Source organism: Gossypium hirsutum, chromosome A09 (assembly GCF_007990345.1).
Source record: "Gossypium hirsutum isolate 1008001.06 chromosome A09, Gossypium_hirsutum_v2.1, whole genome shotgun sequence".
NCBI lineage: Eukaryota > Viridiplantae > Streptophyta > Magnoliopsida > Malvales > Malvaceae > Gossypium > Gossypium hirsutum.
The window spans coordinates 80,753,773-80,814,720 of record NC_053432.1 but is presented as its reverse complement, the minus strand read 5'-3'; the positions used below and the strand labels follow the sequence as shown (position 1 = coordinate 80,814,720).

The 60,948-nt window shown below is 33.7% G+C and overlaps 6 protein-coding genes across 14 annotated transcripts; 4 read left to right on the top strand and 2 right to left on the bottom strand.

Moving 5' to 3' along the window:
• The first annotated feature begins 660 nt into the window (after positions 1–660).
• LOC107942320 (uncharacterized protein sll0005) lies at positions 661–7,410 on the top strand. The gene is made up of 13 exons (XM_041077108.1): positions 661–1,104; positions 1,874–2,023; positions 2,315–2,485; positions 2,654–2,797; positions 3,373–3,478; positions 3,618–3,766; positions 3,895–4,020; positions 4,205–4,348; positions 5,076–5,163; positions 5,398–5,771; positions 6,168–6,491; positions 6,712–6,942; positions 7,066–7,410. The coding sequence occupies exons 1-13, from the start codon at positions 871–873 to the stop codon at positions 7,198–7,200; spliced, it is 2,376 nt and encodes a 791-aa protein (XP_040933042.1). The 5' UTR covers positions 661–870; the 3' UTR covers positions 7,201–7,410.
• A 916-nt stretch (positions 7,411–8,326) lies between these two features.
• LOC107942321 (ubiquinone biosynthesis monooxygenase COQ6, mitochondrial) lies at positions 8,327–12,157 on the bottom strand. Of its 4 annotated transcripts, none has more exons than XM_041077106.1 (11): positions 11,954–12,157; positions 11,680–11,755; positions 11,468–11,603; positions 11,182–11,257; positions 10,800–10,943; positions 10,358–10,416; positions 10,110–10,177; positions 9,973–10,024; positions 9,537–9,728; positions 8,831–9,430; positions 8,327–8,747 (listed from the first exon to the last, which is right to left on the bottom strand). In XM_041077106.1, exons 2-11 carry the CDS (start codon positions 11,685–11,687, stop codon positions 8,532–8,534), a joined length of 1,551 nt encoding a protein of 516 aa, XP_040933040.1. In that variant the 5' UTR covers positions 11,688–11,755; positions 11,954–12,157; the 3' UTR covers positions 8,327–8,531. The 4 variants fall into 4 exon arrangements, with proteins under 4 accessions (XP_040933040.1, XP_040933041.1, XP_016731463.1 ...); XM_041077107.1 differs by having other exon boundaries at positions 11,468–11,582; XM_016875974.2 differs by having other exon boundaries at positions 9,555–9,728; positions 11,954–12,103.
• A 2,862-nt stretch (positions 12,158–15,019) lies between these two features.
• On the top strand, positions 15,020–16,101 carry LOC107942313 (uncharacterized). 2 transcript variants are annotated; one of them, XM_016875964.2, is made up of 2 exons: positions 15,020–15,731; positions 15,878–16,101. In XM_016875964.2, exons 1-2 carry the CDS (start codon positions 15,475–15,477, stop codon positions 15,879–15,881), a joined length of 261 nt encoding a protein of 86 aa, XP_016731453.1. In that variant the 5' UTR covers positions 15,020–15,474; the 3' UTR covers positions 15,882–16,101. The 2 variants fall into 2 exon arrangements, with proteins under 2 accessions (XP_016731453.1, XP_016731452.1); XM_016875963.2 differs by having other exon boundaries at positions 15,027–15,731; positions 15,870–16,101.
• Positions 16,102–18,078: 1,977 nt separating this feature from the next.
• Positions 18,079–22,794, bottom strand: LOC107942318 (uncharacterized). The gene is made up of 3 exons (XM_016875968.2): positions 22,160–22,794; positions 20,217–21,941; positions 18,079–18,654 (listed from the first exon to the last, which is right to left on the bottom strand). The coding sequence occupies exons 2-3, from the start codon at positions 21,825–21,827 to the stop codon at positions 18,313–18,315; spliced, it is 1,953 nt and encodes a 650-aa protein (XP_016731457.2). The 5' UTR covers positions 21,828–21,941; positions 22,160–22,794; the 3' UTR covers positions 18,079–18,312.
• A 2,607-nt stretch (positions 22,795–25,401) lies between these two features.
• On the top strand, positions 25,402–34,251 carry LOC107942319 (uncharacterized). 5 transcript variants are annotated; one of them, XM_041077104.1, is made up of 12 exons: positions 25,420–25,649; positions 26,004–26,095; positions 26,729–27,689; positions 27,974–28,634; positions 28,731–28,817; positions 30,725–30,802; positions 30,887–31,084; positions 31,163–31,254; positions 32,411–32,510; positions 32,853–32,951; positions 33,075–33,139; positions 33,737–34,251. In XM_041077104.1, exons 3-11 carry the CDS (start codon positions 26,971–26,973, stop codon positions 33,135–33,137), a joined length of 2,097 nt encoding a protein of 698 aa, XP_040933038.1. In that variant the 5' UTR covers positions 25,420–25,649; positions 26,004–26,095; positions 26,729–26,970; the 3' UTR covers positions 33,138–33,139; positions 33,737–34,251. The 5 variants fall into 5 exon arrangements, 3 of the variants coding, with proteins under 3 accessions (XP_040933037.1, XP_040933039.1, XP_040933038.1); XM_041077103.1 differs by lacking the exon at positions 26,004–26,095 and having other exon boundaries at positions 25,402–25,649; XR_005901374.1 differs by lacking the exon at positions 26,004–26,095 and having other exon boundaries at positions 25,419–25,649; positions 30,725–30,796; positions 33,075–33,212.
• Positions 34,252–36,706: 2,455 nt separating this feature from the next.
• Positions 36,707–38,767, top strand: LOC107942317 (9-cis-epoxycarotenoid dioxygenase NCED6, chloroplastic). The gene has a single exon (XM_016875967.2). It carries the CDS (start codon positions 36,755–36,757, stop codon positions 38,579–38,581), a length of 1,827 nt encoding a protein of 608 aa, XP_016731456.1. The 5' UTR covers positions 36,707–36,754; the 3' UTR covers positions 38,582–38,767.
• Positions 38,768–60,948: the final 22,181 nt, after the last annotated feature.

Genomic DNA, 60,948 nt, shown 5'->3' with positions numbered 1-60,948 from the left:
CCCTTTTAGTAATAGTACAAATATTTAAGTGCATATAAATGTTGCTAATTAAGACATAATAACATTTTTCGCTTCTAACTTCAAAAATAATTATTTTAGTTTTCTATTTAATTTTCTGTTTTTTTATAGCTTTTAAATTTATATTTTTTTATTAAATTACATAAAATGGTTGAAAAAGTTAATATTTTTTATTTTCTTGATGTAACGCATTACTATATAGTTAACAAGTCCATATTTAATTGATTTTTTAAAACTTAATTTATTTAAAAATTTAAAAAATTATTTTTAAAATTATTAACAATACATATTTTTAGTATTTTTAAAATTTTAAAAAATAATTAAATGCTGACATGTCATCTATACAATAATTCACATATATGTCATATCAGTAAAGTTAACAAATATTAATTTTTCAATCTATTTTAGATAAATTTAATAAAAATACAGATTTAAAGATTAAAAGAAATGAAAAATTAATTAGAGGGCTAAAATAATTTTTTTATAAGGTTAGAGGGAAAAAAAATTATTATGTCATTAAATAATAATAAAAAGAGAAAACGATTTACCCCACTACCTCTAGACACTCGCCCGCGGGAAACCAACGGTTAATATTTTAGAGATAATAATATTTTAGAAAATATTAAATAATGGCCTTTCCTTGCTCCAGCTTTTGCCACGTTTTCCTCCGACGGCCAGGCCCTCATTCGTTCCACCTAAACACAAAAACAAAAAAAAGCGTTAAAATGCACTCTTTTTTCTGTTTTCCACTCGAAATTCCTCAGATTCAGAAATCAGAACTATCTTCCTCTCTCTCTCTAAAATTCGTTGTGTTTCTCTCTCTAGAAAGAAGTTTCCATCGTCAATTCCGCCATGGACGCAGCAGCGCCGCCGTGGCTCGTCTACTGCGGTGTCGATCCCGTCCGTTTCTCTTCCCCGCGCTCTAACAGAGTATCTATTCGTACTCGAACCAGACCGGTTCTCGCTGTAGCAACCGACCCTAAACCTACTCGTAAGACTCCGTCTCAGTCCTCTCCTTCAAACAACAACGTCAACGGCTCCTCCAAGTCCTCCTTATCTAAAAAGTCCGTGAACGGAGTTTCTACGGTAAAAAATAAAAAACCAATTCTTATTTTTATTGGAAATAGTTTTTTTTTTGGTGAAATGAGATTTGATTTCACGTGGTCAACTTTAGTCTGGTTGCTGAGACAGCAATGAAAAATGAAAAGAAAAATTAAGTATTATTTATTTATTTATTGTGAATACCATTGTGTAACTATTGGTCGGTCGGTTCAGTCGAAAACATCGTTAATCGAATTAATTGAATTGTTACTTTATATTATGAATAATCCGCCCGAATTATAAAAAGTTTAGCGGTAGCCAACCACAATTATTTTGATAATTAATCCAACTCTACCATCAATGAATTAAAATTACGTTTTAATTCTTTTTAGTAAGTATAATAATCTAATACATATTTATCAGTTAAACATGTATCCCTACAAAAGCACATTTATAATAAGTTAAAAACTTCTACATATAAAACTTAATAAATCTAATAAAGATTATAAATATAACGTTTTATATATATTTTTTGGGCAATTTTGTTATTTTTTTTAAATTTCTATTCAAATTAAGTGAGAACCAAAATTTTTAAAAAGTTTATACCATAATCCATATTAATTAATTTAGCTCAAATTAATTTGGTCGGTGGTTCATTTGGTTTTTTACTGAATTATGCACACGGAAGAGTTTATGTTATATATTAATTACTAATGAGTATAAAACTTTTAAATTTTTGAATTGCTGATTTTGCTTTTGGTCAATGTTTTAGTGTTCTTTTACTTATTTGCTTTGGTGATAATTGAGCTACCAGAGGATGGGAGACGTTTCACAGGAAATAAAAAGAGTGAGAGCACAAATGGAAGAAAATGAAGATTTGGCTATACTAATGAGAGGACTTCGTGGCCAAAATTTACGGGATTCACAGTTTGCTGATGACAATATTCAGCTTCGGTTGGTTGAGGTAAAAATACAGTTATTGTAGCATATATCTGTCATGTTTGAATTCTAGACTTCTAATCTACTTTTATTCTCTCAGCTTGATGTTTTAGTACAGGGGACAACTCATTTCATTTTCGGAAAGTGAAATGTTTTGAAAGCTTTTGAAAAGTTTAATGCCATTAGGGCTGGTTTAGTGATGCTATAGCCGACACCATTTACTGGGCTTGCAATTTCTAGCTAGTGTGCCATTTCTTTATTTTGCTATGCCCAAATTTTTGGTTGGTCAAGCATAAATCATTTTCTCGTTACATAGGTTGATGAAAGCAGTGAGTTCTTACCTTTGGCATATGATCCGGCTAGCATCTCAGCATACTGGGGGAAACGGCCTCATGCTGTTGCAACTCGTATCATACAGTTACTATCTGTTGCTGGGGGTTTCCTCTCACGCTTGGCTATGGATGTGGTAAACAAGAAGGTCAAAGAGGTGAACACACAATTCTCTATCACCTTCGTTGCAACTCGTATCATACAGTTACTATCTGTTGCAACTCGTTAAAGTTTTTGAGCTTCCCTTGCTGTTTGTGTGTGTTTGTTAGCATCTAAATGCACGCATAAATTTTCATGTTCAAATTTGTTTCTGTTTTATTAACAGAATGAAGTGGCTAGAGCTATTGAATTAAGGGAAATTGTTACCTCTTTGGGCCCAGCGTATATAAAGCTTGGGCAAGCATTGAGCATTCGACCGGATATACTTTCTCCTGTTGCCATGATGGAGCTGCAAAAGCTTTGTGATAAGGTAGAATTATCACTTTGGCATTTCTTCATATTGAATCAGTTCTTTTCTTCTTCTTCTTCTTCTATGGCTCAAACGTTTTCCAAAAAAATAACTTATTAGGAGTAGAGAGTTTTAGTTCTTACATTTAGACCAATTATAGGTGAGATGGATAATGTGATAACAAGTCCACCACTTAGTTCTGATGACTGTTTTTAGATATTGTTGTCTTGGGATGAACTCCTCTATAGTCTTCAATCTCAGAAATACCTCTACTAGATGGCAGACTTGTTGCACCCATAATGTCTACCCTTTTTGATAGAATTCAAATGTGAGATGCAATTTATTTATTTGTTTGTTTGCTTTTTGTTCCAATACCATATCAGTTTGCAGACCAATGGATTTTAGGAAATTGAAATGTTTCTCAATTATCACATGATAGGGATTTTAATTCGAAAGGTTATTTTTTCCTCCAAAAATGCTGACAACATTCCATAACTTGGATATTGCTAGTTAGCATTAGTATATTTTCTATACTTCTTTAAGGGGGTATGGTAAGTCTATTATTATAACTGACTTTTCTTTGCTCATATGCAAAGGTTCCTTCATTTCCAGATGACATAGCAATGGCTCTTATTGAAGAGGAACTTGGTCAGCCATGGCAAGAAATCTACTCTGAACTTTCCTCTTCGCCAATAGCTGCTGGTAATCTCAGCTTGAATATATGTTGCATGTGTAAATATATACGTACTTCTTTATTTATTTTATAGAGATAATTTTACTAGTTTTTACGTGCTATTCCAACTATAAATACTTGAAACAATGTGTGGATACCTATGGACAGCATCTCTTGGACAAGTGTATAAAGGACGCTTGAAAGAGAATGGAGATCTGGTTGCTGTCAAAGTGCAGAGGCCTTTTGTTCTTGAGACAGTGACTGTTGATTTGTTCATCATAAGAAACTTGGGTTTGGTGCTCCGAAAGTTTCCTCAGGTATATAATGTATCTGTTTACGTTTAGCTTTTTGCCAAACTTTTTCCTTCTTATAAAGAGGCCTCTACATTCTGTAGCTGTAATATTGATACTTTTCCATGATTGCTTGCTTTCCCTTACCATTCCAGATCTCCATAGATGTGGTTGGATTGGTTGATGAATGGGCTGCACGATTCTTTGAGGAGCTAGATTATATTAACGAGGGTGAAAATGGACAACTCTTTTCTGAAATGATGCGTAAGGACCTTCCACAGGTTAGTATGGTATTTTTTTGAACACATTACTTTCTAATGTCTGCTGAAGTGGCTCCTGATTTTGGAGAAACTAGTCTGATTATGTAATTCTGACTAAAAGAAGTTATTTCTTCAAGTTGTTCTTTTTAGTTAGTTTCTTAAGAATGTTTAGTGAAACCAATAGGTTGACTATTTTTGTTTTCAGGTTGTTATACCAAGGACTTATCAGAAATACACATCAAGGAAGGTTCTTACTACAGAGTGGATCGAAGGAGAGAAGCTATCACAAAGTACAGAAAGTGATGTTGGTGAATTGGTCAATGTTGGAGTGATATGCTACCTAAAGCAGGTAATATACTACGTTATTCTTGTCATCCTAGTTTATGTTTAGGGGACAGATGGGTCAAATAAGAAACTTGGTTTTCATGTCAGTCTTTCCTGGGTGCATCTATGTTATTTGTTACTTTTTTTGGTTAATTAGCTTTAAAATTGGATTTGTTGCCTTAGCCAGTCAAACATTGATGCTTCAACTTATTGATGATAAGGAGGATAAATGCGAGAGATGGTGGCAACAGTTTCATTTTCTCAGAGTGGTGGTATTGTTATTTATTCCTGCTTTAATTTCAAAAACACTAGCCAATTCCTTAGACGTTTAATCCTATCCTGTACATTTAGGAACTTGTAGCACTCTAATTGTAGTTCTAATATTCGCTTTCGTTTAGCTAGTTATATTGAGATAAGAGAAGGAACCTCTCATGTGTGTGTGTATATATATATATAAATATATGAAAAAGAAGGCTGGTTTTAACTTTCCTTTTCTGTTTGAATGTCCTGAAGCTGAATATCAAATGGCAAGGGGTAGTTGTCTGTGTTTCATAAATGTTAATATTGGCGTTGTTTCTGCATTAGCATCAATAACCATTACTCAAATATGTCTTCATCTTCCTTTCTGCACTTATCAGTTGTTTGTGTACTTATAGTTACTACTAAACAGTGGTATAAATTTCAGTGTTCTACATCAGACAAACTCCTAAGTTTATTATCTAATCTGTGTGGCTTACCCATTTTGATTTCAGTTGCTTGATACCGGGTTTTTCCATGCTGACCCACATCCTGGGAATTTGATCCGTACTCCTGATGGAAAGCTAGCCATACTCGACTTTGGTAAGAATTTTTGCTTAAAGATTTTTTGTCAACATGTTTAATGGCATCACATAGATTTACTTCTTTGGGGAGAGATTGATATGTGGTTGTCCTCCAATAATTGTCTAGTATTTCTCTTTACAAACTATTGATATCATGTTGATTGTGGTTATAAATGCTAAATTTTTACTATGATAATACCTTATTGATCTAGGCTTTATTTTTAGAGTTTGAAGTTTACTTATGCTGTAACAGGTCTCGTGACAAAATTAACTGATGACCAGAAGTATGGAATGATTGAAGCAATTGCTCATCTTATCCACCGGGACTATCCAGAAATAGTTAAGGATTTTGTTAAACTTGATTTCATTCCTGAGGGGGTTAATTTAGAGCCAATCTTGCCCGTTCTGGCAAAGGTTTTTGATCAAGCACTTGAGGGTGGGGGTGCAAAAAACATCAACTTTCAGGACCTGGCATCAGATTTGGCGCAGATAACATTTGATTATCCATTTAGGATACCTCCTTATTTTGCTCTTATAATTAGGGCAATTGGGGTGTTGGAAGGAATAGCTTTAGTGGGGAATCCTGATTTTGCTATCGTGGATGAGGCCTATCCTTATATTGCACAGGTATGAATATTCTGTTTTTGCTAATTCTGTTTTGAAAATAAATTGATTTATAAGTGTAAGGATAATGTGAAATATGCACTGACTATTGTTATTTTGAATTTCTGATGACTAAATAGTTAATTGCTTGATTCATTAGTTTTATTTTATTAAATTATGATAGCCGAAGAGTGCTTCAAGGATACCATGTTTCTTTTGATGTAACAAATCAATGTTATTAAGTACAATTCTTAAGGTTGTCTAAGGATCGATGTGGCTAACCAATCATCAAAGTATAGGATCAAGATGAAAGAGTGCACAAACATTTGTATCATTGCTGTTGTGCTTTGTCTTACTAAGTGGTCAATGTTTTTCTGATCATAACGTTTACCATTTCCTTGTATTATTTTCTATTGTCAGAGACTGCTCACTGATGAATCCCCGCGGCTAAGGAATGCTTTGCGTTATACAATATACGGGAAATCAGGTGTTTTTGATGCTGAAAGATTCATTGATGTGATGCAAGCCTTTGAGAATTTCATAACTGCAGCAAAAAGTGGAGGTGGGGAGAATTTGAATGGGGATATGGCAGAACTAGGTCTTCTACAAAGGCAAGCAGATATTTCCTTCCCTAGATTTCTACCAAGTGAATCTCAATCAAAGCAACCTGTTCAAACAAGAGCGGCCTTAGGATTTCTACTGTCTGAGAAGGGAAATTTTTTCCGAGAATTTCTTCTTGATGAGGTAATTTCTGATCTTATATTCAGAAGGGAAAAAAAAAATTTGGTTATAATCATTTTCTTTGAGAAAGTTGCACGCTTGTGTTACTTTACCTAGTTCCTTCTTGTTTCTCTTTTGGTCTTCGGTTATATAATTGCTTTACCTTTTGAGCATCGATTATTTATGACATTTTGGTGTGAGGTTGCTTAAATATCGAACTAATGTTTCTGGGTTTGCTAAGCAGATTGTGAAGGGCATTGATGCACTTAGCAGGGAACAGTTGGTTCAAATAATGTCAGTGTTGGGAGTAAGAAATGCTGCCCCAGTGTTTAGCTTGGTTCCAACAGTTGGACCCTTCAAACCAGCAGGACTTTTGCCTTCAATAACCGAGGAAGACAGAGTTATACTGAATAATGTCCAAAAAATTCTCGAATTCTTAACAGCGGGAAGTGCAATATCAACGTCGTCAAGTCAGGTACTCCAAAGTTGGCAGTTTTCACAAATCGAAACCATTTAAGAGCAAACTTATCTCTTTTAGCGATTATTATACATTCTTCATGTCTCATTAATTGCTTTTCATTTTGTTAAACATCAACAGGGTGTAAATGTTGCTCAGGTTATCCAGGAATTGCTTCCAGTGTTGCCAGGCATATCTGCCAGGGTTCTTCCTGAGTTGATTAGCCGGTTATCGTCTCGTGTGTTAGCACGTTTAATCCGGGATACATTTTTGTAAGCATTTTTAACGTAACTACCTCTTCAATTGTGTATATGCTTGTATAGCAGATGTTGATATTATATAAAATGCAATATATAACAATTTATATGTCTTTGACATTTAGATATGGAATACAGCAACATATATACCCAAAATTTTGTTGTATGGATATTTGTATGAGACCCTGGTTCACCTTAATGTTAAATACGAATCCTATTTCAAGTTTCATATTTTTGGTTTCATCTTTTTTTAATGAGACATGGTTCATCAACAGTATAATTTCTGTTTGTCAAGATTTTTATTTTCATTTCTTAAATGAATTGGAGTCCAGCAAAGCACGTTTTTAGCTAATTTAATACATTGTTTAAAATGCGATTTGACTGTAATATATCCCATTTATTTATGCCGTAATTATTCATCTTTGTTTGTTTCAAGTTATTGTTAAATGATTAACATGTTTATTTTATTTAAACTAAGGAATACGAATTCACATGGTTTTTAAATAAATCACAGTTGAACACCATTTTTATTTTTAATGTACATAAATTAAACATCAACAAGTCAGTCAGGTTTCAATCTAGGAAGAAGTCAATGGTTAAAATTGAATTATAAAATTTTAAAGCATTGTATTATAATTTTATTCTTATATTAATTTATTAAAATTTTATTAATTTACGGGAGGTAAATTATAGATTTACCTTTATATTAATTTTAATTTTTAACGACAAATTTTTTTTATTTTGATCATAATTAAGGAGTATCAATAAAAATAATTAATTAATCATAAAATATGACTCAAAAAAGGTAAATAATTAGTCATAAAATAAAATAAAAAATATTTTGATCGAAATTAAAGAGTATCAAAAAAGTAAATAATTAATCATAAAATATATCTTAAAAAAGGTAAATAACTATTCATAATTCATAAGTAGGGGATCAAACCACCACCAACATAATCAAAGAATAAAGTAAGCATCACGGAAAGCGCCGTCTGCTTTCATCTTTTTACCATTTCAATACAAAAATCGAACACTTTGATTCCCCCCATTAAATTCTTTTTATCTAACAAACGAAATCAAGTTCATACTATAATTCTTTAATACAAATTGAAAATAATGAAAATTTATATTTTTTCAAAAACTACTTAAATCAAAATATACTTGAATTTTACTTGTTCAATAACCGAGCTGTTTAATGTAATTCGTCCCATATCAAAGTTAAATTTTACAATTATTCGTAACAGCTTTGCTGAAAACAATTCACTCCTGTACAAGGTAAAGATGCAATAAAAAATAAAAATAAAAACTCTAAACCTAATTTATCAGTGATTATTTTGATGAAGGTCTTCTTTAGGCAAATAGTGGCAATCTCATCTCCCCCGAGGCATACGAGATGATGCTCTTTTTAAGTGGTGAAATATGGTGAGCCCCATGAAATGCAGCAGCTCTTAAAATGTTCAATGGACCAAAATCAACTGAGTATGCCTTTTGAAAACCATCCAGTACTGCCATCATCATCACATTCGCTGGTTTTCGATCCGCTTCGTATTTCTTCAGTAGTGATACCTGAAACAGTTTAAAACACCACAATTTAAGGATCCACGATTCTTTCTTGAAAGAAAGAGGGCAATGATTTGTTTTATAGGTACCTCCCCGATGTCCGTTCCTACTGCAATGCCCTCAGAAATGACACTGGAAAGAGTAGATGCATCTCCAAAACCCAAATTTACTCCTTGGCCTGCCAAAGGATGTACAGTGTGAGCTGCATCGCCAATTAGAGCAACGCGCTTTGACGCATAGTCATTGGCATGCCTTAAGGATAATGGGAAAGCCATTCTTTCAGAGGCCAATTTGACTACTTTTGGTGGGATTTCAAAGCAATCATTAGCAGACTTGGAGATACCTCCTTTAAGCCAAGAAAATAAGTCTGAACTACCCAATATGCTTGGTGTAGGATGAGGACCATAACCATAATCCAGAGCATGATTTACAGCTTTCAGAAAGTTATCTTCGGTTATTGATTTAAACTCTGATGACTCTTTCGGGCTCATAGTCCAAACGATATTGCTAAACTTATCACCTATTGGCAGAAGAGCAAGCGGACCAGAAGGTAGAAACCTCTGCCAGGCACAATGGTTTTCTACATCATGTTCAACTGTACATATGATGGCATTCTGTGAGTAGTTCCATCCTGTTGTTCTGAATCCTGCTAACTCCCTAACTCGTGATTTGCCCCCATCTGCTCCTACCTGAGATACATCTCATGTAACTTGCACCAATTTTATGAATGAAAAATGTCATCTGAAATATCTCAAGACATCCTATTATATTCAAAACGAGCAATATAACTCATACAGGTGCAAGTTCAATTACCACCAACTTTGCGTATAGGCTATTCCCATCCTCCAGTTCTAACTTTGCTAAACGCCCATGAGTAAACAATGCTGTCATTGATAACGTGCTGTCAACTTCCGAGGATGAAGAATTTGGTAGTATAGACATTGAATTCAATCTTGATGGGTATATTTTCTTTGGCAAAACTGTTTCCTGAAAATATTTAATTTACCTAGGTTCAATTGTGAACGTAAAACATGACCATAGAAGAAAATAAACTGCACATTTTTACAATATTATTAGTGGGAATTTCCTACAAAAAAATTCAAAATAAAGGGGACAATTTTTTTGTCATTGAAGCAGAAAGAGGGCCAAATAACTGTTCAAAGGATAAATGATAAGAAAAAAGACTTCAAGTGAGAATAATTAAGCTAAAGGTTTTATGACAAATCAATACCTGCACACGTGACAGCAGAGAACTAAGTAGCACCTTATTTTCCACAACGCACCTAATGTTGTATCAATAACCAGCACATAGGCATTAGCATGTAAAGATAATAACAACTGCCTCTTTGGTTTAAAGCAGGCACTTACCCGAGTACTTCTTTGTCTGCATCCCTAGCATTGTATTTTGCATAACTTAAACCAGTATAGTCCCAAACCTATAATAGGTATAATGAATCTGTTAGTAATTTTTTTTAATTGAATACATTATAGGTGCCATTTAAAATCAACAATGTCCAAGGAAATAGGACACAGTTCTTATTTCAACAAAGACAATGAATAAGATGGCATAACAAAAAAGACATCATCTGCAAAAGATCAAATATAAGAGCCAGCACCTGCATCTTATCAAAGTAGGCATGTCGATGCTGCTCAACAAATTGCCAAGCACCAATATCTGCAATATATGCTACTACTGTTACTGAGAGCAAATAAACATGACAAACAAGCATGGGAAATAAAGGGAAAAAGTCAACTAGTCAAAGCAATGCTTAATAATCAATTAGGCAAACATTTTCCCTTTCTAGCATGCTTACCTTACAGATGGAGGGTCTAAAGATAATAGTGATAGTCCTAAAACAATCAGCTTTCATTTAAAAAATCATGGCTAACATCATAATCTTATAGTTTTTTACTAAAACACAACCAATATCTAACTTTCTACTTTAAATTACATTTTTCAATATTTTGAAGATACTAGCATACAACTATTTCTTGATTTTCCCAAAATGGTCACAACAACATAAGGATTAAAGTTGTCTAATACAGTCTGTTTGTTACCTTTAAAGAAAGATATAGTCGCAGGCGTTATTGTACTGACCCTTGGGTCAGGGAGGTCTTCTTTCTTAATGAAGTGTTTTCTCCCCAAAGCCGGATTGCTATCGATGATGGCAACATTCAAGTGTCTTGTTAACGGTCTACTAGCTGCAAATTAACATGATAGTACAAAAACTAAAACATTTCATCATCTCAATAACATGCTCCGTAAGATTACAAGTTCTAATTACACATGTTTACAAGTGTCACTAGCATCTATGTGTTATCACAATAGTGATGCCTATGGATGAATGCTTACACATTTGCAAAATTGATGAACCATATCTATAGTACAATATAAATTGAATAAAATAAGAAGACGGGCAAATACAAATAATTTAGCCACCTAAGGAACAAGCGAGGGCCAGGCCAACCATGCCACCTCCAACAATTGCAATGTCATATTGTTTAGCTTCACTCCCCTAAAATGTTAAAAAAAAAAAAACTTAATCCAATATTTTACACCAATTTATATAACTAATTATAAAACAAATTAAAAAGAGAAAAAACCTATAAGAACTATCAAAAGAACAATTAGCTATATTTAAATTCAAAATACCAATAAAACATGAAATAAAACCAGAAACTACAGGAAGCAAATATAATTAAACAAAAATTTTAAAAAAAATTACTTTTTCAGGGTTTCCAGCATTTTGGCTAGATAATAGTGGGGCAGCATCATTAGAAAATGGCCTCCAAGGAATTCTCAATCTATAAACATCTGAGCCAGCTTTTGTTGCAAAAATCCTATTATTATAGCAGATAATCCTTCATTAAAAGCTAAATAAGCACCGAAAAATATCTTAATTCACGAAAAGAAAAGGTACCAGAAAGGAATTCGCACCTGTTCATTGTTGAAATGCTGCTGTGAACTTGTTGAGATCTTTTTTCTTTTGTTAAATGATACAAAAATCTCTCTCCTTTAGGACATGCAAGAAAAAGGAAGTGTTTATACTGAATTAAATTTCAGGTTTTGTATTTTTTTCAAAGTCAAGACCAAAATTAGTCATTCATTTTTCCTTTCTCTTCCATTTATTTTCCTTACTTTTCTAAGCAATCAAACAAAAACTAAATACAATCATTAACACGGAGTTGAAAATGATGATTCAAGAACCGACCTGATGGATTAGGTTTGGCTTCAAAAGATTTGAAAGTTCGATTGAAATACTGAGTAGCTTCACTCGAGTCGACTCGACTCTGTCTCCCTCCCGACTCGCTGCTTAGCTCAAATCTCCCTCTCCCAAGTACGATGTGGAAAGTGTTAAAAAGCCAGCCTTCTAGACCCAACCAGTCGTTACTGTCTAACGGGCCGACCGTTCCGATTTGCCTGGGCCGAGTCTTGGAGCTTTAGTTGTGATCTTTTTACCTTATTAAGATCTTGAGTTGTGTGTGAAATGTTTTATTTTATTTTTTATTTTTACTTTCATGTAAAAGATGTTCGGAGTTTTTGACTACCAACAAAGATATATTTTAAAATGATTCGCTCGATTGGATTGAGAGTTGTACAGTGGCTAGAGAGTTTCACTTAACATAACTTTTTGATGTTTAATGCCATAAAAGTGGCTAAATATATAAGAATGTGAGATATGTCTATAAAAAATTTGTTGCTTATAAAAGTTAAAAAGTTTTTATATGAAAATTTGGGTGTGCTTAGAGAGGTTACATGTCCGTTAAGGTTCAATGTTCCTAAATACTTGTACTAAATATGGTGAAAACTTCTAATTTAGTGAGTTGTATTTGAGAAGATATAAACTCAAAACAATGAGTTGTACTAGAGGAGGTGTAAGCTCGAAAGGTAGAAGTTGTATTTGAGAAGGTGTAAACTTAAATTTTTATACTTGAGAATGTGTAAACTCAAAATTTAGAAAGTTATACTTAAGAAGGTGTAAGCTAAATATTTAGCTACACTTGAGAAGGTATATGCTCAATACTTAGAGAGCTATTTATGTAATATTTATCCTTATGAAACTTGAGAAATATGTTGATAAATTTTTAATATATTGATTGCATATTTTGCTAGGGTGTGCTTGAAAAGACCAAGTCCGACCATAAACTATTACTAGCAAGACTAACTGTGAGCTGTTCCCAACAAAATATGCTAAGCAATGTTTATCCCTACGAAGCTTGGGGAGAAACATCAATTATTTTTAATAATATAATCTTACCTTTTTGTCAAGGTATGCTTGAAAAATTTTGTGGTTACCGTACATGAACATACTTTAGGTCGTGCGAAACTTATTCATGAGGAACTTGAGAAAATGTCAATAATTATTTATAATATAATCATACCTTTTGTCAGGGTATGCTTAAAAAAATTGATTATTATTATGTTTATCAACAAAGTTCGTCACATGATGCTTTAAGTTATGTGAAATTTATTCTAATTTTAAGAAAATTTTTGTAAAACTTCATTTGTTTGATTAACATTCACCACATCAATTATTAATACAAAAAATGAGAAATGGTCGTTATAAGTGATTCATTTGGTGAACTGAGAGGCACTGATTAATCGGAACGGTTAAGTACGAAGAGTAGAAAGGGGGGCTTAGGAAAGAAGAGTTTTCTATAATCTAATCTTTCCTATCTTTAGCCAAAGAATCCTTTTGTTGAGGAGAAAGAGGTGAAATTTACTTGAATGCCCCTGTCTAAGATAATTGTATAGGAGATGAATATTTTTATGTATAATAAATAATTTAAGAAAAATATAAAAAAACATTATATAACTTTATTTTAATAAAAAAAAACTCTAATTACCTAATCAATTTCACCTTACTATTATTTATTAATAATATGATTTATTAAAAATGCAAAAATTTAACATCGTGGATGTATTCAAACAAACCTTTTTATATACAAATAAATAAATTAAAAAGATAAAAGAGTTTATAAACACATCAATCAAACCTCCTAATCCTACCATCTCTCACTAAACTATTGCTTCTTGGTGTTGCAATTTCCTAAGGTCTGAAAACAGGCACCTAAACTCTATAGAAGAAGCGAATAGAGGGATTGTGAACAAACCCTTTAATACAATCATGTCCTTGCTGCTTTTTTTTTTTTCTTTCTATAATAATGTTCTTAAAACTGTTACTTATTTTATCTCTTTACTACTTATTGATTGCAGTCTCTCGTGCCATGAATGAAGCAAAAAAACAAAACGAGAAAGCAAATATATATATATAGAATGAAAGATTAGATGCCTATCTCAAACTTAAACTACAACGAAACAATGACTACATATTCCACCCCACACAAACAGTCAAAAGTTTGGGTGTGGGGGTGATGACCACTCCTATCTTTCTTTCTTCTTTTTTTCTCTTCACCCCATTTTCACCTCACTAATGAGTGCTGATGGCAAAAAGGAAAAGAAAACAAGTGGGGAGAGCTGTTATATCATAACATAATTGCACCTGTTTTTCTTTCAATAAAATTGTGTAATCGATTATTTCAAAAAGATTAAAGGATCTAAATTTGGTAATTATTATTGCATTGGGTTTAATTTTTTTGGGTTAAGTCTGTTTTTTAAATTAGTAATTGTTCTTATATTAGGATTTAAATTAGGCAATTGTTTTTATATTGAGTCCTGAACTTGTTAATTGTTTCTATATTGAGGCATGAGCTTTAACGTTTTCAATGAAATATTAGAGACCAACTTAAAAAAAATAGACCCTAATACGGGAACAATTGTCAAGCTTAAGAATCAACTTAGACAAAAAAAATTGAGATCCAATGTGTGGGAACAATTTCCAAGTGCAAGAGTTAACTTCAAGAAAAAAAAATTCAGGTCTCAATACGAAAATAATTGTCAAATTTAAACCTTATAATTTAACCCTATCAAAAACTTAAATGGATAGAAAATTATTTAATTATTATGTTTAACTATCAATATATTTTGTATGTGTAAAATGAATGAATGATTAATGAATTTACTTATAGATTCAAAGGTAAAAGAAAAATGAGTAATGAATAATTTTGTGAAAAATATTTTATAAGAAAACTCAATAACTCTATAATCATTCAAAATTCAAAATAGTTTAGGCTCTATATTAACACATTAAGGTCTAGAGTTCAAATATCGACAACCACGTTCTCTACACCTACCAAAGAAAAAAAATCTTAAATTAAAATTATAAAAAATAAAAATAAAAATCGGCCACATCTTGTTATTCCTATCCCACTATCTTCTATGTAAAGCAAAGTTACACTAATACATCATATGTATGCCTTCTATATTTATAGCTTAAGTTGTTCCTCCACCATTCTTATTTGGTATTCTTAGATCAAAGAGACATAAGAAACCAACCACGGTTTTCATGGTCTTACGTGGTTTGATCAATAAGAAAGAAGCAAATACATATGTATATGTATAAGCTCGCTCGGGCCGGCTAACATTTAGGGTTTAGGGTTTTCATGGTGATCAACAAGTAAGAAGCAAATATATACACAAGCTTTGTTGGGATTAGGGCTTGCACTCCTGGCGGCGTCGGCGCAGAACCGGTGCACTGCTTTAGTCTGCTCTTGCTATGTGCCGTCGAGGAATTCGAGTAGCAAAGAAGAAGAGATTATTAGCAATAGAAGCAGCAGCAGTAGCAACATCAAGAAGAGGACTAGTTTGGGAAAGAACATTAAAGATGGGGTCATGGAAGAAGCAGCTGGTAATAATAACAATCATGATGAATTACAGTTAAGCATCGACAAGATCAGCAATGGCGGTGGGACTAATGTCTCCCACATTGAACCAAACCCAACTCTCAAGAGTAATCTGAAGAAAACAACTACAGCAGCAGCAGATGATAATGATGGAGAGGGTGAGTTAATGAAGACTGAAAGGAGGAAAGTAAGTTGGCCAGATGCTCATGGAAAAGATATTGCACATGTTCGAGAGTTTGAGCCAAGGTAAAAGGCCTTGTTATTTAAGATACTTGTGTTTGATGAATCCCAAGCTTGTTTACAATAAATTTCACTTTGCTTGTAATATGATGAGTAAATCAACCAATTTCAATATATTTCTGACATGGTTTTCTATTGTGAAAGTGTGTCAGATGATGGGGAGCTGGAAGGGGTTAGGAGGTCTTGCGTTTGTGTCATTCAATGAAGCAACATTCCCCTTGTAGGTAAAAAAGTCCTCCTTCAACATGATCTTCGCAATGATCTTTATGATATAATGTTGGATGAGAAAATTGTATACATGATTTACATACATGAATCTTGCACTGTTTAGTGCCTATTCATTGTTAGCCAAATGAATCGAAGTCCAATTTCTCCACATCTCAGTGTATAATTCAATTAATAGTTCATATAATAGATGTATGTATGACGCGTTGGAGTTAACAATGACCCAAAGTGATTTGTTAATTGTTAATTAAGGGAGGAATGCATGAAAGAAATGATGTTTGATGCTTAATTAGTGCCCACATTAACAAAGTGCCTTCATTGTGCAATCAATGTCTATAAATCTGAAGCATGGGGAGAAGAGGAAGAGGGTCCCCCACCCACTTCTCTAGTTTTTTTTTTTTGGGGGGGGGGGTGGTGTTTGTGGGGGTTGTTAAATTTTGAGTGTTCCCTTATGCCTTACCCTCAAAGCACAACAAAACCAAATATTGGTCATAATTGTTGCACAACTGGGTGAATATATATGTTTCTTCCTTTTCTTTTTAGGTGCCTGTTGTGTCATTTTATTGTTTCATTTTAAAAAACTTTTGTATTCAAGTTTATTTAACATATATGCGGATTTAGTAAGAGATATTATTCTTTAAAGAAATGCTATATTCATTTTCGATATTCATTTTTTAATTCTAAAATATGTGTTATTAAATAATTTTTATGCACTTTCATAATGAAAATAATGATGAAATGTGTTTAAAAATATACGAGAGAATCACTACCTACCAAAAAAATGATAAATCATTTCAAAAACTTCCATTTATTTGCATAAAAAATCTTCAATCAATCAATAAATTTCTTCATAATCTTGAGCAAATGCATGTGAAATTAAAATTTGCTCAAAATTTTCCTATGTCTATTAGTCATATTGGGCTTTAACTAAATCTAAAGTCAAACTAAGTCAATCTCCTAGACGGGAAGTTACAAGCTCTCCTTATGTTGTTTTTTTTTTTCATCAACAAAATTTAAATCCAAAACTTTAATTAAAAACCTGGAACTTGTTGACACTCCAAGAAAGGTGGTAATGGGTAACTTGACATTATCATGGAGTTTGCAGATCTTTAAGCGTGTAGGACCCCGAAAAGGCAAAGTTAATTGAAAACTTTGGTCATTACCAGAATCATGGCATAAATGCACACGCCTCTACAGCAACAAAAGGAAAAAAGCATCATGGCTAAGATGCTTTAAAATTGATTTGAATTGTTTGTTATCTCACTTTACTTTTTTGTAAAGAAAATTAATATTAAACTAATTAACATGTCTTAATATTAAACTAATTAACATGTCTTTCACACAACACACTTGGATGGCTAAATTATCCACAAGACAGCATATAATAAAATTCCCATGCTTTTCATCATAATTAGAACTTGGAACAGTTAAACATGATAGAACCTTGCTTTGCCATAGATTCCACTCAGTTTAGGAAAATCATCTCAAAAGAATATAATATAAGCCACATTCTAAGTATAAAGTCAAATAGGGACATTTAACCATGTTCGTCCATGTTATTGTAGTGGTGATACATATTGATTTTAAAATAAAAATAATATCAATAATGTATGGTTCAATTTTATTACTAATAATATAGGTGCATATTGGATTCAAGTTTTTTTTAAAAAATTTTAAATTAATTTTGAATATTTTTATTTATTTTTCAAAATTATATTAAAGATTATATTATCATTAAATTAAATTATTTAGCTTAATTAATAAAAATTTAAATTATATTAAGATGATCTTGAACAGCTTCATCGCATAGACAAATAGGAAGAAAATTGAAAAACACAAACAAGCCTTGGTAGTTAATAAGCCCACAATAACGCTGATAAAAATATTGAACTTAGAACAATAATAGTGGTTTATGCATGATGATTGATGAAGAGTTTAGTACTTCTTAATCTCCAATGTTCTATGTTCACAACCCTATGATATTATATTTACAATTTTACATTTTCATATAAATATATTATAAAATAATCCAAAATTTACTATAATGTTTTAATATTATATTGACTTTTATATATAACAATAAAAACGACTTACAGGATCAATAAAATCCTGATATCCAAAATATATATAACGAACTTCTGCTGCCATTTCTGTCAGTATTCAAAAGGCAAGTCGCTTCACAAGTAATGATGTAAATCAGTAAATCCAAAGACCACCACCAAAATGCTAACCAAATGCTGTGTGTAAAATGTAAGAATCACGTTCTATTTTTTTTTGTTCTTTTTCATTCATTAATTGAAACACTTTTTTTTTAGGTTTAATGAAAAACTAATTCCTATTCAGTTATCTGCTCTTCTCAGTCTCACTTCAAATGGTTCTGACTCTTACCTTTCTTTGATTTGCTCTTCTCTTGCATCTTCTTTTTCTTTGCTTCAGCTGTGATCCATGTATAATCTTGGGGTATTGCAAATGGATCTTGAAGATTTTCTATCTTGTTGTGGCTATGATTGGATGAGCTCGGCCGATGATACGGTGCCTTTATCCACTGAAACCAGGATGAACCTGTCACATGTGTCACTGCAGGGCTTTCTCGCCCAACACTGGGGCTTGAAGGGGGTGTAGAGAACTCGTCCACTGGCTGTAGTTCTTCAAACTTGGTGAAAGAAACCAATACCCTGATTGTTGGAACCACTGGGATTGCAACCTAAGTGCAACAATGAGCATTTCTTAGTACAATGCTAAAATAATGTAATTGATGAGACAACATAAACCATGTTCATGCATTTCGTTTAGCGCTGAGCCAAAACAACTACATTAACACCTATCACCAGCACACATTCGAACAAGAGAACAAGAATATAACCCTCTAAATATATGGAATAAATTCAAAACACACCCCTCACGTTCGAATAATGTAGGTGATTAGCATGTCTTGAGGATACTCCACTCTTATAATGCAAATGATCTTTTCAAAATACCAATAAATAACTTCCAAATTCCAAATTAAATATTTTCTACAACGAGCAACAAGATAGAACTCCTTACACATATCACAAACAGAACTAATCATCAAAAACTTTTCCATAAAACTAGTCCAACTCCTACTCTAGGAGTACTTTGTAGTGTCCTAATTCATATAAATACATACATATATATATGAGCTACAATCATGTTAGAAACCAAGCACACCATCAATCAGACAGAGTATTTGACTTAAAATCGAAACAACTAGGTAATCTAGACAAAACAAAGTTTCCGGAATTAACACCAAATAAGAGACTGCCGCTTTTAAATGCCAGGAAAAATGTATAGGAATAGAAAGTAACAGCATAGACAAAAACGGACTGCAAATGTCGAGCCTACAGCGAAGGGCAATCCCATGAACATATGATTTCCATTTCAGGAAACCTATATGGACGAGTCCCTCCTATAACTCAATCACTAGATGTCAAACTTGGAACTGATTGCAAAACATGTCAAAGCTTTCAATGATATGCAACTTTTAGTTGGAAGAAAACATAAAAATAGGAGCTTCAAAATCCTTAAGAGATGTTGCTAGGTAGACAAAACCAACTACATGTCCTTTTGGTTTGATACAGGTTATTTTCTTGGACTTCCAGATCATTAATGGATAACGATGGCAATGGGTGGCATTCTTTTTGCTTAGCCACCATTCCTATTTTTTCTCTTTTATCTTTTGCAGAGAGCCCCAAAACCGAGGAATGAGTTCGGTACATTGGCACCATTGAAACGAAAGAATGTATCCGTATCTCCATCAATAGATGAAGGGAAGAACTGAATCTTATACCAGGCACAAAGATGCCAAAATCCTAATCTTAAACTCTACTAAAGTCAAGTATAAGCCCAATGTGGGTTCTAATAGTGTAAGATTAAATGGATTCTAACATCTCAATTTAGAAAAGCAGCTATTTCTCCCAATAACTCACTAACAGCTCTATCTAATGGAGCACAAATTTCGAGAAATCAGCAAGCCTCAAAGTATCAAGCAGAAATTCATATACAATTGACTAGGTGACCACTCTGACATTAAAAAAAAATCTATATTTTAAAAACCACATCTCTCTGTAGGGAAATGCCTTCCCATGATTATCTAGGAGCGAGACCAGCCGATCATTAGAGAAAACAATACATATAAATATATACGGTCATTAAGAAATGTGCATTATTAGAATGAACAAAAATCCAAACAATAAAGGCAAATAATGTTAAAGCAAAAGGCACATAAAGTTTATAAAAGGAACATACCTTGACAGGGAAGGTTCCAGCTGGAAGCTTTGTAGTGAGCAGTTCCCTTAACCGACGAATTGCCTTAACTTTATTTGCAAGAATGTCTAGCAATGGCAGGAGTTCTTCAGTTTGCAGCGGGAAGTTTGGAGAAAGCCAAAGAACAGGCCTCAACCCTTTCTTATACTCATTCTCCCGACCAATCTCCTTGCGCCGATTACCACTTTCTGAACTAGTGGAAGTTGTTCGTGAATCTCTTGTCCTCCGATGATCATCCCTTGCCACAATCTCCACAGAATGCCTACCAGGTTTTATCTGATTCCCAGATGGAGAGTCTCCAAGCAAGTCGCTCACCTTCTCATCTACAGAAAGAGAACTTCTAGGTGGCACAATCTTCCTCTGCGCTTCATGCTTCGGCTCCCGTTTCCTCCATCCACCAAACCATCCTTTCTTCTCCTGCTTAGTCTCTACACTTTTATAACCATTGGTCTCTTCGATAGGGATTTCCCTGGACTCATAACAACTATGGCGATGACCAATAATGCCATCCCCGTTCTCATTGGATATTTCTGAAGAATCCAACTTAAGAGCAACTTCAAGTTGTCTCCTTTCATCTTCTGTCAAGATCTCATCAAGCTCCTCACTTTCTGTTTCATTTCCATTGGAAGCTGCAAAGAACTCATCATCAGTCATGGCACCAGGCACCCTCCTAGATTTGATGCTAACAACAACATTGTGCATATCGTACACCTTAGCCTTCCAAGCACCCACCATTTCAGTTTTCTCTTGTCTCCTCCATGTTACTTGTGGCAAAAGAACTGCCTGTGTCACATCTATACCAGGCCTGAATATATTAGTTTGAGACATTGCAGCCACTTCTTGTCGAACCTCTTCATCAGTTGCTAGAGAACCAGCACCATCGAAAGCATTTATCACCTCTCTATCCTTATGAGAGATCATACATAGTGATCCAGGAGGAACCTTCCCGTCCTCGGAACCATCACCAAGGAAAAGAATACTCTGATCTGAACGTTGAATTCTGAATCCGTCAAATCCAGCCAAAGTCATATCAGCTCTCAGATTTGCACCCCTCTTCCAAATCTTATATGTATCCGAAGGAGCAATCCTGGAAATGAAAGGTATCACGGAACTCTCAAAATGGAATGTGATTTCCATGTAAAAGTCTCTCATCCTTCGCATAGTTCCCACCAAGCGAGGCAACCTCCTACACCATTTTGCCCATGCCAATGGCGGGTAATGCCGAACAATAATCATAGCAATAGCTTCTTCCCGATTACAAATCGCTTCTTGGAGTGCACTCCATCCTTGTTCATTTTGCAAACTCCAATCAGCACCAGCACACATAAGCATTTCGGTTGCAGTTTCATCGCCAAGCTTAACAGCTAAGTGAAGAGGAGTATCCCTGTTAGGAGCATCGCGCCAATCAATCACGGCAGAGATCGCATCAGCCTTCTCTTCCTCAGCCAATGAGGCTGCTTCAGTTTGAATCTCAGTCGGATTCCCAAGATGTGGGAGCGCCGCGAGTATCCTCTTAAGACCAGCATAATCCTTTGTAGCAACAGCCTTGTGCACAGCACTATGTGCATACTTAGAAACATCAATACCCGCCATATCCCCAAGATTAAGCTTCCAATTAATACCCAATTTCAATCATTCAACATTAGAACACTCAATTTCAACTCAAAGTCCCCTAACAATGGAAGCACATAAGTACACCAATCCACCCTACAAACCAACAGATTCACACAAAAATTAAAAGAGTAAAAAAACAATTCACAACTTCTTTTCACTAGAACGAGCAGTAAATCGTAATTTCAGCCAAAAACCAATCAAACCCAAATCAAATTCCATCGTAAATGCAGTGTTGGACAGTTATCATAACTACGATAAACAAAAAGAATCATTGGGGATGACACGTAATGGAGATCCAAAAAAATTCTCACCTGCTTCTTTCTTTCTTCCTTTTTTTTTCTGAGCAACCAAACAATGCTCCCCAAAATAGAAGGAAGATATTTTCAAGCACTCAACCCTATCAAAAACACCTCCATTTCTCTTTCTCTCTTACTACTCTTCAAAGTATAAAAAAAGAAAAAAGAAAAAAAAGGAAAGAACCTTGTGATCCAATCCAGATCAGACAAACCGAAGAACATGCACGCGGGTGTTTCAAACAATAAATAATAATAATTAAAAAAAACAGGTGGTGAATCTGGTAAAAGGAGTTAAGGAAAAAAAATGATGTGCAAAGAATCAAAGTAAAGAATAACTACACAAGAAAGTAAACAAAATCCCACCTATCAAGAAAACCCAACAACAAAAATGAAGCTTTTCTAAAACCAAAAGAGTCAAAATAACTGAAAAGGAGAAGACCCAAAGTTAAAGAAAAGGTGATGTTTTGAAATTGGGATTTTTCATTTTTGTGGAAGAGATTGGAATTTTAGGCTTCTTAAAGGGTTTGTCTTTTAAATTTATTTTATTAATTTTTTCCTTTTTAAGGATGATAAGAACAAGAAGAGTCAAAGGAAAATTGCATGTGAACCAGGAAAAGAGGAGAACTTTGCTTTCTTGTTACCATATTTGTATGTTATTATTTCTTGTTTCGAAAATTATAATAAATAAAAATTAAAGATGGAATTAAATGATTGGTTAGCAGGAAAATAATTAATTTTATTTGTTTAAAAAGGGTTAATTAATAATGATTTTAGGTACAGCCTTTCAAATACTTCCAAATTGCCTCCAGCTCCCAACTGCATTGGAGGGCCACTGCTATTCCCATTTAGGGAATGCCAACGGCCCCAAGCGTAGGGTTCCACCGCTTTCGGCCTATCTTCATTTATCCTACATCAATTCCACGCTCTCTCTTCAAGTTTAAATTTTGATTTAAGATTCGAAATTTTAATTTTTATACGAATATGAATAAAACTAATTAAAATTTTAAATTTTAAATCAAGTTAAATTTAAATAAATATAGATTTTATTAATATTACATAAACACTTCTAATATTCACTTTATAAGATTATTTATGAGACATTTATAAATTATTATTCGTGTTTTTAAATTTTAAAACAAATTAATTAAATCATCAAAATATTAAAATTATATTTTAATCAAAATATTTAGATTCAACATTAAAAATACAAATATTCAGTGTAAATTCATTCACAAACATTTTCGATTTTAAATTTATAATTTAACCCAAATTATATATTTTTAAAATAAGAACTCTATTTGTTTTTCTTTTATTATTATAGTAGGGAAAATGTCAAACATAATAATCAATAGAAAGATATCTAATTAATTGATGAGGAATTCACCCAATAATTACACATATCATAAATTTGTCCATCGCTCCAGTAAAACAAATTAATTCTTACTATTATAAAGTAAATTTATCTATGAGTTAGGTTACTCAATCCGAATATCCCTTGAAAAATTAGAAAGTTTAGATAAAAAATATAAGCTCGAAAATAAGTTTGGGTATAAATAAAGTTTGTTTAGAAAGTGAGTTGGGCCTCGAGTAAGAATTTTTTAGCTCAAGCTTAGCTCGGTCCAAATTTACAAAAAGAAAAGTTATTTTGTCACTGTATTGCTACCATTCCACAATTGTGTTATATTATTTTGTTGTCATTATTTGGATATTGTAAAACTCCTATTTCATTGTTAATTTTACTACTATTTTAAAGGTATTTGTTTGTTAAGTTGCACTTATCTTAGTGTTATTTAAGTATAAAGACTTTTTTTAATTTATTTTCAATTTGTCGAGAAATATTTATTTTAATGTTTTTAGTGTTTTTGATGTATTATATTTTTAAAATTGTTTATATAAAAATTTTAATATCAGTGGGGCAGACCGAGCTGAGTCCTAATTTTAGAATTTTTATCCAGTCCGGGCTTGACTAAAATTTTAAGCACATTTTCCAGGTCAGGGCAAACTTGAACCTATCAAATGGTCCTGAAATTTTGTTAGAAACTGACCCAACCCATGAACATCTCTATTATAAAATGACTCATTAGTAAAATATCATTAATTTAATGGCTGAATTAACAAAAAATGATTTTTTTATAAATCAAATAATTGTACACATAGTTAATTGCATAAGGAAGCTGTAGTTAAGGTCTTACTATACTTCATATTAGTTTTTTGAATTTTTATGAATTTGCTATAACTTTTCTCAAATTCGATTTTTTATAATTTTAAAATTTTTTGTTGACATAACATATGAGATAAAATAATTTCATGTTAGTATGAAATAAATGTGGATTATTATGCTAAAATCATTACAAACTTAAGGGGCGTTTGATTTGACAAATGTAACATTACAACCTGTAATGTTACATTTCAGAATGAGATTATGGTGTTTGGATTAAACATTCCATTCATCCTACAAACTCACGTTGTGACCATCCCGTAATATAGAGTGTAATCTCATCACGACAAATTCCTTAGATAATCTTAGATTATAGGCGTAATCTTAAAAGTTGGACAAATTACCATTTGTTTTTATTATTCTATTTAATTTAAACTTTTTTTCTTGAATAAAATTTAAGATTAATTAAAAATAATTATCTATCTTGATACTGAATTAGTAGATATCACGCATTACAATTATAATTATTATATTTTTTTTAATAAATTATTTATTAATGTATCAATTATAACTATAAATATAATTATGGTTGGTGTTGCGATCATTTTTTCATGAATTATTATAGTTATGATTTATAAATTTATTTCAACCCTATATATTTACTTATCAATATAAAATTGTAATAAAAAAAATAAGATTTGTAATAAATTTATCATAATTTTATGAAATCTGAGATAAAAAATACTAAATGAACTAAACTTGTAAAAAAAATAATTCTAAAAACAATTGAGCAAAATGTGTTTTTAAGTGATCTTATATACTATCAACCAAACACTTGAATCTTACATTCTAGCTAAATAAATCAAACAAAACAATCTTACATTCTATCCGTAATGCTACATTCCTATAATCTTATTACGGAATGTAATATAAGATTCAGTGAACCAAACTCTCTCTAAAAATAATTTAAATATTTTTGAAAGATTAATAATGAAATTTAACCAAAAATAAAAATAAAGTTGATAAAAAAATATAAAAATCGAAGAGTAAATTATCCATCAATTAATTATTTAAAATTCGTTTAATAAATGGTGTTTGTGAGGTCAGTTTGATAACTAAAGGGAAAACCCAGATCCGACCCGGAACAGGTTATCCGAATTGCCGACCCTGAAGAAATTGAAAGAGACAAACAAAACCAAATTCGTAAAATCTTAAGGTGAGTCTGAGATGAGTTGATGGCATTGTCTCCTTAGGGATTTGAAGTATTCAAAGTTGTTTCTTTTTTTCCTGGAATTTTCGTTCCTTTTCCGCGATCCCTATCATCACCAAAAGCGGAAATAAAATCTGGTAACGATTTTTCTTAATTTTTTGTATTTTTAATGTCAATTTGTTTATTCACTTTTTGCCGTTTTGATAATCTATTATTATATTTATTTGCTGAATATGTAAACTTAAAAGCTATTACTCTCAATTCTACAAATATATAATTTTTTTTATTTTGATTTTTGGTATGATTACTTTATTTGTTTGTACATAGATTTTTTTTTTGTTTTATTAGTATCTGGTAATTCTGGAGAATTAGTAGTGTATATTATTGGGATTAGAATTTGATATAGTTTTTTTTTTTTATTTCCTAATAATAAAGCCGCTATTTGAAACAGTTTGCCTGCATATAATAATTGAGAATTTTCGTTTTGCTAGGTCGAAATTCGTTGTTGCTTTAGGCATTGTGATCTTTTACCGAGCAAGTTTGATATTCTTTTTTTATTCAGTTCATAATAAACGTCACATGGGTGAGTTTTGCTTGGCATGTGGATGTTTAGAGTGTTCAAAGTTGTAGTGGAAATGGTTGAGTTTTCCTTCTATTAGTGGTATATTTTATGAGCATTTACTCTTTACTTTCTGTTTCTTATTTATTGTTGTTGCATTATTTGTCAACAGAAACAATTTTAATGTCCTACTTTCTCTCTATGTTGTTTGGGCTCATCCTTTCCTTTTAGTTACTTATTTTCAATATTTGTGTCTGGTGCATATCTTGATATGGATATGAGGATATGACTCTCTAAGGACCCTTCGATTACACTGAAAAACTTGGAAAAAATTGAGAACTCTTGTGTTGGACTCATACTCATACATGATGCTCACATTTGAGTTTGAGTAACACAGCTGCTTAGGGGCTAAATAATATTCTAAGGAAGGTCTAAAGAGAAATTTAGGGAAGTAAGGTGTTAATTTGCTTGGTTGGGGGTTACATTGCCTTAAATTATTGTCATAAAAGGGTGAGTTTTCCGGTGCTGATAATTTAATTTGGAGTATAATGTTGCTAAACGCCTTTGGATAGGAAATTGTTTGCATGAAAATCATACTTTTGTGATTGAAGCTTCATGTGAAGTCAGGGCCTGATTCCTATGTTTAATTTGTTGCAGAAAATGGAGGACATGGACATTGATTCATTAGTGGACATACCCGACACTCCTGATAGGTTATCTTCACGGAGAATGCATGGAGTTCATCGTGTTGGCAATTTATATGTAGCTGATCATGTGGGAGGTTCTAATAGTGCATCTTTGGATAGGCTAAGGGGCAGAGATAGAGTGGCTGCTGAAAATGGGCAGAACAGAAAACGTTATAGACACCCTCAAAAACTTTCCGGTGGGTATTGATCCCAATGGAGAAAGCTCGAGAAAATGCTCCTCTATCCCGAAAAACAACAATGGAGAGAAGCAGGAATTTCATTAGAGAGCAATACATGGATATAGGAAAAGCTCCTTTCTCTAAGTTGCCATCTAAATCATCTGGATCTGGAAAAGATCATGCTATGGTAAATTTAACTGGGCGGAATATGCATAAACCTGAAATGGAATTTCCGCAAGGTGGATCAGAAAATTGCTCAGTAGGAGGAAAAAATGAAGGCAACATACCAAGAAATGGTGGTTCTTACATATATAATTCTTCAAGCAATTCTGCAACATCCAGAAATAACTTCAAGGGAAAAGAAAAAATAAATGACATTGGATTTGAAGGTGTTGGTTCAGTTACTGATCATGCAAAAGGGGTGGATCTCTCTTGTGGTTCCCCTCTTAGATTGGACAAGCAATTGCCTGCATACCAAAATGTTGTCTCACCAAGAGCAACTGCAAAAAGAAGATTGGTTCGAAATGGCTGCATCTCTCCCCAGAATATAGCTATCAGGGCTAAACAATTCAATGAACAATCCCAAAACAGCTTTAAATCTGAACAAAATTTTGGGAATGCGGCTAGCAATAATCCTTGTATGGACATTAGTGAGATAATTGCTGGAGATAATAATTATGGGAAAGGAAAAGGTGTTGCCCATCCTCGTGTATCTATGGATCAGGATATTAATTGTATTAGTTTATCTGGCAGGTAAAATTTTAAGTTGTGTTCTTCACTAATTAGATTTCTTTGCCTATTGTCTGTACGCTGCTTTCTTTTTATGTTTATTGGTTTCATTTCCTGTATTAAATGTTTGTCAAAGAGATGGCTGCAATTCCTGCCAGAAGCTTTGAATAGCCTGTGATAAAAGGACAATATAGCATTTTTTAAAGCTTCATGTTTATGTCAAGATAATTCTGGAAGACTACTGTTTATTCCATAATTCTAGACTAGAAGGGTCTGTATGACTAAAACATGCGGTTTACCTGCTGCAGTGCTGTGAACAATGGAGAAGCTATTGGTACTAATGGTGATTCGGTTAGAGATGAATGCTTTGAGGAAAAAGGTGGTTGGAGAAGCGCACACAACCGTTCAAAGAATGCAGAGCATGCAGCTTCACATTGTTTCAGCAGATTTAAAAATGTTGGATGCCACGTGAGTCAACAAAATGAAAATAAAATTGTAAAAAGAAACGATGCTAGTAGAGGAAGCAACAAGATTCCATCTGGTTGTCTGGAAAATTGTGATGCAACTGAAACAGCTCCTGTGATCTTCTCTAAATTCAACCAAAAAAGTGAACCTTCTCATGCAGAAAATCTGCTGTCTAAAAGGCAAACGAAACATGTATTATCCTCAGGAAATAGTGGTGAAAGCTCTAGGGTCATTCCTAATGACACAGACATTGTGTTTCGCTGCTCATCTTGGGGATCATCTAGTTTAGGGTCATCTAGAATCAATACTGGGCGCCATCTGAATGTTTCGGATCTTGATGAGTTATCTGAAATGAGAGGGACAAATGTGGATGCCAATCATGGAGACTGTGTGAATGACGAGGAATCAGAGGCTAGGGCAAGACAAGTTGAAGCAGATGAAATATTGGCCCGTGAACTCCAAGAACAATTATATCATGAGGTCTCAATATATGGCAACAATGAGGTTGGCTCTGTTTTTATTTAACACCTTTCTCCCTAATTAATGATAACTTGTTTATTTCTATTAGCAACTTTTAAATGTTTACGAATCTTTCTACAGATTGATGAAAACATTGCGAGGGCTCTTCAGCAGGAGGAAGATACATTCCCAAGTCCTTCTAATCGTAGCATCCATGAGACTCAGCGGGTGAGAAAACTTCAAGTTTTTTTTCTTTAATTGATGATTACCTCAGAGTGTCATGAATGACTGCATCATTAGATATTTTATGAACAATGGTGTAAGATAGCTGCTAAATTTGTGTTTAAACTACTGGAAACATGCCATACAAGGGGCACAGATCTCTGATCTTAAAAGTAGAAGAGACTTGGTTTTAGTGATTTTGCCCCTCCGCATGGTAAATGAGCAGGGTTATACAACAACCTTGAGGTAAGTAAAGGGTTTTGTTTTTCCTCATTATTTAATTTTTTTTTCATATTTGATTGTGACTAAAAGGCTTGAGAGTATATTCAGAATTTGATTGGTAACTGATCTGAGCTTGATTTGAATTTTTTTTTTAGCTTGTGAACACATGTATTTTAGTTGTCTCCAAAATCTAGTGCGGCTAGCTAAGGCGGTAAATTTGGTTGTACCTGAAGACTTGGAACCAAATCCTGGGTTTGTGAGGGATAGAGAGTATCGATGGGAAGTGTGGAGGGCTACCCGCCCGGTCTAGCTTGGTCATTGGACCTAAAAAGGTTTTGAAGCTGAGTGCTATATTTGCTTTTAGTCTTGGCACCTCTGATAAAAATACCTTAATGTTTTTGTAAAAGGGGCATGAGAACCCACCACCTGCAAATCTAGACAAGCTAGCTTTTATCGAGCTGTGTCATGCTACCATATCCCAAAAACGGGGACTATGTAATAAGCTTTATCAAGACTCTTTGATGAGATACTACTAATTGAAGGAATTAGTGAGACAAACTTTAGAGGATGTAGGTCTCTATTTATATGGCCATTCAAGTACCAAATATTGTAAACCTTTAAGAGTGACCAATACTTTTCAGCTTTGGGCATGTGCAGGATACATGTATGCTATTATTTGGTTTGCACTTGGTCTCCCTTTACTGCCTAATCTTCATGCATACTCCGGGGGTTATCTTAAAATAAATAATTTTATTTTGACGTGTCACAAATAATTGTTTGCATGTGGAGACTCAAGCACTTGTTGGCATTATTAAAATTCTTTCTTTGACATCGATAATTAATCTTGTTATCTTTTCTATTTTAGTATAAACACATTATTCTTGTGTATGCCAATCATTTTGGTTGGTTCCTGTTTAGTTGTTTGTCCCTTTGTTTCTTGTTTAATGTTGAAAGTTGTTGTTTCCTGACATTGCTAACAGGATGTTTTTATCATCATCCCTCTCTTATCTTTTTTCTCTTTTTTCTTTCAATTGAGAGGCTCTTCTTTTTCAAGTTTAATATGGAAAATTATATTTTTCTGATCTCAGAATGATATTGATGCTGTGATCGTTATTGGTTTAATTTCAAGAAGTTTTTAACTTACTTTGACTCCAATATCCCTTCTTTGACTATTCTATCTCTATGGAAACCCTAGTTAATGTGAAATAAATAATTTCATTATGAAAGAGCTTGCATAAAACTTTAGGAACCATCCTCACTGAATCGGTATTTAGATGCTTTAACTGTTTTGGTTGTTATCAAAGAAGGTAGAGGTCCAACTTTATGAGTACTCTCTTTCCTGTTGTTGCTGGGTCAAATGACTTAATTATACTGTTTGATTGGTGCTAATCTTGCTCACTGAAGAGAGGAGAAACTATATTTCATTCATGCTATTTGATTCAGTGGAAAGGCCTTTAATTGTAGGATGTATATTTGTATTTATCAGACGGTACTATCATGATACATAGTACTATATCCAATCAAGGTTTTTACTTTTTTAACATAAAAGAAATGTATTGGCTAATCCTATTTGGATCATTTTTCTTTTTGGTACTTGATTGTTTTTATTCTCTCTTCAACCATATGAACTTGATGCTTTTCTTTTGAATTTGTATAAGTTCCTCATGTATTATTCTTTGCTTCTAATGCAGAGAGGCCCAACACGGCAATCCCGTACTCAGTCTTCAGTGCGGACTTCTCAGAATTCTTCAAATAGGAGAGGAGTATGGGTTCGTTCTCCTACTTCTGCTGGAGTCCCTTTCCTTTAGAATTTGTGTAAGTTCCTCCTGTAACATTATTCTTTGCTTATGCAGAGAGGGTCAACAAGGCAGTCGCATACTCGGTCACCATTGCGGACTTCTCAGAATTCTTCAAATAGGAGAGGAGTACGGGCTCGTTTTCCTAGTTCTGCTAGAGTGCCGCGGTTGAGGAATCGGGTTTTGAATCAAAGTCGAGCAGTATCATCTAGGGCAAGGAATTTTCACTTTCCTTTGGACATGGATTTGGATATGGTAAAATTCCCCCCCTTTTTGTCCCATCCAGTATTTCTTTACTTTCAACAAAAACTGATTTAGGGCTTTCTGATACAGCGACTTGATATATTGGAAGCCATGGAGGCTGCTATTGGAGATGATGATGACATTGCTGGTCACATCTTCCGAGTTCACAATGATTTTAACAAGTAAGATTTTTCTTCTATTAACTGGATCTGTGTTGCCATATGATTGCATCTTTCAATTTGATAGACAATTTATTTAGAGGTTACAGTGAGGCCATGTTTTGGTTGCAATTACAAGTGTCTTGGCCCTTGGGCTGTGAAAAGCAATTTCAATCTTGAGGGTTTGCACTTTATGCAGAAATGTTCAGTTACTATACACAGATGTTAATACACAAATAGAGTCACGTTATAGACTCATTAAAGGGAATTCATGATCAATTTCTTCCCTTTATTTTTCGATTTCTGTAACAACCTATTTTGGTTAATAATTCATACTCATCAAAGGGAGCATGAAACCTTAGGATTCGTTAAAGAGAGCCCCATATCTCTTGTAGGGTTTGTACACTCATTAAGGAAAGTCATATCAAACTAAATAAAGTCCTACCAAAATATTTTTTCTAAATAAAATTCTACAGAGAACTTTTATTCCAAGAATCCTACTGCATACCGAAAACTACCTCCACTAGAAACAACTAAAAATACTGCAGCGTCCACAACAACAGAATTGGTGCCAACTATGGTAAGATTAGCTCTGGATAATGTCACAGCCTGGCTAATTTATATATATATTTTTGAGAGAGACCAACTATTTATCATGCATCTTGGGTTGATATTATCTAAACTTGTGGTAATTAGCAAACCTAGTATATTTTACAAATTAATTAGGTTATAGCGTCCTAAAATGGTTCACAAACCTTTCTATAAGGTGATTTTAACATGCCCAATTTATCCTTTTCAATCAGTTTTTCAACACGTCAAAGTCTACTGTTTATATTTTTCATCCAAGCTTCTTTATTGTCATACATAGACCACCTAATTTCACAACTAGCACAAATTTATCATATTGCAGTTTTTAATTGAAGAAAAATTAAGATGATGAAAATTTGTGGAATGGCATGTTATTTGTGCTGGTAGGAGTATCTAGTATAGGTCGAGAATGACTAATAATCTCTGTAGCTTTTAACTTAAATATTTAATGTTTACCATCTGTAATTTTTCCTTTTTATTTCTGCTTTTCATATTTCTATTTGGCTTCATGTTCTATTTAAAATTTCCTATATTTGGATTACAAGTGGTACTTGAAGTTATTATGTCTTGTCACCTTTTGATATTCTTGCAGTGGCGATTATGAAAGGTTTCTGACCCTTGATGATAATAATCATCAACATACTGGTGCATCTCTTCACCGAATTAACAGTTTACCACTCTCCAAAGTGCAGGTAAATTTCTTGGTCATGTGAAAAAAAGACACCATATAGATTTTCTTTTATACCCTCATCTACATGCTTGCAAATTAGTCATGAAAAAACCAGGCCTGACTGGTCGGTCAGACTGGTTCAATCGGGAAACAATGAACCCATTTGGTCTGGCATATCCCAAGAAACAAGGATTCAATGAAACAGAAGAAAACCAGTTTGACCAGTATAAAACCGATGACAAAGATTATACTGGTTTGACGTCCAGTTGTTTCTTCATCAGTGCAAATATACTATCCATTGCTTTTGCTTCACTCTCCTGATCTTAATTGTGAATTATTGTTTTGAATTTTTTTATCACTGCAGACTGATAACTTTGAGGAAGTTTGTGCGATATGCCTTGAAACCCCCGCAAATGGAGAAACCATTCGCCATCTTCCTTGTCTACATAAATTTCACAAGGATGTAAGCCATTTTATCTTGGCTATGCCACTTCGTTTTTCCTTTCTGCAATTGATTTCATTGACGTTGCTTACACGAGAATGTTGATGAGTTCAATGTTTTTTTCTCTTTTTTCTCATGTTTCAGTGTATCGATCCATGGCTGAGTCGGAAAACTTCATGCCCGGTTTGCAAGTCATCTATAAATTGAATGTGAGCATACCAGCAGATCAGTTGTTTTGTATGACAATAAAAAAAATCTTAAGCGAATATATATCTGTGATAGGTAAACATCTTTTTAATAGACTTCTTGGACATTATCATGACTAGTTAGTTTAGTCAAGTTTTAAAGCTCAAGCTTGTTCAGTATGGCTCACTTAGGTCTGTTTATCTGATAAAAAATGAGCTTGATTTTCTTGCTCAACTCTAAACTTCATTATTTCTGCTTAATCTCGAAACTTAAGTTCAAGTTCTTATTGAGATTTTTCAATATTAATTAGAAGAAGAAAATTTTGATTAGGTTTTATGTATTTCTCCTGTCAAGCATTAAGGTACTTGGAATTAAGCTTGTTCAATAGTTCAAGTTCAACTTGACAATGATCGAGACATTAGATGTATTTTTTTTCGTGAGCCGAATCTAAGTAGCTTGCAAACATAGGTTTTTCTTATTTAAACCTTAATGTTAATTCCTCAACTTCATTTGAATGCTGAAGAAGTTACCTCTGGTTCTGGTGTCCGCAAAGAGATGATATTGATGAACCGTTGGTTAAATTTGTGTTTTGATGTTATGATTTTGTCTGTTGCCTGCAGATTTGAGTGATACAATGGTTAAGCAACAGAGAATGAAGTGAGCAGCAGACAGGCTTTGAAATCTGCAGTGTAAAGTTGTAGGGCCATGGCATTGGCATGCAACTCGTTGTTTTTGTTGAAACGTTTTTAAATTTTATTTAGTTGGAAAATGATGAACTCCCCATCGAAAACATTTTTCACCTGTCAAAGCCCTTATAAATGCTTCATTTAGAGGTCTCTTCACTGAGATTTGCACTAGAATCGTTCATGTTGCTCCCTTGCCTCCAATTTCCGAAAGAATATATTTATGGAAATACGTGTGTTGAGGAATCGGTTAGTTTTACGTGTTAAAACTTGTTGAGGGGTTCAAATCCTCAACAGGTTGAGTATTGTATTCTCGGGATGTTGATTTTTCATTAGTCTCGAGGAGGGCATAGAGACACCCTTTGTTGGTTGGTGATTCATACAAATGATGTTGAGAGCTTAAGGGTTTACATAACTATTTATGAGTAAATATGGTATTCTATTTGAATTAACGAGAAGGTCCTTTTTATGTATTTAAAAGTTGAAATATTTTTATATTAAATAAATAAGTTATTCGATGTTGGATATGAATATAGGGTTAACTAAACGATTATAAATGTGTGTTGGATTAATTACACATAAAAATTACCTAAAATGTAATTGAACAGGTAATGTTATTGTTTGTTTAATATGATGATAAAATCAAAGTAGGTTAATCACATCAATAATGATTACATATTTACATGGTTAATAGTTTGGAGGATTGATATTTATAAATTATATTATAAACATTTGACCGTTGAAACTCAAACCCAATATATTATTAATACTTAAAGACACATTCTCTTTGGATTTAATATTATCTAAAAACTGTAATAACGGAAGGTGGAGGGATGCGTGGTCTAAATCCAATGTCCCTGAAATTAGGCAACAAATCCAATGTTTTCCCTATAACAGGAGCAACCCAAACAAAGGGCAAATCAATGGTTTTTCATCCACGTGGGTACCCAAACCTCAATTTAGACACGTGTTTTCTTTTACTTATACGTGGGATGTCACAAGCTCTACCACTCAAAGTAATTCATTTCTTTCTCTCTTTTCTTTTTGTAGTGAAAACAAATAAATGGTTTAATAGTGTGATGAATTCTTTTTTCTTTTTCGGTTTAATAAGGAAAAAGGACCACGTGGGTTAGCCATGTTGGAGGCAGTAGGTGTTGGCAACTTATTGGAGGTGGCCCACCAACCCACTTCACTGCTTTAATTGCACCACCATTTTGTTCACATTTCTGTGCATTCATCCACGAGAGGTTTAATAAATATAACCTAAATACAATATTTGGGAGGATTCATACAAGGACCTATCACTTCTATCGTCTCTAATTATCATTTTTTGTAAGCTTGCTTTGATTTTCTTTTACTTCTTCCTTGATTGTATTAATCAAGTTTTCGTTTAAATCATGGGTGAATTAATTAACTTAAATCATATATTTTAGAACAAATAAAAATTATGTTAAAGTATACCTTATAAAAGTCTAGTCTTATGGTGAAAATTATAAGTCATAGTTAAAATTTGGGTATAATAATAAAATACGGCTTGAATGTTATTAAAAAGAATAATCACAAATCTCAAAAATTTATCTTAATAATCAATAAAATAAACATAAAAAACACCTTAATAACACATTAAAAAAACTAAATCTAAAACAACAAAAGCTTAGAGATAAGAAGATAATAACATCTCTCAAAGTCAATTTTTAAAGCCAAAAGCATTATCTTATTGTTTTTTTATTTTTCAAAATTTTGACTATAATTTTAACAGCAGAAGTCAAAATATTTTACCCCTCAATTTTTACCATAGAAAGTAGCTTTTAACCTCACAAGCTACGAACTATATTTATATAAATAATTTCATTGTAATTCTAACAATATCCTAGAACCTCTTTTTTTTTTTGGTCAATACTACCAAAACCACATTGATGAACCATAATTTTTTATTAAGGTGAATATAATTCGATTTCTTAATTCAAATTAATACTTTTGATTTCCTTAGACCAATTAAATAACTCAATTTTAATTCTATTATAAAAATTACCCCAAAATGTAACTTTTTAAAATTTTCAGCCAACATGTGCTCTAATCATAAAATTTAAAACGAAGTGACACTTTGAGGTAGCTTGTCTATGAGAATTAAAGTTGAAGTAGTTAATTGGTAAAAGGAAAATCTATAAGTTCCAATTGGAATTAATAAATCGAATTGAAGTATCAAAATATATATGACTCTTTTTATTTTATGAAATAGAAATTTTCAGGATAAATATTAAAATTATACATAAAATTTAATTTAATATGTAATATTATACAAAAACTTCGATTTTATGTGATTTTTTATATGAAATATTAATTTGATTCAATTTTTATAAATCACTAACAATATTATCAAAATAGCACAATTTTATGTTGATATATTATATACACAAATTATTATATTAAATCAAATATAAAAATAAATGTATATATTTATTTAAATGTGTACAGTTAATTTAAAATAAAAGTTATATATATATATGAATCACAAATCATATTTTATGTACATAATTATACTAAATCAAAATTCATATATTAAATTAGACATTGAATCTAAATTCATGTATTTTACCTAGAAAGTTTATTGAGATATTAATAATATGGTATAAGAATAGTATGTAAAAAATAAAAAATAAAAACCTCGTATGAACCTGATGATTAAAATACTCACTATTTCAAGTATGACTTGAGCTCAAATTGCAATATTCGTAATCCTATTAGAACTTTATCCTCGTATTATAATTAAAGGAAATACACTCTCCTCCAAAGTTAAAACTCATCTCTGACGTGTCTATTCCTCTAACCACCATCACCCAGATTTAGCTGAAAAATTAATGTCAAAACACTACACCTTTTTCGCTTTATATAAACCCTACCCTTCCACTCCACCCCATATAACCTAAACTAACCTCACTAATCTATTTCTTTTCCATGATCTTCTCTTCCACCATGCAACCCTCACTTCACTTCTTTACCCCCAAACATCAATCTCTCCTTCAAACCCAATCCCAATTATTTACATGCAAGTTTATCGTCAATCCCGCCAAGAAAACCGTTCCTCGAAATCCGTTACCATTGCTATCACCGCCGGCGCCGTCACGATCATCTCCGCATCCCGAGGTTGTTGAACCTATGGTCCAACGAGAACGTAGTAATGTCTTGGTTCCACAACACCCGAACTATCCGGTTCATTTAAACCGGTTTCAAAAGCTAGCGGCGGTGGCTTTGGACAAAATTGAGACCTCCGTGATCATGCGACTTGAAAAAAATCATGTGTTGCCTAAAATGGTTGACCCGGCGGTTCAAATTTCAGGGAACTTTGCACCGGTTGAAGAGTGTCCGGTCCATCACGGGTTGGAAGTGGTCGGTCGGATTCCAGCTTGCTTACGCGGCGTATACGTCCGAAACGGTGCAAACCCTATGTTTGCACCCTCAGGTGGGCACCATTTGTTTGACGGTGATGGGATGATCCATGCCGTTGGCTTGGGGCTTGGAAATAAAGCTAGTTATAGTTGCAGGTATACTCGAACCAGCCGATTGGTTCAAGAAGCCCGGTTCGGTCGGTGCATGTTCCCCAAACCAATTGGTGAGCTGCATGGACACTTGGGTTTAGCTAGACTCGGTCTGTACATGGCTCGAGCCGGTTTAGGCTTAGTTGACGGTTCACACGGCATGGGTGTAGCAAATGCAGGGCTTGGTTATTTCAATGGTAGACTGTTAGCCATGTCCGAAGATGATCTTCCTTATCACGTTAAAATTACCGGCGACGCCGATCTTGAGACGATTGGACGGTTCAACTTCAATGATCAAATCGATTGCCCGTTGATCGCTCACCCAAAACTAGACCCAGTCACAGGTGATTTGCACACCCTGAATTACAACGTTCTAAAGAAACCTTACTTGAAATACTTCAGGTTCGATAAATTTGGAAGGAAGTCACGTGACTTGCGGGTGGACATCGACCAGGCAACAATGATTCACGACTTTGCCATAACCGAGAATTTCGTAGTAATCCCGGATCACCAAATGGTATTCAAGTTATCCGAAATGATTCGGGGCGGATCACCCGTTGTATACAACAAAAACAAGACATCCCGATTCGGTGTCTTGCAACAAAACGATGTTGTCGGGTCGGGGATCCAATGGATCAACGTACGGAATTGCTTCTGTTTCCATTTATGGAATGCATGGGAAGAAATATCCGACACCGGTGATAAAATCATAGTAGTAATCGGGTCCTGCATGAACCCGCCCGATTCCATTTTCAACGAATCAAAAGACACGTTCCGAAGTGAACTATCCGAAATCCGAATGAACTTAAGAACAAGACAGTCAACACAAAGGGTAATTGTACCAGGAATGAACCTGGAAGCGGGTCAAGTGAACGGACAATACCTGGGTCAAAAGACCCGGTTCGTGTATTTGGCAATAGCGGATCCATGGCCAAAGTGTTCGGGCATAGCAAAAGTAGATTTGCAGACAGGTAAAGTCACCAAGTTCATGTACGGAACATGGCGTTATGGGGGTGAACCATTTTTTGTGCCCGAAAAAAAACAAACGTGTAACAGAAACGGTAATGAAGATGAAGGATATATAATGGGATTCGTGAGAGATGAGAAGAAGGAAATGTCGGAGATGGTGATAGTGCAAGGTTCGAGCATGGAACAAGTGGCTGCTATAAGTTTGCCTAGTAGGGTTCCTTATGGGTTCCATGGCACCTTTATTAGTCAAGAAGAGCTACGTCGTCAAGTCATCTGAAAATATATATACCTTGCCTTTGGCTTGTTCTATTTCTGTATTATGCGTATTGCATAGTCAAAATATAGAAGCTCGTAGGGTTTTCTTCTTCGTTTCTATTTATATATAATATACGTTGGAAAATAAGTTACTCCAAAACAAATTTGTTAGCATGACTGGAAAATAAATAAGAAATTAAGAAATTAAAAATTTATTTTTCGGTGGTAAATTTATTGTTTTAAAAATAAATTCGCACATCCGAATTAGAGTTGCTCTTATCAGGAAAATGACAATAAAATCAATTTCCAGGAAAGTGCTTTGAGAGAATGTTGTTTTCTTTTCTATGTGAGGAAATCAACCCCCTATTTATACTAGAGATGAAAGGGCAAAACAGTAAATAAAAAGGAAAAAAAAGTAAAAAACGCCCACTATTTCGTAACCATAAAACTGGAAAAATAAAATTGTTTAAAGATATTATTTTCTAAAAAATTAATAAAATTTTTATCTAAAAAGATATATACGTGGTACGTGTCAAAGCACGGACTAAAACAGGCAAGCGACGAAACGCATGTAAAATATATCCACTAACAACAACCTTTGCCTTACCAATAATTTTTACATATAGATATAATAAGAAATTATGTATATAGTAAGAAATGAAAATATAGTTTTGGTGTGCATAAATCATTGGCTGATAAAGGTTTAAGATGATTATGAAAAATTTTGTTTGGTTGTATTTTATATTCATTTAACGAGAGCTTGCATACGTGTTTTCATAAGAACTGTTATTAATTTTGGGTTTAGAGGAGAGAGAAAGGGGGACAAAATGACAAAGATTCTTAGGAGTCAGTTAGCGGTTGGCGGCGTGTTGTTCATAAATGTGTGATCTCATGAAGTAAAGTGAAGGTTGGTACGCAGCGGGGGTGGTGTTGAAGTGTGTTAACACATGTCCACCGATGAACTTCTTGTTGGATGAGGTCGAGCAGGAGGCTTTATGCGACATCGGAACTTGTGTTTTAGGCTAAATACTATAGTCGGTACCATATGAATGCACCATTTGTTTTCTGTTTGATACTCCTGTGGACTGCTTTCATCTATAATTTTCTTTGATTCTTATCCCTTTGTACTAAAAACCGTTCTTCTCCTCTCTTTTTTCTCTCTTATTTTAGTTTTGTTCGGATTAAAACAATATTTAAATACAATTCTTTTAATAATGTTATCAATAAAAATTTAAATTTGATTTAAATATCTAGAAAAAAATAATTTAGATCTATTTCTTATATTATCATTTCTTTAAATATTCTCATATGTGAATATATAATAATTATGTGTGTATAATTATTAATTAAATTTAATAACTTAACTATATAATTTTATTTTATTTTAAGGTATAATTATAAAAAAATATTTACAATAAAAAAATTAAAAATTAATTTAAAATATTAAAATTTTGTACTAATTGCTATGTGACACAGTGACGGTATTGTGTGAACACACCCGAATTTTGACTAAAATATTAAGATAGAAACGGTATGAACTACGAGATTTTATGGCCCCTCTGATAATATTAATCACTTATATAGTGTAATTGAAAATAAAATTATGCTTATCACCAAAAAAAAAATTATGCAGTGTAATTCAAACTTAAATGTTTATAACTTTATGTTAAATATGGTAACTGTTTTGAGAATTTTAATCCTAAATATTAAATTCAATTGTTAGGTTGAATTTTTAAGAATTTTGAGATTTTATATTCGAGTCTCATTATATGTAAATGTGTGGGTTTGTCATCAAATTTATTCTGATTAGGTTTTAATTTAGTTGACATCAGCATTGTGTTAATATATGAAGATATGAGCTCGAGCGCGCTGGAGCGCGTTTATTCTTCTATTTAAGGATTGGAAAAGAATTATGAATATATTGTATAAAAAATACTAATTAAAGTTGAGTGAGTTAACTATTTAATTTTGTGCTTATAATAATTTGATTTTATTGAAATTATTGCAATTTAAAAAAAAATTAAAATCAATATATTCATTTAAATTGATTGAAAAGATAAATAAAAAAAGTTTGTTAATAATAATGAATAATATTGAAGTAAAAAAATGTTATTAAATTTAGTATATCAAGCTACAATTTTATAAGGGATCAAGTTAAAAACTTTTCGTGGTGCCAAATATAAATTTATATCTTGTTGACGTGAAACATCATATAAATAGTGTATTTTTCTTTTAAATATTGTTCAACAATCAATATATCTTCAAGTTTTGAAGAAAGCATATGGGTATCTCTTGAAGCAACTCTAGAGCTAAATGATGGAGTTTTACGTAGATAGTGTATTCATGGCATGCTTCGAACCTCTAACCTCTGACATATAGAGGATTTATAGATCAACAAAGTAGCATTTAGATTAATAAAGTTGTTGATACACTAAGTATTTATGAAAATTGGTGATGGTTCACACGACAGTGCCAAAAGCTATAAAATGTGACTTTAACGTATCTGGAAAAAAGATTAAGAGTTCTTAGGTAATTTTGGTGAAACCTCTAAATATGAATAGTCTCTTATCTTTATTTGGTCATATATACATAAAAGATTTATACGTCTTGAAATGAATCTCAAAGCACAAGTATCTCGTTGGTGAGAAGCAATTAACTAAGTCATAATAAATTTCTCACACATGCGTATGGATAACAAATTTATTATCAGGTTGAGTATGATTTAACATTTATCTACATGTAAAGAAAATGGACTACCTTGATGGAGGCACTTCTATTGGGTGAATTCTTCTTTACTCTCGTCTTTAATTTCAAATAATTTAATAAACGTTTATTCAATACATTAATAATGATGAATAAAATTGACAAAACTTTTGAGTCCAATTAATTGTATGTGATATATGCTTAACACAAATATTATGTCATTGCAAATTTCGACCTATCGAAGAGGGTCAATGAAATGGATGAATAGTGTCACATTTATAGTATCTTACAAATAGAATTTATATTTAGCCGCAAGTCATACTAACTCAATTTCTTTCTAACAAGTTTTCTTTATTTTGTTAATTTTTTTTTGATATTATGCATATCTGTAGTTGTCCCTATCAATAAAGTTATTTTTAAGGTTCAAACTTACATTCTCCCCTTGAGAGTACAATGTGTGTTATCAATGCACCCAACTACTCATTGGTTTATTTTGTTAATTATTTAATATATTAGTTGAATATGATATTGTTTCGTAATATATTATATAAAATCAACTCCTAATGGAGTCTTTAAAGTGTTAATTAATAAAAATATTTTAAGTAGTATCACAAATCAGTAGGGATATTTTAGCCATTAGAACTTAGGAAATTTATGTATTTTGTAAAAAAATATTTTTTAATATTTTAATTAATGTTAAACTTCACCAAATAAATTATTTTTTAAAATTTCGATTCCATCCGATTTTATATTTTTATACACACCTCCACCCGTACTTAAGTGATTCTTTAATACTAAATTTAGTTAGTAATTATCTAATAAGAATAAGATTAATCATGTCATAGGACAAAAAAGGGTAGTGGAGGTGACACTTTGGTCACCAATTTTGGTTATGACTTTAAAGCATGGTTGACGAATAGAAAGGCAGAGTTGACTAATGCCATTGTTTTTGCTTTTAAATTGCAACCGAAACAACCAACGACGACCACCAATTTGACATGTATCATACCTTACAAGCTTTTTGTCCTTTCCCATTGGAGAGGATTGCTTCTTTTACACAAAGTTGCACCCCCATTATGCATCAACTTTATTTATTACTAAATGTTTTGGATAATATGATCATAAATATATTAAACCTTTTTTTAATTAAAATACATCCTGTATTCAATTTATATGAAGTCAACAAAAATATAAATATAATTTGTATTTATGTTACATACATATATATATATATATATAAGTAAAAGGGTTATTTTAAAAGTTTTCATGTACTCGAATGACACATTGATTTTGGGGGACAAGATAGGATAGAGACATGATAAGCACAAATGCAAAATAGGGTTTTAATGTACCATTTTGTTAATGTAATGGGCAGACATTAAGTAGTTGGACACCGAGGAGTGAGGATAGAATTTGTTTTATATATATATTGCATAACTTCCAAGCATTTGGTTTTTCTCATTTGCTAGAGACTGCATTTTGATGATTTCAAAAGAACAGACAAGTGGATGGATGGATTGACAATGGCGGCCGCGGAACTTCTAATACACTAATAGTTTTTTTATTAAGGATTCACTTTTAACGTTAGACTTAATTAAGTTGATTCATTGATTTATGTTGCCATTTATAATTTTTTATAAATATTGAATTTTTTATTAAAGCAACAAATCATCATCATGTATACATTAAATTGATGATCTAGATTAAGTTAAACACTCATAATTAACAGATTAAATATTAGTGTTCAGTTTTTGATGTCGAATTATGGAGTATTTTAAATGATCTGATTCTTTTTCAAGGTTGCACGTACCAAAGGGTGATGATTCAAAGTGATTGCTTGGAGGTGACCAAGGTTCTCCAAGACACTCCATCGGCAGCATCGAGTTTGGCTTTAATCAAGTGTATCTGGCAACTTTTGACGCATGTTGGGCACTGCGTTTACGACATGTCTTAAGGGAGGATAATCAAATTACTGACCATATAATTAAAATGACTTCGGACTAGAAAGATGGTATGCAAGTGTTCGATGATCCTCCTTGTAGCGACGTAAAAATTTTAGCTTAGCTTGGTCGCTAATTGTAGCGATTTATTGAAAAAAGTTTGAAATTTGACGTTTGATTTTTGAAATAAACAGGGAGTCGCCACCGATCCTTTTTCCTAGGTGTGATCGGACACCTATTAGATCTCTTATTAAAATAAATAAAAGGCTAAGTTTAGGTCTACGTTGAAATCCAGAGAAAATTTAGGGTTCGGGAGTCGATTACGCGCGAGGAAGGTATTAGCACCCTCGCGACGCCCAAAATTGGTATCTTATTAAACACATGTTGTCTTGATTTTCAAAAATACGAATTCAATTTGACATTTAAGTGTGATCCGATTGAAGGAAATGAGAAGTTGCAAGTTTTTTTTTGTTTTTTAGAAGGACGTCCCGTTTTTAACACGAGCCGATTAATTTCACCCAACATAGCGATGAAATCAATGACTTAATGTTAAAATCGGTACATTGCCTTATTCTTAAAATTAAAATGTAAAAAGTTTTTAAAATGATAGTAAAAAAAATCCAAGAATATTATTGTCAAAAAAATACGAATAATGATGTGAATAATAAAATATATAAAATATAAAATATCAAAATATCAAAATATTAGAATAATAATAATTAATATTGACAAATAAAAAATAAAATAGAAATAAAAAAAATGTACATAATATATATTAGAAATAATAATGATGTTTAAAAATCAATACTATTAATAATACTACATCAATATGTACATATATAAAAAATACGTGATAATATTAAAAATATGTACCTAATATAGTGTTAAAAATACATACATAATATAGTTAAGATATATACATAAGATAACATGTAAAAATATATATATAAATAATATAATATTAAAGATATATACATAAAATAGTATAAAATATATATATACGTAATATAAAATTTAAAATATACCTAATATATTAAAAGAATATATATAATATAATAATAAGAAATATAATAATAACAAAAAAAAAGAGGGAGAGGGTGGGTGATTTTCGGCCACAAGGCCGGCCATCGTCCGGTCGCCGGACTGCCGCCGGCGCCACCGTACACGGCAGCCGGACCTCAAAAAAACTTTTTCGGTAAAAATGGGTAAGCTTCCTCCTTTTATTTTTTACTTTCGTATAAAAGAAACAAAATAAGATTGAAAGGAAAACAATAAGTAAACAAAGAACTTAAAATGAGAATAGACAAAGAAACCTCTTTTGCTTTGATTTTTGATTAATCTCCAAAAAAACTAGCTTCTCCAAAAACTAGCCTTCACAATAATTCTTCTCCTTGATTAAAAAAGAAACCTCTCCAAAAATCCTTTACAATAACTTTCTCTCCCAAAAACTCTCCAAAAAAATCTCCCCCCCTAAAACTCTCCAAAAAAATCCCCCTAGTATACAAAATATGAGAAGGCTTATATAGCCATTTACAAAATATTTTTTTATTGTTTATATCTTCATTTGTAGGTACAAGTGGTGGTGGAGAAGGTGTGGCTAGTGGAGTTGGTGGTGGAAAAAAAGTGGCTAGTGGAGTTGGTGGTGGAAAAGGTGTGGCTAGTGGAGTTGGTGGTGGAAAAGGAGTGGCTAGTTGAGAAAAGTTTAAGTTGTGGGCTAGGTTTTTTTTATTTTGATTTGGGCTTAGCGTTTGGGCCATTGGGGTTTTGATGTAAATTGGGCTTTGGATAGTTAAGATTTTGGGTTTTGGGTTTAATTTTAGTGGGTTAGGTAAGGCTAAATTGGGTTTTGATGTAAATGGGCTAAAATTAGCCTACAACAGCTGCCCCTCTTTGCTTATTATCGTGTAACGAGAATAGAGCAAAGATATAAAGAAAGGCCAATTTTGCCCGGTCTTGCTAAGTATGGACTTCTTTGGTGCTCTTCTCATCTAGGTAGTCTCTTTCCAGTCCATCGCATCTTGTAGCTTTGGTTCAATCCACTGCAAATTCGGAGATATGCCTTGTAGCTTCAATCTGTTCCAATGTAATTCAATATGCTCTTCTATCGCTTCAGTGAGATAAGGTTTTGGGTCTTCTCTTCTGCCACTTTAGAAAGGCAAGATCTGATATCCTCGATTAACTCCACTGCAACTTCAGGGAGACAAAATATGGTGTCTTCAATCAGCTCTAATATTGATTCTTTACTCGGCATGTGATCCTGAGCTCAACTCATTTCTCGCAATATGAATTGACTCTGTAAAACTAGACATTAAAAATAGAAATTGAAAATAGCTCAGCACGTGAGCCAAGGCTCAACTCACCTCTCGCAAAAGTAGATTTTGAAAATACCTCGACATGTGAACCCAAGGCTCAACTCACATCTCGCAATATGAGTTGATTTTTGAAAAACAGAAATTTAAAAATACCTCAGCGTGTCCTGAGGCTCAACTCACCTCTCGCAATATGAGTTGATTTTTTTTTAACAACAAAAATTGAAATTACCTCAGCGTGTCCTGAGGCTCAACTCACGTCTAGCAATATGAGTTCATTTTTTTTTACGAACAGAAATTGAAGAACAGAAATTGAAAAGACCTCTGCATGTGAGCCGAGGCTCAACTCACCTCTCACAATATGAGTTAATTTTTGACAAACAGAAATTGAAATTACCTCAGCGTGTCCCGAGGCTCAACTCACCTCTCGCAATATGAGTCGATTTTTAAAAAACAGAAATTGAAAACCAGAAATTGAAAATACCTCAGCGTGTGAGCCAAGGCTCAACTCACCTCTTGCAATATGAGCTAATTTTTTATGAACATAAATTAAAACCACCTCAGCGTGTCCTGAGGCTCAACTCACCTCTCGCAATATGAGTTGATTTTTGACAAACAAAAATTGAAATTACCTCAGCGTCTTGAGGCTCAACTCACTTCTCGCAATATGAGTTGATTTTTTTTGAAACATAAATTAAAAAAACGAAAATTGAAAATACCTCAGCGTGTCCTGAGGCTCAACTCACCTCTCGCAATATGAGTTGAAATTAAAACACAAAAATTGAAAATACCTCAGCGTGCCCCGAGGCTCAACTCACCTCTTGCAATATGAGCTGATTTTGAAAAAATAGAAATTAAAAGGTTCAACCCACCTCTCGCAATATGAGTTGATTCTTGACAAACAGAAATTGAAATTACCTCATCGTGTCCTGAGGCTCAACTCACCTCTCGCAATATGAGTTGATTTTTTTTTTAAAAACAGAAATTGAAAATACCTCAGCATGTGAACCGAGGCTCAACTCACCTCTCGCAATATAAGTTGATTTTTTTTTTGAAAACAGAAATTGAAAATACCTCAACGTGTCTTGAGGCTCAACTCATTTCTCGCAATATAAGTTGAATTTTGAAAACAGAAATTGAAATTACCTCAGCGTGTCCTGAGGCTCAACTCATTTCTCGCAATATGAGTTGATTTTTTTTTTAACAACAGAAATTGAAATTACCTCAGCATGTCCTGAGGCTCAACCCACCTCTAGCAATATGAGTTGATTTTGAAAAACAAAAATTAAAAGGCTTAACTCACCTCTCACAATATGAGTCAATTTAAAACATAAACTAAAAATACATCGGCGTGGCCCGAGGCTCAACTCACTTCTCGCAATATGAGTTGATTTTGAAAAAAAAATTAAAAATACCTCAACGTGTCTTGAGGCTCAACTCATCTCTCGCAATATGAGTTGATTTTCCTTGGAAAGCATGAATATTAAACATCAAAATACCAAAACCAGTCCTTTGGTAGAACTCGGGTATCTTTTCCTTTGATTCAGTACGACTCTTATTCAAGATTTCTTGCTTTACTGGATTACCTATATATGCCATGCATGATGTCATCATGATATGCACATGTTTGTCTTAAATGCCTTTATGCCTACATGATTATGCAGTGCTCCTTAAGCATATTGGTCGTATGTCATTTTCGCCATGATTGTTGAGGATCTGCGTTCATTGCTTTGATTCTCGACCTTCTCTTCAGGCCTCATACCTGTCTTCGAGCTTTACGAGTAATCGACGTTTCTCAGATATCACCCTTTTGCCCTTGGTTAAACTTTGTTCTTGCTTTGAAGATCTTGCACTTATCGAATTCTTATCCGGGTAATGCTTGACATTTCTTTTGTTTAGAGTATGTCATTTCACTATTTATCATTAAATAAACACATAATGAGATGTATGAAAATAGTCAGGTAGGGATAAAAAGGATATCTCATATTCCTTTATTTCAAATGTGGCAAACAAAGAAAGTTAACCAATGAGAGTAAAAATGTCAAAAAGAAAGAAAAGGTCATATTCAACGGATACAAATGCTCTAGATATTCAACACATGAACTTTTCCACGTTCCTCAATCAATAATCTTTTCGAGCTTTCAGAAGCTTGCGTAGAAAATTTCGAGCTTTCAGAAGTGCTTCAAATACTGTAGTCTCACTACTTGACCTATCGTTCGACCGCCAGGTTTGTTTCATTAGGACGCCCTCTCGGGTTTTCATCCTAATCTTTTTGTACTAATCAAGACGCCCTTTTCGGGTTTTCGCCCTGATCCTTTTTTTTTTAAGATGTCCTTTTCGGGTTTTCATCTTAAGCATAATATTTCTTCACCGCATCTGAATTCACCGGATTCGGTAACTCCTTCCCATCCATCTCGGTAAGGATTAAAGCTCCTCCTGAGAATGCCTTTTTTACAACGTATGGTCCTTCCCAATTTGGTGCCCATTTTCCTCGCAGGTCTTTTTGTATTGGGAGAATCTTTCTCAGAACGAGTTCTCCTTCATGGAACTCTCTTGGTCGTACCTTCTTGTCATGGGCTGCGATCATTCTCTTTTGGTACATTTGCCCATGACAAATTGCCCTTAGACGTTTTTCTTCAATGAGGTTCAACTGATCATATCGAGCTCGAACCCATTCTGCTTCTTCTAACTTTGATTCCATCAATACTCACAGAGAGGGGATCTCAACCTCGATAGGTAGCACAGCTTCCATTCCATAGACTAGAGAGAAAGGAGTTGCTCCCGTAGATGTTCGCACAGATGTGCGATATGCAAACAAAGCAAATGGAAGTTTCTCGTGCCAAGCTTTATATGTCTCAGTCATTTTCCCAATGATCCTCTTAATGTTCTTGTTAGCTACTTCAACAGCCCCATTCATCTTTGGGCGATAGGGCGAGGAATTATGATGCTTTATTTGGAACTGCTCGCACACTTCTTTCATCATCTTATTGTTCAGATTCGTGGCATTATCTGAGATGATTCTTTCAGGCAAACCATATCGGCAAATAATTTCCTTTTTCAAAAACTTGCACACTGCAGTCTTCGTCACATTGGCAAACGAAGCGGCTTCAATCCATTTTGTGAAGTAATCGATAACCACAAAAATGAATCGATGTCCATTTGAAGCTTTTGGAGAAATTGGCCCTATGACATCCATGCCCCACATAGAAAAAGGCCACGGAGAAGTCATGACATGAAGGGGTGAAGGGGCTACATGAATTTTATCGCCGTAGATTTGACATTTGTGGCATTTTCTGGCAAAATTGATGCAGTCACTTTCCATTGTCAGCCAATAATAACCGAGTCTCATGATCTTTCTGGCCATATTGAAACCATTGGCATGCGTTCCGCAAATTCCCTCATGGACCTCTTCAAGTATTTTTCTGGCTTCAACATCATCCACACATCTCAAAAGCATCTGATCCTTTACTCTTTTATACAGGATATCCCCATCAAGAATAAATCCCGCTGCCATTCTTCTAATTGTTCTTTTATCGTTCTCATTCGCTTGTTCGGGATACCTTTGATTCTTGGTATATTCTAAGATATCATGGAACCAAGGCCGTCCGTCTACTTCTTTCTCAATGCTACAACAGTGTGCAGGGACCTCGTATATGCTCATTTTGAGGGGCATTATTTCTGCTTCTCTACTTGCTTTGAACATTGAAGCCAAAGTGGCTAGGGCATCAGCCAGTTGGTTCTCTTCTCGTGGGAAGTAATGAAAAGTTATTTCTTTGAATTCCTTGATCAATCCAGCCACTAAATCGCTGTACTTAATCAATTTTGAGTCCCTCACTTCCCATTCTCCACGGATTTGGTAAATCACTAGGGCTGAGTCCCCGTACACCTCCAAGATCTCGATGTTTCGTTCGATAGCTGCACGAAGCCCCATGATACAGGCCTCATATTCTGCGATATTATTGGTACAGAAGAAGTTCAGTCTTGCAGTGAACGGATAATGATTCCCGTCTGGTGATACCAGGATTGCTCCAATTACATGCCCTAAAGCATTTGACGCACCATCAAAGCACATCTTCCATGACTTCTCTTTTGATGACTCGGATTCTATTTCTGTGATGCACATTAAGTCTTCGTCTGGGAAATCGAATCTTAAAGGCTCATATTCCTCTGTCGTTCGAGTTGCTAAGAAGTCAGCTATTGCGCTCCCTTTTATCGACTTCTGACTTACATAGGCAATGTCATATTCCGAAAGGAGGATCTGCCATCGTGCCATTCTTCCTGATAGTGCCGGCGATTCCATCATGTATTTTATTGGGTTCAGCTTTAAAATTAGCCATGTCGTGTGATACAACATATATTGTCTGAGTCTCCGAACTACCCAAACCAGAGCGCAACAATATTTCTCAATGGACGAATATTTTGCCTCATATTCAATGAACTTTTTACTGAGGTAGTAGATCGCCTTTTCTTTCTTTCCTGACTCATCATGTTGTCCCAGTACGCCACCTATTGAACTTTCAAACACTGTCAGATACAAAATTAATGGTCTTCCCGGAGTTGGCGGTACTAGCACTGGAGGACTGGACAAATATTGTTTTATCTTATCAAAGGTCACTTGGCATTCCTCATTCCATTCCCCGGGTTATGTTTTCGAAGAAGCCGAAAGATTGGGTCGCATTGGTTGGTAAGTTGAGCGATAAATCGGGCGATGTAATTTAATCTCCCTAAAAATCCTCTAACTTCCTTTTGCGTGCGCGGAGGTGGTAATTCTTGGATGGCTTTTATTTTATCTGGATCAACTTCGATACCTCTTTCACTGACAATGAAGCCTAGCAACTTTCCCGAGGTAGCCCCGAATGTACATTTGGCTGGATTAAGCTTTAGCTGAAACTTTCTCAGCCTTTCGAACAACTTCTTGAGGTTCATTACATGCTCTTCTTCTCCTCGAGATTTAGCAATCATATCATCGACGTAGACCTCTAGTTCTTTATGCATCATGTCATGGAATAACGTCACCATAGCCCTCTGATATGTTGCCCCAGCATTCTTTAACCCGAATGGCATCACCTTGTAGCAGAACGTTCCCCACATTGTTATGAAGGTAGTTTTCTCCATATCCTCAGGGGCCATCTTGATCTGATTATACCCCGAGAATCCATCCATGAAAGAAAACAATGAATGTTTTGTTGTGTTGTCCACCAACGTGTCAATATGTGGCAAGGGAAAATTATCTTTTGGGCTTGCTCGATTCAGGTCACGGTAATCTACGCACATTCGTTCTTTTCCATCTTTTTTTAGTACCGGGACTATGTTAGCCACCCATTCTGGATATTTGGAGGCTTGTAGGAAGCCAGCGTCAAATTGCTTCTTGACTTCCTCTTTTATTTTCAACAGCATTTCGGGCCTCATCCGTCTTAATTTTTGCTGGATGGACTTGCATTCTGGCTTTAATGGGAGCTTATGGACCACTAAATCTTCATCTAGCCCTGGCATGTCCTGGTATGACCACGCGAAAACATCTTTGTATTCGCGGAGTAAAGTGATCAAACTATGCCTGGTACTTTCTGAAATAGAAGTCCCAATCTTCACTTCTTGTTTCCTCTCTTCAGTGCCCAAATTTATTGTTTCCACAGATTCTTCAGGAGGCAGAACCTGTTTATCCTCTTGTTCCACCATTCTTAACAATTCAGGAGACGAGACATAATCTTCAGCATTTTCTTCGGCTTCAAATTCTCCTAAGCAAACAGCCTTCTCAAAATCAATTTCAAGATTCGTAACGGGCTTATTCATGTCGTCAATATCTGAGCACCTGAAAGTTGAATGGAAAAAGAAGCTATCCGGGGACATCCAAGTATTGGAAACAACAAACAAAATGTTATGTCATGGCAATGAGGCAAATGTAAGGATAGACTATGAAATGAGAAAATGATTATGAAATTAGTGATAATGCGAAAAATCGTGACAAAATGCATCTTCATTGATATTCACTTAAATGATAAAGAGCGAATGCAAGCTCCTACAAAAGAATTCTATTATATCTAAGGACACAATAGAATGTTAATGTTTGAGCATTACTCTAAAGACTTATAAACTACAAGAAGGTCCTCGGCAGTCCAATTGTTCAACATGAAACCAGGGGGACAAAGGCGTATCCTTGAGACATCTTTACTTGTGTCAGCTCCTTTGTCAATGACATTTATACTGATGTTCTGAAAACCCTTTTCGATCATTAACATTGTGCCTTGTGCATTGTCCTGCCTCGGGTATATCATTCCCGCAGACGTAAATGTTCTTGACAAAGGAGGGAATTCCATAGGCTCCCATTCTGGTTTTCGGCCTAAGGTTCTCGCGATCCTTCTTTATTGATCTTTCTTCCACTGTCTTCTTCTTTGACGCATGTCCGGCTGGAACTCCAAACCGTATCGGGCCTTATGATGCACTGGTTTTAGAGCCCTGACTATTCCTTGCAGATATCTCTCTAAACCTCTTCTCACTCGAGCTCCCCTTCCTACAGTCAACTTGACACCCATTCTAGTATTTCTCGATAATTTAGGCACGGGAATTTTATTTCCCTCAGTGAATAATGTGGCATTGACGAATTCAAGGGATCGGAAGGAGCATTCCACTACGTCCTTGCTCACTTTAAGGTATGGCGCATCAGTAGAGATAGATGCGACAATGTCTTCTTCTCCCTCGACAGTGACCAAATAGCCATCCATGATAAATTTCACCTTTTGATGGAGGGATGATGGGACCGCTCCAGCAGAATGGATCCAGGGTCTTCCCAAAAGGCAGTTATATGAGGATGTAATGTCCATGAGTTGGAACTCAACATCATATATGTAGGGACCCACTTCCAGAGGGATCTCAATTTTTTCCATGACTTCACGCCTTGTCCTGTCGAATGCCCTTACCGTAGAATGACAGAGCCTTAAATGGGACAGATCCATCGAAATTCTAGAAAGCGTGGCCAAAGGCATAACGTTGAGTGCCGAACCATTATCGATGAGCACGTTCGGTATTATGTAGCCCTTGCAACGGGTTGTGATATGCAATGCTTTCACTGAGCCTCTACCATTGGGCGGTATTTAATCATCACTAAAAGAAATGAAATTATCCGCATTCAAGTTGTTCATCCACCTATCCAGTTTTTCAACGGATACATTGTTTGCCACATAAGCTTGATTTAACACTTTCAGCAGAGCGTTTCGGTGTGGTTCTGAATTCAACAGCAGAGATAATACCGAGATTCGCACTGGCTGCTTACTCAATTGTTCTACCACGTTGTACTCACTGTGTTTGATAAATTTTAAGAATTCCTGTGCTTCCTCCTCGTCCACAGGATTTTTAGCTTCTTGTTCAGGCGCAGTTTCATGCTCATCATCGGTCACATGCATCGGTGCTTTTCCTTTCTGTTTCAAGTCACTGTTCTTCTTTATCTCCTTCGAATAACATCTTCCACTACGAGTGAAATGACCTAATTCCCCGACGCTTCCAGTCATGGCTTTGGGTTTTTCATCTTCAGGTGTGACGATATTAACGTCATATTTCCATGGTACTGCTTTATTGTCCTTGTAAGGGAAAGAAGATGGTACTTCAATTATCATTTTTGGTTTCACCGGCTCTTTCGTCGCATCGTAATAAATTACTAACGGTTGATCAGCGCTATAAGGGGGACCTGATGACTGGCTATCAGAGGCGCATACTTCTCTTTCATTGGTCTCTTCCCTTTTGTTAAGGATCTTAATCTCCTTATTATCCATCCGGTCTTGAAGCAACCTTTTAAATTCCTCACACGACTGAATGTCGTGTCCCACAATTCCATGGAAATTGTAAAAACTTTGACCTTCTTCTCCGAGAATTCTATCGGGGTGACAAAGCAATCCTTTCTTAACCAGTACCTCCCAGATTTTCTGCAGAGGCGTCCTTATTTCCGAAACACATCTTCTGACTTTCCATTCGTCCACTTTCCCCACTATGCTCACATCCCTTTCGATATGGTTAGGGAATGGGTTCCTAGTTGCATTACTGGCACTATCGAATCGTAGGATACCTGCATCAATGAGTCCTTGAACTCTTCTCTTAAAGGCTAGGCAGTTTTTCGTGGAATGTCCCTGGTTTCCCGTATGGTATGCACAACTAGCGAATTGTATGTTTTAACCTCAGCGAACGAGTATGGAATATGCAATGAATGAATGAATGCATGAATGTCAAATGACTGTTAGTCATGAAAGAAATGCAAGAAATTGGTGTTAATTTCAAGATAGCCCCTATTTAGGCATTTCCTTAATCAAAAGAGTCTATTACACAACGTTTCGGTCACTCGTGTAATTGACTCCTCTATCAGAAACCCCTTTTTGGCAACCAATCTCTAATCAACCCTTTCCTAACAAGATGTATATGATGCATAATGAAAAATAGAAATACAGACAAACAACATTGGTTAGCAAAACACATATGATCAGAGAAAAATTATGGAAAATCTAACAAATTAAGCTACTTGGTCCAATGGACTCGATTCCCTTGCATAGAAAGCGAAAGTGCAAAAGGTAAGAGGCGTTCCTCCCGTGCACTTATTTTGGTGACTACTAAACGGACGGAGGTTCAGCATGGCTCTAGTTAGGTGGCTCGTATGGTTCATTATATGCGGTTTTGGTTCTAGATAGGTACTCGAATTGCCCGTACTATCATCTACTAAGATTAACACGGAGCCTCGGTCATAGCCTATCACAGGCTCACGAGTTCAATTCGAGGGGTTACATTTACTTATGCCTATGCGAAGGGACAAGTTAACTCACGAAAGCATAAATCATATGTAACCCGAAAGTATTCACTAACCTGTGCGGAGGGACGAGTTAACTCACGAAGGCGTAGCGTTTACTTTCACTTAAACGGACAGAGCCCGGGTAGAGAGCTCATGTTATGCGAAAATGCAAGTGCACGGTGTGTGGGGAACAACTCATAAACCTTTACGTTTCACTTAAAGAAACTAAACCAAAATTAAAACCATAAAAATTAAAAACTGAAAAACAACCAAATAAGCAAGTTAGAAGAAATATTTACAGCACGATACAAATGCATGAATTTTGAAAACGAGATTTTCGGATCACGACCAAATATTTACTTTGAACAAGGAAATTTGAAAATTTTGACAAAACGTGTTTAATTCCAGACACGACTCTCAAAAAGGCTTTCCCCAGTGGAGTCGCCAGCTGTAGCGACGTAAAAATTTTAGCTTAGCTTGGTCGCTAATTGTGGCGATTTATTGAAAAAAGTTTGAAATTTGACGTTTGATTTTTGAAATAAACAGGGAGTCGCCACCGATCCTTTTTCCTAGGTGTGATCGGACACCTATTAGATCTCTTATTAAAACAAATAAAAGGCTAAGTTTAGGTCTACGTTGAAATCCAGAGAAAATTTAGGGTTCGGGAGTTGATTACGCGCGAGGAAGGTATTAGCACCCTCGCGACGCCCAAAATTGGTATCTTATTAAACACATGTTGTCTTGATTTTCAAAAATACGAATTCAATTTGACATTTAAGTGTGATCCGATTGAAGGAAATGAGAAGTTGCAAGTTTTTTTTGTTTTTTAGAAGGACGTCCCGTTTTTAACACGAGCCGATTAATTTCACCCAACATAGCGATGAAATCAATGACTTAATGTTAAAATCGGTACATTGCCTTATTCTTAAAATTAAAATGTAAAAAGTTTTTAAAATGATAGTAAAAAAAATCCAAGAATATTATTGTCAAAAAAATGCGAATAATGATGTGAATAATAAAATATATAAAATATAAAATATCAAAATATCAAAATATTAGAATAATAATAATTAATATTGAAAAATAAAAAATAAAATAGAAATAAAAAAATGTACATAATATATATATTAGAAATAATAATGATGTTTAAAAATCAATACTATTAATAATACTACATCAATATGTACATATATAAAAAAAATACGTGATAATATTAAAAATATGTACATAATATAGTGTTAAAAATACATACATAATATAGTTAAGATATATACATAAGATAACATGTAAAAATATATATATATAAATAATATAATATTAAAGATATATACATAAAATAGTATAAAATATATATATACGTAATATAAAATTTAAAATATACCTAATATATTAAAAGAATATATATAATATAATATTAAGAAATATAATAATAACAAAAAAGAGAGGGAGAGGGTGGGTGATTTTCGGCCACAAGGCCGGCCATCGTCCGGTCGCCGGACTGCCGCCGGCGCCACCGTACACGGCAGCCGGACCTCAAAAAAACTTTTTCGGTAAAAATGGGTAAGCTTCCTCCTTTTATTTTTTACTTTCGTATAAAAGAAACAAAATAAGATTGAAAGGAAAACAATAAGTAAACAAAGAACTTAAAATGAGAATAGACAAAGAAACCTCTTTTGCTTTGATTTTTGATTAATCTCCAAAAAAACTAGCTTCTCCAAAAACTAGCCTTCACAATAACTCTTCTCCTTGATTACTTTAAAAAGAAACCTCTCCAAAAATCCTTTACAATAACTTTCTCTCCCAAAAACTCTCCAAAAAAATCTCCCCCCCTAAAACTCTCCAAAAAAATCCCCCTAGTATACAAAATACGAGAAGGCTTATATAGCCATTTACAAAATATTTTTTTATTGTTTATGTCTTCATTTGTAGGTACAAGTGGTGGTGGAGAAGGTGTGGCTAGTGGAGTTGGTGGTGGAAAAAGAGTGGCTAGTGGAGTTGGTGGTGGAAAAGGAGTGGCTAGTTGAGAAAAGTTTAAGTTGTGGGCTAGGTTTTTTTTATTTTGATTTGGGCTTAGGGTTTGGGCCATTGGGGTTTTGATGTAAATTGGGCTTTGGATAGTTAAGATTTTGGATTTTGGGTTTAATTTTAGTGGGTTAGGTAAGGCTAAATTGGGTTTTGATGTAAATGGGCTAAAATTGACCTACAACACTCCTGAATAGATACTAATAACCCTTTACTCTAAAAAAGCAAAAATAATGCTTTTACTCAAATTAATATAATGTAATTTAACTATTTTGTTTCTTTTATCAAAAAAAATTTATATAGTTGCAGATGTTTTAGATAAACTCACACCCTTTAATTTTTTTTTTAATTTACATTTTATACCTTACTTTTACTGAATTCAGAAAAATCATTAACTTATATATTTTTTAATATCGTCCTAATTCGTCCACTAGGAGCCGACTAACGTTTCACTCTAATAACAGCATATGCTTCTTTTTTTCCCCTTTTAAAAAGTCAACTAATTCCCACTAATTCCTAGCAAATAGGTCTAAATATCCATTTCCATGATTACAACTTGAATTTTAATTTTAATTTTTTTTGAATTTGAAGTTCTGTTACATGGAAACAATCCTTCCCGTAAGTTCTGTTACATGGAAACAATCCTTCCCGTACTCATAGTTATTTTTTGATGGCTATATTAGTGCTAGTTATTATAGACCACATGTAACTCTAGTTATAAATTTAAATTGCATTTGGTACCTCCATGTTTTGATCAAAACTAATGGACCTTGTAATAACATATCTTTGAGGTGTCTCTGGAAAGACATATTTTTGAGGTCGGTAAATCAAGTCAAGTAAAGACATTATAAAGACATTATAAAGACTTTCAACGAAATCAGAATTTTTTTATTGAAGAAACTTGATTTGTAAAGAAGATTGTTATGAGAATATTTAGGTGACTTCATTCCATATTGAAGACATAATTGAAGGTTATTTTTGAGAAGATAGAGACCCATGTTGATTATACTTTTGTAAGCCATTAAATGTCTATTCAAGTGAAAACTTGTTATAGTTTATGTTGGAGATTAGGGGAGATCATTTATCTTGTTTGTGTGAAGAACTTATTTCAGTGCAAAGCTATTGTAAGTAATTTTTTTTTGTTCAGTTTGCAATTAAGTTCCAAAGGGGGAAATCTTAGTAAGAGAGTGGTCTAGATTGAGTATAGAAGTGATGTTGCAACTTGATAAGTAAGTTGAACTTAAATCATGTTTTGTGCTAGGAGATTTATGGTGGATTATTCTTTAGGCAAAGTCCGATAAGTGTAAAAATTTTCCAAACAGCATACCCAAACTTTTGTATCCATATTTTATTTTATAATTGATAGTAAGTTAGTCCAGTTGCAATTGAACACGAATTTAAAAGGTAAATTCAATGAATTCACAATTGGTATCAATTCTAGACTCAATAATTGGAGATCCTATCATTCATTTATTGTTGAGGTGGGTGGAAAATTAATCTCAAGACCTCTGTGTTGGATGACTTGAATTATGCCTATTAGAAGGCAAGGATGATGGCTATTATCAGGTTCATAGATGAAAAAGCTTGGTGCTAAATTCTAAGGACTCCTGATCCTAAAGTGACTTAGACCAATGATGAAAAAAGATTAACGAATGCAAACTTTAAGGTCCTTAATACAATTTTCTATGAAGTAAACTCCCATGAGTTTAAATGCATTTCTAAGTGCACCATTGCTAGAAAGGCTTGTAGTATATTAGAAATGGCTAATGAGGTATCCACCACTTTGGCAAATTGTTAAACAAAAAGGAAAAAAAAGTGGACCAATATTTTTTAAGGAATCTAACATTTAATTGATATCAAGACACTCCTACAAGGTATGGAAGTGGTGAGATCAGAACTAGTGAATCGATAAGTGTAAAAAGAGGCTAAAGATTGGGCAAAGAAGGCTATTGTCATGGACATCCCGTTTAGCTAGCCGTAACACCTCACCGGTGAGATCAGAACTAGTGAATCGATAAGTGTAAAAAGAGGCTAAAGATTGGGCAAAGAAGGCTATTGTCATGGACATCCCGTTTAGCTAGCCGTAACACCTCACCCTATGTTTGCATAAAATTGTGAAACATGTACCAAAAAATTGTCAACTCGGTTTTAACTCTTGCGAATAATATATTTCATACTTTTTATTTTTTTTAAAATAGAACGAAAATTTATGCATTCATGCTATGTTTAGATATTTTATTCTTAATCTTAATAAGTTAAATTATAAAAAAATTTAACATATCCGTATATTCATATTATATTTCTTACTAACTACGGAAAATATGACATTTTTTTTTAGTGTTGTGTAAGAAAATATTGGTAAATGCCTCGCAATGATGATAAAGAAGATAACAATTGAAAAAAAGAAAGTATTTTAATTAATTTGAATTAGTACTTTTTAAAAAGGTTTAAAAAATTGTATATATTATATATAAATTGGATTGAAAAGACTATAATTAATAACATCCATATAAAATTTAGTAATGGAAGGTCTAATTATGGATAAGATTAGGCTAATAATTCCAAAGCACCTTGGTGAACACATGGATGGATCGATGTTGAAGGGCGGTAGCCTATGGAATGGAGTTTTTTTTTGTAGGATTTATATTTAATTTTGAATGTTTATGATTACGACATTTCATTATTAATAAAATTAAGTTATTTTTAAAATTATTAATGATGTTGTTAGTAATCAATAAAGGGAAGAGAACAATGAAAAGGAGTGTTGGTTACTTGTGACTGGTGAAGAGTCGGGAGTATGGAAAGAGAGGAGGAGTAAGAGAAGGGGAGAATGCTAGGGTATCTATGTGGGTTTTTAGAGAAAGAGTCGATCCTTGGTCTCTTGTGCATTCAGGCCTATATAAGGAGTCACGTCTTGTCTTATAGTGCCATCTAGCCGTTAATGTAGTGTCTTGTAAGGTTGTGCATGCTAGTCGAACAACTGAACTATTACAATACAGTTGTTGCCATGATGTACTATGTGGTTCTACTATAATGTTCTCATCCTTGGAGTTATATAAAATTGTTTTACATTAATTGTCTCTAAAAGAGGGTTTGTAACAAGTGGTCTCTAGAATAACTTAAATAAAATTCATGTTTGTAACAAGTGGTGTCTAGAATACTCAAACAAAATTCATGAAGGATCACCTACAGATCACCCACACTAGTAGTTCTTTGTGGAGGGTTATATGTGAAAAAAAACATACTAAAAGCTACTGTTTAATAGATGGACTTGAGCATCCATTCCCTTATAATGTCTTGTCATGCGTTAAAGCACTTGGATCGATCACTGGTAAAATAGACAAAGTTGTTATTAGTTTTTGATGGGGACATGATGAGGATCAAAAGGAACTTCATGTGTGCAATTGGATGCCAAACAACCCACGCGATAGAGACGATTAAAAAGTTAATAGTTTTAATTGTGTGAAAGATATTTGCATAAGAAAGCTTTTACGATTGGGTCCCTTGAGCCCAAACCATTAACAATTGGGTTCTTAATTCACACAAATTGAAGCATGGGCCATATACCTCAGGTTTCAGGCTTATTTTTAGGCCCTTGGACGCCATCCTAATTGCGTATATTTGACTCACGTTTCTCCAACCTTTTGATTTTCTTTTCAAAATAACTTCATTTTGGTCAACCGATTCGATGGTACAACAACAAACGCCTTTCATTTAAATAGAATTTTGATTGGCATCCATTTTCGGACTTCTTTTTAAAGAAAGGAGATATAGCTTGAGCTTTTATATCGTTTTTTTTAACATTAATTTTATTATAGGTTCTTAATTATTATATCTGTTCTTTTTTATATAATACTTAAAATTATCCATAGCTCTTCCCAACCCTTGAATAGAAAGATAATACGTTTCAGCATACTTAAACCCATGTCCTTTTGCACCGATAACAATATAGATGTCAATCGAATTAAAACTCAATCGATCATTCAGATTCTTTTATATGCATTTTTTAAGCTTTATTTCCAATGTACTGAAGTTGTTAGGGCTTCTTTTCTTTCTTTTTTTTTGGTTGTAATATTTTACATAAAATAATAACAACAATAATAATCTAATTTTGGATTCTAACAAAAAAAAATTTTAATTAGGGCTTTTATTTTCTTTATTATTTTTCTTTTCTAACACAATTTTTTTGGATTTTTTTATTTGTTGGTTTATTTTTTATCTTTGATTTTTTTTTGAGAATACAATCTTTTAAATTTAATATTCTTTAATTAATTTTTATTTTAACTATTATTAAGTTATTCTTTTTAATTTTTTAAGTGATCGAACCAAACAATTCAATCGATTGAATTGAAAATTGAAAATCCAACCAGTTCCTTCATTCCAATACTTACAAAATTGATTCAAGATTCACCTTAATTTGACAATATTATTTACATTTTTATTACCTTATCAATAATAAATATTTTTAAAAAAGCTTATTATTTAAACAATATTTTATTTTATTTTTATTTTACCCACAAGTGTACTTAGAAATAGTTATATAATATATATATTTATATGCAGCCTACCAAATTCAATATTGTTGGGCACCAAACTATATGCAATAGTTCTCAGTTGAAAAAAGAAAAGAAAAAGAAATCAGTGGTTAAGA

Excerpts from the sequence above, each read along its gene's own strand:
- LOC107942317 (XM_016875967.2), top strand. The coding sequence starts at position 36,755 with ATGATCTTCTCTTCCACCATGCAACCCTCACTTCACTTCTTTACCCCC.
- LOC107942320 (XM_041077108.1), top strand. The coding sequence starts at position 871 with ATGGACGCAGCAGCGCCGCCGTGGCTCGTCTACTGCGGTGTCGATCCC. Across the intron at positions 4,021-4,204 it reads TGCGTAAGGACCTTCCACAG|GTTGTTATACCAAGGACTTA; the intron begins GTTAGTATGGTA and ends TTTTGTTTTCAG. Across the intron at positions 5,164-5,397 it reads GCTAGCCATACTCGACTTTG|GTCTCGTGACAAAATTAACT; the intron begins GTAAGAATTTTT and ends ATGCTGTAACAG.
- LOC107942313 (XM_016875963.2), top strand. The coding sequence starts at position 15,475 with ATGGAAGAAGCAGCTGGTAATAATAACAATCATGATGAATTACAGTTA. Across the intron at positions 15,732-15,869 it reads GTTCGAGAGTTTGAGCCAAG|TGTGTCAGATGATGGGGAGC; the intron begins GTAAAAGGCCTT and ends CTATTGTGAAAG.
- LOC107942319 (XM_041077103.1), top strand. The coding sequence starts at position 26,971 with ATGGAGAAAGCTCGAGAAAATGCTCCTCTATCCCGAAAAACAACAATG. Across the intron at positions 28,818-30,724 it reads GCATCCATGAGACTCAGCGG|AGAGGCCCAACACGGCAATC; the intron begins GTGAGAAAACTT and ends CTTCTAATGCAG. Across the intron at positions 30,803-30,886 it reads CAAATAGGAGAGGAGTATGG|AGAGGGTCAACAAGGCAGTC; the intron begins GTTCGTTCTCCT and ends TTGCTTATGCAG.
- LOC107942321 (XM_041077106.1), bottom strand. Across the intron at positions 10,944-11,181 it reads GGCCCTCGCTTGTTCCTTAG|CTAGTAGACCGTTAACAAGA; the intron begins GTGGCTAAATTA and ends GTTAATTTGCAG. Across the intron at positions 8,748-8,830 it reads TAGGAACGGACATCGGGGAG|GTATCACTACTGAAGAAATA; the intron begins GTACCTATAAAA and ends AAACTGTTTCAG.
- LOC107942318 (XM_016875968.2), bottom strand. The coding sequence starts at position 21,827 with ATGGCGGGTATTGATGTTTCTAAGTATGCACATAGTGCTGTGCACAAG. Across the intron at positions 18,655-20,216 it reads CTGGAACCTTCCCTGTCAAG|GTTGCAATCCCAGTGGTTCC; the intron begins GTATGTTCCTTT and ends TGTTGCACTTAG.